This window comes from Schistocerca nitens, chromosome 1 (assembly GCF_023898315.1).
Source record: "Schistocerca nitens isolate TAMUIC-IGC-003100 chromosome 1, iqSchNite1.1, whole genome shotgun sequence".
Lineage (NCBI taxonomy): Eukaryota > Metazoa > Arthropoda > Insecta > Orthoptera > Acrididae > Schistocerca > Schistocerca nitens.
This window is the reverse complement of record NC_064614.1, coordinates 74,841,925-74,914,013: the sequence shown is the minus strand read 5'-3', so window position 1 is coordinate 74,914,013 and position 72,089 is coordinate 74,841,925.

Here is a 72,089-nt window from a genome sequence, read left to right as displayed (position 1 = left end):
GATCGTGCAAAAATGTAACAGGACATGGAGAATGCTCCACTGAACAATTTGAGATTGGGAACCTGGCGTCAGAGAAGTCAGGTTAAGGAGATACGGAAGTAGACTTGTCTACCCCTTTGTCTTGGATTACTGCTTGCCACCTTATTTACAACTAACATACATACTAATTTACACGTACTGTGCTATTTATTCACAAATGCATTCTTTGTTTACTGCAAGGATACAATTAGGACGAGCCTGATTGCCAGGAAATCATGATGAAGCTATTTTTTACTTTATTTGTCCATAAGGTGTTTCTGTTATATTGCATTTACGTTGTGCCGTGACAGAACATGCTGTGAATCAATGACAGGCCCATTCATTACTCATTTCTATTCAGACATTTACAATACAATAAATTGGAACTGTGCAGGTACAGCATTTCCAGGTTATTGCATTGGGAGAGGAGGTCCTATTCCAAGGCCGGCGACGCCACCTGACTTGAATTCCCTTGATTATTTCCCTTGGGGATATCTAAAGTAACCTGTGTACGTGACTCCAGTGGGTACGGAGATGGAATTAGTTGCCATAACTGTAGCTGCCTGTGATGAGATACGAAACACACCAGCGATATTTGTCACTGTGCGTCAGTATCTTGTTCGCCGATGTCATTCTTGCGTTGAGGCTGATGGCCATCAGTTTCAGCACTTTCTCTAAGGCGCAGTACAAATAGTACATCCACTGTGTCAGTGGTGGTATCAGTAATTAACTAATGTAAATAAAAATTACACAGTAATGTGATTTTTTTCCATTAGCTCCTTAAGCTGGCTTCTCCGACACCAAGTTCCCTAACTCAATTTGTTCATTGGAGCATCCTCTATGTTCTGTCAAATTTTTGCATGCTCTAACGGAAACACCCTGGTCCTGACACTTAAGGAAGGGAAGTAGGCTATGCTGCCGTGGGGCAACGGGTGACGTGCCTGCAGTCTGGCACGATATATGTGGCTGCTGCACCTCAGTCCATATAGCTTCAATAAAAATATTCGTTTTAATAAAATGAACAAAATCTTTCCCACAGAATTCAGCGCAACTTGATATCAAAACATAGATGACTGTCCCTATACATTATGCAATAAAATGTTGTTTTATGACACCATACACTCAGCTTTTTCGATCTACAGACTACATACGTACTAAAGTTTACATCTCAGCTACATGATTACTCTGCAATTCACAGTTAAGTGGCAGAGGGTTCATCGAACCACCTTCAAGCTACTTCTCTACCATTCCACTCACTAACAGCGCGCTGGAAACATCAGCACTCGAATCTTTCCGTCCGAGCTCTGATTTCTCTCATTTTACTATAATGATCGTTTCTCCCCGTATAGGTGGGCGGCAACGAAATATTGTCACACTCTGAGTAGAATGTTGGCGATTGAAATTTCACGAGAAGGTTCTGCCGCAGCGAAAATCGCTTTTGTTTTAGTGATTGCAATCCTCTGTTTTGTAATAATACAAAACTTTTCATTGTCCTGCGTCGCCTGATTTGGAGCCCACACTGCACAGCAGTATTCCAGAAGAGAGGGCAAGCGTAGTCTAAGCAGTCTCTTTAGTACATTTATTACGTTGTCTACGTATTCTGCCACTAAATCGCAGTATTTGGTTTTGTTTGACTCACATCGTTTTCTATGTCATCGTTCCAGTCTAACTTATTGGTAAATGTAATCGCTAGGTATTTCGTTGAATTTACAGCCTTTATATTTGTGTGAGTTATCGTCCAATTATAATTTAGCGGATTCTCTTTAATGCTCATGTGGATGAATTCACACTTTTCGTGATTTAGAGTCAACTGCCACTTTTTGCACCCTGCACATATCTATATCATTGTACAATTCGTTTTGATCATCTCATGACTTTACATGATTGTAAATGACAGCTCATCTGCAAACAATCTAAGAGAACTGTTCAGATTGTGTCGTAAATCGTTTTCGCGAGGAACGGTATCAAAAATCTTCTGGAAATCTAAAAGTATAATTGGGTTTCCTCTGTCGGCGATCTGACTAGGCAGCTCTTCTCGAAGGAAACTCCGGTTCACTTCAGACACGAAAAATTCTTCGTGTAGAAGCTGAAAGAAATGTCAAAGATACTGGTAAGGTATACGATTGGTAATCATGGTACATGGGCTGCTGGAGTGGAATGCTGACCCCATTTGAGGATACAAAAATTTATTTTCATTACGTTAATTATAACAGTTCACTGGTAACAATACAATGATTAAAAAGCATTTGCAAATTGCGGTGATCCGCACCGATTATTCAACTGAGTAAAAGCAATGTGAATAATTCAAAAATTTTTAAAAGGAAAACAGCCGTAAGGTCCGAAATTTAAATAAATAAAAAATTCAAACGAATGCAACTTTAACATAACTGCAGATCTAAGCACACTAGTTATGAAATTAAGTCCATTATCAGGCCTCGTGAACATGAAAAATAACAATTTGTAAAAGCTATTAGGTTTTTAGGAATGTAAGGCTGAGAGCGAGTTACTGTGAATGTTTCAGTGACAGGATTGATCTCATCAGAATCAACAGCAAACCAACACCGCCAACGGTAATTCGAGTTTACATGCTGACGTCGCAACGAAGTTGGATATGGTAGTCCCAACGAAAAAAGAGATATGCTTGAAGTTCTCTAAGGCTACAGATACTGCAGTAAGAAATACCTGTGTAGGCAGTTCAGTTGAAGAGGAATGGATCTCCAAAAAGCGAAATCACAGAATTTGGAAGGAAAAACATAGATAAAAGAAGGTAGCTGCGAAGAAACCCTGGGTAACAGAAGAAATACTTCAGCTCATCGATAAAAGAAGGAAATATAAAATTGTTCATGGAAATTCAGTAATACAGAAATACAAGTCGCTAAGAAATGAAATAAACAGAAAGTTCAGGGAAGCTAAGATGAAATGAATGCTTGAAACATGCGAAAAATCGAAAAATAAATGTCTGAAGGACTGACTCAGGGTACAGAAAAGTCTAAAGGACCTTGGGTGATGTTAGAAGAAAATCTGGTAACATTAGGAATGCAACGGGGATTCCACTGTTAAATGCAGAAGAGAGAGTGTAAAGTTGGAAAAAGAGTACACTCAAGGCCTCTATGAGGGGGAAGATTTATCTGATGCGATACAAGAAGAAATAGAAGTCGATTTAAAAGAGATAGGGATCCAGTATTAGAATCAGTATTTAAGAGAGCTTTGGGACAACTTATGATCGAATAAGACGGAGGGGATCGATAAAATTCCATCATAATTTTTAAATCGTTGGGGGAAGTGGCAACGAAACTGTTCAAGTTGGTGTGTAGAGTGTACGAGTCTAGCGATATACCATCTGCCTTTCAGAAAAATACCATCCACATGATTCCGAAGACTACAAGGGCTGACAATTGCGAGAATTATCACTACCGGTTTAACAGCTCATACATCCAAGTTGGCAAAAAGAATAATATACAGAAGAATGGAAAACAAAAGTGAGGATGTGTTATATGACGATCAGTTCAGCTTTAGGAAAGATGAAGGCAACAGAGAGGCAATTCTGACGAATTGGTTGATAATGGAAGCAAGGCTAAAGAAATACCAAAACACATTCATTGGATTTGTCGACCATGTAGAAAATGTTCGACAGTGTCAAAGCGTGCAGGGATGTCCATACGATGGTGTTCTGCACGAAAGACGGCATTCCAGTCAACCTTCAACCATCCCAACGATGACGTCAGAGCACCTATGAAATAAAGTAGTGTTAGTCGGGTAGCCCCACATCCACAATCGCTGCGCACACAGACTCAGATGGTGCAGTATGGCACACAGAAGATGCCTACCAGACTCTCTGCGGTAGAGGACCATGGAAAGATTGGAAGCGGGACAGTCGCAAACTAATGTGGCCCGATGGATAATCATTCTGTTGTTTCTCGGATATGGCGACAGTGTATAGAAACCCAAACTGTCTCCTGAAGACCAGGGCAGGGCCAACCACGTGCGACGTCAGAAGAGAGGATCATTATTTGGCTGCAAGGGCACGACAGTACCTCCTTAGTTCTGCAGGGCATCTGGTATGTGAACTGGTTGTCTTGTATCGGGGCAGACAGTTTGCAGAAGGCTTCGGCATGGTGTCCTTTATTGTTGGAGACCTGCTATATGTCTGCCCCTTACGCATCTTCATAGAAGGGAACGTCTAGAGTGGAGTTATCAACAAGCTACCTGGATGGTCGAAAAGTGGGTCAATGTTATTTTCACAGATGAGTCCCGATTTGGTCTGGAGTGTGATTTTCGATGGATTCACATGTGGAGGGAACGAGGAATACGATTCCATGACCCAGACGTTGTGGAAAGAGACCGATATCGAAGATGCTCCCTAGTGGTGAGGGCAGGGATTATGTTAACCACTCGAAACCCTCTTCATGAAATTCTACGGGTGAATTGGGAAGGTTTAACTGGTGTCAGGTATCGTGAAGAGATCTTGGGATCTCATTTGTGGTTCTTGCGAGGTGCCGTGGACTCAGACTTCGTATTGATGGACGATAATGCTCGAACTCATAAAGCGCGGGTGGTTGATGTTTTCTTGGAAACATAAGATACTGCACTCATGGCGTGGCCTGCTCAGTCTCCCGGTTTGATTCCCACAGAGCATGTCTGTGTTGCACTACGTAGACGTTTTTCATCACGTTAGAATCCACTAGCTACATTCCAAGACTGCGAGCAACTCTGCAGGAAGAATGGGCGTTATTGTCTCAACATGAGACTGTTGACATCATTCGCAGCATACCTCGTGGTTGTCAGGCCTGTATTGCTACCAGAGCTGGTCACACCACAGTTTGGAACATTAACCAGTTGTCGGAATACGTGTGCAAATCCGTTAAGTTGGAAAAAACGAAGAAAATTTTTGTCTACCATTATGCATGTTGCGGTTGTTTACATTCTGCATTCTTTCCATCGTTTCAACTTTACTATCACCTGTTTATACTGATTTGTGGCAAAATAAACGCACCCTTTCAAAATTTTCGTTTCTTGCTTTAATTTTGGACACCAGTGTAGGTCCGACCAACCCACGCATGTTTTGTGCAACGGTTGAGAATTAGTTGGCCATGAGGAATCCGCGATATTTTCGGTATAATAACACGACACAACATGTCACTTAAGTTATGAGGTAGAAAGTACAAACGCCCTGTACTGCCTGGTATGTCTCTAATGCTTTTCTTTTTGAGTATGTGTGTCTCCGTGTCAGATGTAGTGGTAATCACGTAGCTTTAACTACAGGTGCAAAACATAACAGTGTGTTAGGACGCCCTCTAAATCCAAGTTATTGGTATTATAATATTTTCCTGTCGAATAGCAATACATGTTATTAACTATCACCAAATGCTTCTAGTATATTACTTTACCATAATTCCATGTGACAACATAGTTTCTATTTATTAAATAATTCTCCCAATATACACATTTCTTCCTTTAGTATGGCAGAGCTATGACACTAAATGTTTTGTTTACTAATTTCAGTATTGAGTTCCATCCTCAGTTGACTCGGTCCCATTTTGTCTGTTGCTTTCAACTAGCAACTGGTTGCAGCAAAGGGGCTTAGATCTCTTCGTGTTCAATGATATCTGTACTCACGAAGAACATATATTTCCTGCTAACTATACTGGTGGTGTTACGTTTGCGGGAACAGATTTCTTCTCATGCTGGATTTATGTGACACAATAATGAGTACAGCGAGATACAACATTCGACCATTTTAGAAATGTGTTTCCGTGCATAACGAGTAGAACTACTAGATGAAATTCTGACATGACATCCAATGATTGCTCTCGGCTTTCCATGTCTGTCAATGTCGGCGGTACCATGTCAGCTTCAAACTAAGTTTTTAAAATGTTACGAGCATACAGAAAAGTTGTTCTGTGAATTTGTTTTCATGGTTGTCGCTGATGTTAATTAACGTTGCCTGTTTACAGAACACTGTTATTAGACAGCGGATAATTTTGTTGTATTGCGGTGGCTGTTTGCCATCACGTAAATGAGTGACTTCCTAATTAACATTGCATGTGCATTTCCTGATTGCTGCTATCAAAAATGTCATATTTAATTTGGAACAATGTTCCTGTATAGCTAATTTAATTTTTTGAAATCATTTGAAAAAAAAAAACCTAAATTTAGGTGAAATATATGAAATATTCTGAAATTTTTTGTTATTATTAAATGAAGCACAAAATGGACTTCTTTTGAATGAATTTGGTGACATTTGTTGTCAAAGTAACGGAGGCTCGAAAACAGCTCTAGCATGTTTATTTCAGCTGTTTGCTGTCGGAAACAACAGTACTGAATATAATACTTAAAGCCTGTCATCTCTTATTTCGATTATCGCACAGGTGTGCTACAAGCCGTGTAGCCCCGGATATCGAATTCGTGCGACCAAACGAAAGCTCATTTTCATTCGTCACAAAATACTCAAACCGTACGTTAGTGTTACGTGGAATATTTATTTCAGAATGCTATTAACCTGTCTTTGAACTGTCGTAGAACTTCTTCTGATACGATTCAAGGGCAATAAATCTATGAAGTATCATTTCATACGTCTGTGCATTAAAACCTGAGAATTCTGAGAAAATGTGGGTGCAGTTCAATAGCGTTGAAAGAAATCAGACGTAAATTGCCTTGGCCGAGAAATGCTTTGACCAATAAGGAAACACTTTGCGTACCAAACGGTGATATCGGTACAAGTAATACACACGTGCATTAAGAATACACAATGGAGGAGAACAATGCGTGGAAATGAAATGTGATCCAATCAGCATTTCGGAAAAGGACGAACTGAAAGGGTTTGAAATGTGTTTCTATCGAATAATATTAAAAGGTAAGTGAGAATTTGAGGTATGAAATTAATGTACTAAGAAGAGAATGCGAAGAAAAATGTCTGTGGGGAACTTTACCATATGAACAGGCAGTTTGATTGGGACATCTTCCATGGCATCCAGGAGTAGGTACCTCCTCGCAGGAAGGAACAGTAATGCGAAAATGGTACGTTACACAAAGACGGGAATATGTGAAGCAGGATATAAGGGCTTATTCGGTATGTAGTTCACTGGAAATGAAAAGATCAGCTTAGTACAGGTTAAAATAAATGACAACATGAAACCATACGAAATATTAGTGAAGAAAGAAAATGAATTCAGAGTGGATAAGATGTCGCAGGTGTCGACGGACATGTGGTTGACTGCAACAGAAATCTATTCTGTGTGATGTTGGTACATGATGCGTAACTAACATAAGCCCGTGAAATTACTTCATATTATAGTTGTCATGTAATGTGCGTTTTTTAAAGGAATCCTACGCTCTCTGGAAGCTTGACAGACAAAGGAAACTCGTCCTATACGTAGTATAGGTATCTGTAGGCGCCATAATTTTTCAGCAGTTAAAATTATTACTGTGAATAAGTGGTGGGATCATCCACTTGCATATCAAAACGAAATTGATGAGTAAGCAGAGAACGAAAACCTGTGGCACTGCATAAAACATGGCGAGATCGATATCACCCGTCAAAAATACACTGATTATCTACTATAAATAAATGGCACCAGCTGCTTAGGGGGTTTCTTGGATGCGTTGTTGCTTTGAGTTATTTGGTTTCGTTTCTCGTCTAAGAAACAACAAACACATCTATTGCAACACACGACTGATCTTCGTACTAACAAATAGTTTTAAGTAAAAATTAAGGCAGGATTTAACATGAGGTGATAAAATCTCAAATAACGTCTTCAACTCATTGGGTTTATTGATTCCCTTTTGTGGTTGATTTATCTCAATGACGGAATTAATGTTTTCGAACTTGTAGACCAGAGCAGCGCACTGCGTTATTACGGTTAATTAGTTTTGGTAAGCTACAAAAATTATTGCAGCCTCTCGTGAACTGAAATTCTCGCGAACTTTTCCCCAAAAACCTTCTAACTATTCGCCATCACCATGCGAGAATTCCGCAAGTCTCTGAACTCTTACATAAATTCTGGATAGTTCAGATCACTATCCACCTAAACGCCTGTCTCTTCTGTTCCAGGTCTCTCTCCAGATGGTCTGATCCAGTTCAGCGTGGCGGTCATCTATTTATGCCCTCGGCCTTCAATAAGAACATTCTCATACAATATTTTCGATGCATTTTGACAAAAATTTATATTTAATTAAAAGTATACACAACATTTCAGACTAGAAACCTCCTCAACTTTCTGATTTTGTCTTCAGTGCTTAGCTGAGTTTTTATGTTTCTCGATAATTACAGTTCTGTCTGTGAAATAGTTCGTCTACGATATTATACTGTTTAAAAATTATAAGTGCATTGCAATAAATATTTTACAAATATGTACTTCATCATAATTTACTACTATGCCGCTACTTTTATTAATGTATCATCTGTTTTGTATGAAACCGTTTTTTTTTTTTTTTACCTCGGAATACAGTTCAAAGTAAACACTAAGTACAAAAATTATATAAAAATGTTCTGATGCTGTTCCATAAGTTCTGTCTATTGACAAGGAGTTTATAACAATTTATTGTTTTTCTTAAAATTCATTTTATTTGCAAAGTTTTGATAGGTACTAAATCAAAAACTAGTGGTCTTGTTGATGGCACATTAACAAACATGCAGTCGTCTTATTTTTTCGTATTCTATGGATGTTATTTGTTTTTTTATAGCTGTCTTAATCGTTTTTTCACAGAATTTTAATCTATTTAGGAAGTATAGTAGTCTCTCGTTTCGGTCATCGTGGCTGTCCCTTCTGTGCTTCTCTCCAACGGCCAAGTATACAGGATTTGTGCAGCCACTGAGCCAATAAATAAACCAATAAAATATAAAATAAAAAATAAAAATCGGTTTACGTACTGCACTTCTGCAGCCGTGTTCATAGCACCACTTTTGCCAATGAGACATAATTACGACATGTGTTGAGCTAAGGGACTCAAACCTGCTTTCGGCTCCTGGCGGGCGCTGTGAGTCTCACATGGATCACATCTGAGTCCACCGTCATAAAAACACGCACACACAGCCGTGTCTGTTTTCCAAATCACTCGTTTTGAAGTGTATCTGTTTGTAATCTCACAATGTCCAATGTTTTTGGATAAAAAGATATTTTTCTTGCTGACTGTCTTCCACAGAGTAAAACAGTAACAAAATCTAGACTGCCCTTTTGCACTAATTGGATGATAGAATGAAAACGATCCTTCTGCATATCATACATCTCTCCTTAAAGGAGCTTTGGCGAATTGTTTGAAGAGAGAGATTTTAATACACATTTAGGAGACACGGACTTCCACCAACTTCCGCAGTAACAAATGTGTGGCTGGCTGGTGCAGCCATAGACAGGTATCTAGAACCTGTTCACGAGTTTTCCACTCAAAAAACATCAGAAAAAGTTGCATCTACATCTACATTCCGCAAAACGAATGTATTGTGTATCGTGGCACGGAAAGTCGATTTCAAGGCTTTTCTGTACCTCGTCTTGCTGACGCTCCTGGTGCTCATTAAGGAGAATAAGTGAAATAACCCACTTTGGGACATTTAATATAGGACTCATTTTACTAAAGTTTGAAGCTCCTCTTTTCTTTCTTCCGTGTTTGCAATTTAAAAACTGTGTGGTTTTGGAAATCAGCCTTATGCAAACACAATTAGTTTATTATAAAAGCCCATTATAAATTACCCAGACGTGTTTCGACACCAATGTGTCATCTTCTGTGGGTCAAATTTTTATTCCTGTGAAGTACAATATCACATTTGTAATAATTTAACTGCTGCAGGCCTAAGAAATACAATATTTGCGATTTGCTTCGTTTTGGTTGTACACTCACAATTACATCGCTAACTGAACTGTATTATTATACATAGATGTTAGTTCTCCTTTTCTGTGATTTTTTGACAGCATGTCATCTGCAAACTAGCCGCGAAGAAAATTATTGCTTATTTGTGGAGATCTGTTTCGAGGGTAGAGATTATGTACGTTTCTGTACTTATATTTTCCGTCCTGTTTCGTGTCTTTGGTTGATGTCTCAATCGGCTGCAGTTTAGTGCATTTCTTTCACTCCGTTTATTACAAACTTCCGCTCACTACTTCACCTCACATGCACTTACACAAATGTGGCAAAATGTGATCTGCACAGACACTTCTGAGAACACAGTGAATGAGATGTGTCATGTTATTGTCGATGCTCAGTTGTTCATCGACGGTCTACATAGGCCAAACATGCAGAAATTTCAAAACGAGGTACTCCGAGACCCCAGAGCCCTAAGAAGTGATAGTACACACTCCACTTTTGCAGACCATCTAATACAGATAAACCACCACATAAAAAACTTGGAGACTGATCTGAAGATCCTCAGAGAAAGCAAAAGTCTCTATCAAAACTCACAATAGAGGAGAACTATCACATACGACAAGCAATAATACAGGGAGAGAGAGTCTTGAATGAAAATACAGAACTTTACAACAAAACACTGTTTGGAACACTCAATGAACTATACAAAAATGACTCTCCACAAAAAACATAAGGAAAGATATTGTTTTGTTGGTTCTCAGCCCACCTGTCTTTCCATATCTCTCTCTCTCTCTCTCTCTCTCTCTCTCTCTCTCTCACACACACACACACACACACACACACACACGCACACACACACACACACACACACACACACACACACACACACACATTCAAAATCAGGGCCAAAACGAACCCAGGACCAACGATGAACAAGTGAGCAACGACAATAACATGACACCTCTCATTCAGTGTGTTGTCAGAAGTGTATGTGCAGATCACCTTTCGCCACATTTGTGTAAGAGCATGTGAGGAGAACTTGTGAGAGGAAATTTGTGATAAACTGAGTGAAAGAAATTCACTAAACAGTAGCTGATTGAGACACCAACCAGGGACACGAAACAGAGGAAGATGTAAGTACGGAAACGTACATAACCTCTACCCTCGAAACAGCTCTCCACAAACACGTAATAATTTTGTTCATGGCTAGTTTGCAGATGACATGCCGTCAAAAAATCGCCAAAAAGGAGCACTAAAATCGATGTATAATAATACAATTCAGTTTACGATGTAATTTTAAGGTGAGTGACCAAACAAAACGAAGCAAATTGCAAATATTGTATTTCTTAGGCCTACAGCAGTTACATGATTACAAATGTGATATTATACTTCACAGGAATAAACATTTGACCCACAGATAATGACACATTGGTGTCGAAATATGTCTGGGTAAACATCAAAATAAACTAATTGTGTTTGCATAAGGCTGATTTCCAAAACCATCCAGTATCTAATATAGGGTTTCTGAATGGAGTTAAGGAAATGAGTTTTGTAACAAGTTTCTTCCACATTTAATTCAAATATAAGTTAAAAACGTATGCTCTGCGTCTAGTTTGTTTATTGACTAGATCCCTGTGAAGTTATGTCACTGCCCGCTACGAGGTCAAACATCGATTGGTGGAATTGTGTGCACGTGACGCGCTAAGGAAAAACGTAGCATAGGTGAATATGGAGTCATTGTATGACGATACAGACCATAAGGAATGAATCCATTGACACTAGTGACATTGGCAAAGGACAAATTGTAATGTCTCGGGGCCTGGGCAAAACCATCTCGGATACGGCAAAGCTGGTCCGCTGTTTGCGTGCTACTGTCATAGGCATGTATGGAAAATTGTTGAACGATGGTGAAACCACAAGTATGACACTAGATGTTGGACACCTACACCTGAAAGCAGAACGTTCAGTTTTGCTCACTCTGTGGAACCTTATCAGTGCCAAATGTGACGACAGAGTTCAGTGCCGGTGCAGGCACAAGTGTCTCAAAGCACACTGTCAAGCATTCGTTGATGAACCTAGTGTTCTGTAGCAGAGGACTCCACCTGTTCTGAACGACATCGTCAGTCACGATTGCATTGAGGTAAACGTTTCACCAATAAGGACGAATCACGTTTCTTGCTAAACCAAATCGATGGTTTTCACGTATCGTCTGAACCGCTGCTCGAAACACGCACCGTGCCTCTGGGCAGGCTCTTGGAGGCAGTATTATCCCGTGAAGGACACTTTTTTTTGTCGTCAGTCTTCTGACTGGTTTGATGCAGCCCGCCACGAATTCCTCTCCTGTCCTCACATCTACATTTCAGAGTAGCGCTTGCAACCTACGTCCTCAATTATTTGCTGGATATATTCCAATCTCTGTCTTCCTCTACAATTTTTGCCCTCTACAGCTCCCTCTAGCACCTTGGAAGTCATTCGTTCATGTCTTAACCGATGTCCTATCATCCTGCCCCATCTCCTTATCAGTGTTTTCCACATGTTCCTTTCCTCTCCGATTCTGCGCAGAAACTCTTCATCCCTTACCTTATCAGTCCATCTAACTTCCAACATTAGTCTGTAGCACCATATCTCAAATGCTTCGATTTACTTCTGTTCTAGTTTTCCCACAGTCCATGTTTCAGTACCATATAATGCTCCACTCCAGACGCACATTCTCATAAATTTCTTCCTGAAATTAAGGTCCATGTTTGATACTAGTAGACTTCTCTTGGCCATGAATGCCCTTTTTGGCATTGCTACTCTGCTTTTGATGTCCTCCTTGCTCCGTCCGTCATTAGTTATTTTACTGCCTAAGTAGCAGAATTCCTTAACTTCATCTACTTCGTGACCATCAATCCTGATGTTAAGTCTTTCACTGTTCTCATATCTAACACTTCTCATTACCTTCATCTTTTTTCGATTTACTCTCAGTCTATACTCTGTACTCATTAGACTGTTCATTCCGTTCAGCATATTATGCAATTCTTCTTCCCTTTCACTCAAGATAGCAATGTCAGCAGCGAATCGTATCATTGATATGCTTTCACCATGAATTTTAATTCCACTCCAGAACCGCCGACCGGGGTGGCCGAGCGATTTTATGCTCTACAGTCTGGACCTGCGCGACCGCTACGGTCGCAGGTTCGAATCCTGCCTCGGAAATGGATGTGTGTGATGTCCTTAGGTTAGTTAAGTTTAAGTAGTTCTACGTTCCAGGGGACTGATGACCTTAGAAGTTAAGTTCTATAGTGCTCAGAGCCATTTGAACCATTTGAACCACTCCTGAACCTTTCTTTTATTCCCATCATTGCTTCCTCGATGTACAGATTGGACAGTAGGGGTGAAAGGCTACATCCTTGTCTTACACCCTTTTTAATACGAGCTCTTCGTTCTTGGTCGTCAACTCTTATTATTCCCTCTTGACTATGGTACATATTGTATATGATCCGTCTCTCCCAATATCTTACGCCTACTTTTTTCTGAATTTCAAACATCTTGCACCATTTTACATTGTCGAACGCTTTTTCTACGTTGACAAATCCTATGAACGTGTTTTGATTTTTCTTTAGCCTTGCTTACATTATTAACCGCAACGTCATAGTTGCCTCTCTCGTGCCTTTACCTTCCCTCAAGCGAAACTGATCGTCATCTAGCGCATCCTCAATTTTCTTTTCCATTCTTGTCTATATTATTCTTGTCAGCAACTTGGATGCAGGAGCTGTTAAGCAGATTGTGCGATAATTCTCTCTCTTGTCAGCTCTTTCCGTCTTCCGAACTGTGTGGATGATGCTTTTCCGCAAACCAGATGGTATGTCGCAACATGAATAGTCGTTTCGTAGCCACTTCGCCCAATAATTTTAGAAATTCTGATGGAATGTTATCTATCACTTCTCCCTTATTTGATCATATGTCCTCCAAAGTTCTTTTAAATTCTGGTTCCCCTATATCTTCTAGATCGACTCCTGTTTCTTCTTCCATCATATGAGACAAATCTATCCCCTCATAGAGGTTTTCAATGTATTCTTTCCACCTATCCACTCTCTCATCTGCATTTAACAGTGGAATTCCAGTTGTACTCCTAATGTAATTACCCATGCTTTTAATTTTACCAGAGGTTGTTTTGACTTTCCTGTGTGCTGAGTCTGCCCTTTCGACGATCATTTCTTTTTCGATATCTTCACATCCTCCGTGCAGCCATTTCGTCTTAGCAACCCTGCACTTCCCATTTATTTCATTCCTCACCGACTTGTATTTCCGTATTTCTGAGTTTCCCGGAACATTTTTGTACTTCCTCCTTTCATCGGTCAATTGAAGTACTTCTTCTGTCACCCATGATTTCTTCGCAGTTACCTTCTTTGTACCTTTGTTTTTCTTCCCAACTTCTGTGAAGTCAGTTTTTAGAGATGTCCATTCCTCTTCAACTGTACTGCCTACTGAACTATTCCTGATTGCTGTATCTATAGCCTTAGAGAACTTCAACCGTATCTCGTCATTCCTTAGTACTTCCGTATCCTACTTGTTTGCATATTGGTTGTTCGTGACTAATGTCTTACATTTCAGCCTACCCTACATCACTACTATGTTGTGATCTGAGTCTATGTCTGCTCCTGGGTAGTCCTTACGATCCAGTATCTGATTTCGGAATCTCTGTCTGACAATGACGTAATGTAACTGAAATCTTTCCGTATCACCCGGCCTTTTCTAAGTGTCCCTCCTTCTCCTGTGATTCTTGAACAGAGTATTCCCTGTTACAAGCTGAAACTTGTTACAGAACTCAATTAGTCTTTCTCCTATCTCATTCCTTGTCCCAAGCCCATATGCTCCTGTATCTTTTTTTTTTACTACTTCCTCTACAACTGCACTCACATCCGTACAACGTTCACCTTTCATGGCCTCCTTCAAGCGGGAAAAAAGGAAGAAGTCTGCAGGAGCCAGATCAGGGGAGTACGGATGGTGTTCAAGAGAAGTGTGCTCCCTGCCGCCGTTGGACAAGCAGCTGCAGCAGCAAGTCGTATACTCCTAGCTCACTCATTTCTTACATAGTTTAATTCTTAATTTCTTTGCGTGTTTTTGGTACTTGCATTGTTTGATACATAAATTTCGGGCGTATTATAGTATTTGAGAGTTGTAGCATCGCGTTTTAATACCTGAATAGTGGAAATTCGCGTAGTCGTTTGTCTTTTGTTTTTGTTTTGAACGGCCAGTGTCGGTTGGTCACAGTCAGTGTGCTCCCTGCCGCCGTTGGATAAGCAGCTGCAGCAGCAAGTCGTATACTCCTAGCTCACTGATTTCTTACATAGTTTAATTCTTAATTTCTTTGCGTGTTTTTGGTACTTGCATTGGTTCAAATGGCTCTGAGCACTATGCGACTTAACTTCTGCGGTCATGAGTCGCCTAGAACTTAGAACTAATTAAACCTAACTAACCTAAGGACATCACACACATCCATGCCCGAGGCAGGATTCGAACCTGCGACCGTAGCGGCCGCGCGGTTCCAGACTGTAGCGCCTTTAACCACTTGGCCACCACGGCCGGCGGTACTTGCATTGTTTGATACATAAATTTCGGGCGTATTATAGTATTTGAGAGTTGTAGCATCGCGTTTTAGTACCTGAATAGTGTAAAATCGCGTAGTCTCCTTCCGCTGCCGAGCAGTGTGTCAGCAGTGCGCAAGTAGCAGCATTACTGCATTTACTAGGCAATCTTGTATTTTAATAACCGTTTAAATTTTGTCGATTTGTTTGCGCTCTCTGTAGATTAGTTCAGACGTTCTTTGCAAAACAGTTTTTAGCATGGATAGGGACTGCAACTGCTGTGTTCGTATGCAGGCTGAGTTGGCATCCCTTCGCTCCCAGCTTCAGGCAGTGTTGGCTTCGGTCACACAGCTTGAGGCTGTTGCCAATGGGCATCACTGTGGGGGTCCGGATGAGGGTTTGTCGGGGACGGTCAGCTCGTCCCTCGCATCCCCCGATCGGACTAAGACTGTGGTTGCCCGGGATACTGCCCGCATTGAGGCTGATCCCTCACCTGTGGTAGAGTGGGAGGTCGTCTCAAGGTGTGGCAGGGGGCGAAAGACATTCCGGAGGGCTGAACGGAAGGCCTCCCCAGTTTGTCTGACGAACCGGTTTCAGGCTCTGTCTCAGGCTGATACTGATCTTCGGCCTGACATGGCTGCTTGTCCTGTTCCAGAGGTTGCCCCTCAGTCTGCAAGATCCGGGCGGTCGCAGAGGGTGGGCTTACTGGTAGTTGGGAGCTCCAACGTCAGGCGCGTAATGGGGCCCCTTAGGGAAATCGCAGCAAGAGAGGGGAAGAAAACCAATGTGCACTCCGTGTGCATACCGGGGGGAGTCATTCCAGATGTGGAAAGGGTCCTTCCGGATGCCATGAAGGGTACAGGGTGCACCCACCTGCAGGTGGTCGCTCATGTCGGCACCAATGATGTGTGTCGCTATGGATCGGAGGAAATCCTCTCTGGCTTCCGGCGGCTATCTGATTTGGTGAAGACTGCCAGTCTCGCTAGCGGGATGAAAGCAGAGCTCACCATCTGCAGGATCGTCGACAGGACTGACTGCGGACCTTTGGTACAGAGCCGAGTGGAGGGTCTGAATCAGAGGCTGAGACGGTTCTGCGACCATGTGGGCTGCAGATTCCTCGACTTGCGCCATAGGGTGGTGGGGTTTCGGGTTCCGCTGGATAGGTCAGGAGTCCACTACACGCAGCAAGCGGCTACACGGGTAGCAGGGGTTGTGTGGCGTGGACTGGGCGGTTTTTTAGGTTAGATGGCCTCGGGCAAGTACAGAAAGGGCAACAGCCTCAAAGGGTGCGGAGCAAAGTCAGGACATGCGGGGACCAAGCAGCAATCGGTATTGTAATTGTAAACTGTCGAAGCTGCGTTGGTAAAGTACCGGAACTTCAAGCGCTGATAGAAAGCACCGAAGCTGAAATCGTTATAGGTACATAGAGCTGGCTTAAGCCAGAGATAAATTCTGCCGAAATTTTTACAAAGGTACAGACGGTGTTTAGGAAGGATAGCTTGCATGCAACCGGTGGTGGAGTGTTCGTCGCTGTTAGTAGTAGTTTATCCTGTAGCGAAGTAAAAGTGGATAGTTCCTGTGAATTATTATGGGTGGAGGTTACACTCAACAACCGAGCTGGGTTAATAATTGGCTCCTTTTACCGACCTCCCGACTCAGCAGCGTTAGTGGCAGAACAACTGAGAGAAAACTTGGAATACATTTCACATAAATTTCCTCAGCATGTTATAGTCTTAGGTGGAGATTTCAATTTACCAGATATAGACTGGGACACTCAGATGTTTAGGACGGGTGGTAGGGACAGAGCATCGAGTGACATTATACTGAGTGCACTATCCGAAAATTACCTCGAGCAATTAAACAGAGAACCGACTCGTGGAGATAACATCTTGGACCTACTGATAACAAATAGACCCGAACTTTTCGACTCCGTAAGTGCAGAACAGGGAATCAGTGATCATAAGGCCGTTGTAGCATCCCTGAATATGGAAGTTAATAGGAATATAAAAAAGGGAGGAAGGTTTATCTGTTTAGCAAGAGTAATAGAAGGCAGATTTCAGACTAACTAACAGATCAAAACGAAAATTTCTGTTCCGACACTGACAATGTTGAGTGTTTATGGAAAAAGTTCAAGGCAATCGTAAAATGCGTTTTAGACAGGTACGTGCCGAGTAAAACTGTGAGGGACGGGAAAAACCCACCGTGGTACAACAACAAAGTTAGGAAACTACTGCGAAAGCAAAGAGAGCTTCACTCCAAGTTTAAAAGCAGCCAAAACCTCTCAGACAAACAGAAGCTAAGCGATGTCAAAGTTAGCGTAAGGAGGGCTATGCGAGAAGCGTTCAGTGAATTCGAAAGTAAAATTCTATGTACAGACTTGACAGAAAATCCTAGGAAGTTCTGGTCTTACGTTAAATCAGTAAGTGGCTCGAAACAGCATATCCAGACACTCCGGGATGATGATGGCATTGAAACAGAGGACGACACGAGTAAAGCTGAAATACTAAACACCTTTTTCCAAAGCTGTTTCACAGAGGAAGACCGCACTGCAGTTCCTTCTCTAAATCCTCGCACAAACGAAAAAATGGCTGACATCGAAATAAGTGTCCAAGGAATAGAAAAGCAACTGAAATCACTCAACAGAGGAAAGTCCACTGGACCTGACGGGATACCAATTCGATTCTACACAGAGTACGCGAAAGAACTTGCCCCCCATCTAACAGCCGTGTACCGCAAGTCTCTAGAGGAACAGAGGGTTCCAAATGATTGGAAAAGTGCACAGGTAGTCCCAGTCTTCAAGAAGGGTCGTCGAGCAGATTCGCAAAACTATAGACCTATATCTCTGACGTCGATCTGTTGTAGAATTTTAGAACATGTTTTTTGCTCGAGTATCATGTCGTTTTTGGAAACCCAGAATCTACTATGTAGGAATCAACATGGATTCCGGAAACAGCGATCGTGTGAGACCCAACTCGCGTTATTTGTTCATGAGACCCAGAAAATATTAGATACAGGCTCCCAGGTAGATGCTATTTTTCTTGACTTCCGGAAGGCGTTCGATACAGTTCCGCACTGTCGCCTGATAAACAAAGTAAGAGCCTACGGAATATCAGACCAGCTGTGTGGCTGGATTGTAGAGTTTTTAGCAAACAGAACACAGCATGTTGTTATCAATGGAGAGACATCTACAGACGTTAAAATAACCTCTGGCGTGCCACAGGGGAGTGTTATGGGACCATTGCTTTTCACAATATATATAAATGACCTAGTAGATAGTGTCGGAAGTTCCAAGCGGCTTTTCGCGGATGATGCTGTAGTATACAGAGAAGTTGCAGCATTAGAAAATTGTAGCGAAATGCAGGAAGATCTGCAGCGGATAGGCACTTGGTGCAGGGAGTGGCAACTGTCCCTTAACATAGACAAATGTAATGTATTGCGAATACATAGAAAGAAGGATCCTTTATTGTATGATTATATGATAGCGGAACAAACACTGGTAGCAGTTACTTCTGTAAAATATCTGGGAGTATGCGTGCGGAACGATTTGAAGTGGAATGATCATATAAAATGAATTGTTGGTAAGGCGGGTGCCAGGTTGAGATTCATTGGGAGAGTGCTTAGAAAATGTAGTCCATCAACAAAGGAGGTGGCTTACAAAACACTCGTTCTACCTATACTTGAGTATTGCTCATCAGTGTGGGATCCGTACCAGATCGGGTTGACGGAGGAGATAGAGAAGATCCAAAGAAGAGCGGCGCGTTTCGTCACAGGGTTATTTGGTAACCGTGATAGCGTTACGGAGATGTTTTGCAAACTCAAGTGGCAGACTCTGGAAGAGAGGCGCTCTGCATCGCGGTGTAGCTTGCTCGCCAGGATTCGAGAGGGTGCGTTTCTGGATGAGGTATCGAGTATATTGCTTCCCCCTACTTATACCTCCCGAGGAGATCACGAATGTAAAATTAGAGAGATTAGAGCGCGCACGGAGGCTTTCACACAGTCGTTCTTCCCGCGAACCATACGTGATTGGAACAGGAAAGGGAGGTAATGACAGTGGCACGTAAAGTGCCCTCCGCCACACACCGTTGGGTGGCTTGCGGAGTATGAATGTAGATGTAGATGTAGATGTAGATGTAGAAGTTACCATCTTCTGCGCCAGGAATTGGCGCACACGGATCGCGCCGTTTCCAGGGGAATTCTCACGGCGCAGTATCCATTTTCCAGTCCTGTGCAACTCTGGCCGAACCCACCGCATACGCTGTAGCAATCGGTTCAAAACGGACTGTTAAAATGCAACATTAATAGTTTAACCTGCAGGAATAAATTCCTTGTGGATGATGCCGCTGTTGTCGAAGAGGGCGATCTGCAGTCTTTTCGCCCTGGAATTTTGCAGACGGCTTTTGTTTTTTTGTAACTGGAAGACAGTGAACACCATGACATCGATTTCCAGTTTGATTCCGGATCGAACTGGTAGCACCAGGTTTCATCACCAGTGACGACGGTGTTCAGAAGCAATGGATCCTGGTCACACATGGAAATGAAACCGCCGGCCGTTGTGGCCGAACGGTTCTAGGTGCTTCAGTCCGGATCCGCGCTGCTGCTACGGTCGCAGGTTCGAATCCTGCCTCGGGCATGGATGTGTATGATGTCCTTAGGTAAGTTAGGTTTAAGTAGTTCTAAGTCTAGGGGTTTCTCTTCCTCGTGATGACTGGGTGTGTGTGTTGTCCTTAGGTTAGTTAGGTTTAAGTAGTTCTAAGTTCTAGGGGACTGATGACCATAGCAGTTAAGTTCCATAGTGCTCAGAGCCAATTCATTCTAGGGGACTGATGACCTCATATGTAAAGTCCCATAGACCTCAGAGCCATTTGAACCATTTTGAAATGAAATCACCAGAAGTTTCCATCCTTTTCGCTTTCTTCTCTTCTGTGAGCTTGTGCGACACAAATCGGGAATAGATCTTCGGCTTACCGAAATCATTGCGCGCGTTGGGTTCACCGTGTCATTGGTGCCCAATACCTCGGCAATCACTCTGATGAGAGTCGGTGGCCGATCTCGCGCCAGCATTTGTCGCACTTTGTCGATCTTTTCTGAGTTTCTGCTTTTCGATGGCCGAATTGAACATGGCACTTTCTCAGTTTTTTCCTTCCCTTCACGGAAGCGTTTAAATCATTCGTTAACACATTTTCTGCTCACAACTTTCCTCTCGTACACCTGCACCAACATTCCAAGTGTCTCCGTTGCAGTCTTACCCAATTTGTAGCAGAACTTGATCTTTACACGTTTCTCCATTGCGCTCACACTGACCACGTGCAACTGGTCGCAGTCTGTTTACAAAGCCAGTCACATGCTGTGCATCCCGTATATCGAATCTCCTCAAGTCTCTGAAGGTCCATCCGCATGCACACACATAAGAGCCAAGTTGCCCTCCAGATATGACCTCAATCACCGAACTTTTTAGACACACCACTTACACCCAATGTACACGGGCGCCAGATCCTTGACCACAAATCACCGCAATGCCATTTAGGGGAATTACGTGACCTGTGCACAGGCGTCTGGTGTCACGTACATCCACAGACATACGAAGAATTTGTCGAGTCCATGCCAGGAGTAACGTTGCTGGATTCCGTTCCAAATGTGAACCAGCGTGCTATTAAGCAGATTTTCATAATTTCTTAGCGTATCAGTGCGAATTGTACGTATGACGTAAGAGGCGATTTTTACGCACCATGTAGGTTATTAGATTTTGGCGATTAACAAATTAGGAAAAAATACTTTGGCTGGCAAATTTCGTGCTATATGCAGAAAAGAAATATAAATAAACTAAACAGGATAGTAGAAATAGAAAAGACTGTATTAGTACCAAACGTCGCCATTTCGATTGGTGTTGGCGTAAGGGTAACTGGCATCCGAGGCAACTTCGACTTTACACCCAACACCTCAACAGATATTTTCGTTTCAAAAATAAAATTCGTTGTACTCTCAAGAAGGGTTGTGAACCTTTTAGGTTACACATGGCACACTGGACGAAAACTAGCGTTTTGAGCCGCTCATAATATTGTTGTTGTTGTTGTGGTCTTCAGTCCTGAGACTGGTTTGATGCAGCTCTCCATGCTACTCTATCCTGTGCAAGCTTCTTCATCTCCCAGTACCTACTGCAACCTACATCATTCTGAATCTGCTTAGTGTATTGATCTCTTGGTCTCCCTCTACGATTTTTACCCTCCACGCTGCCCTCCAATGCTAAATTTGTGATCCCTTGATGCCTCAAAACATGTCTTACCAACCGATCCCTTCTTCTAGTGAAGTTGTGCCACAAACTTCTCTTCTCCCCAATCCTATTCAATACCTCCTCATTAGTTACGTGATCTACCCACCTTATCTTCAGCATTCTTCTGTAGCACCACATTTCGAAAGCTTCTATTCTCTTCTTGTCCAAACTAGTTATCCTCCATGTTTCACTTCCATACATGGCTACACTCCATACAAATACTTTCAGAAACGACTTCCTGACACTTAAATCTATACTCGATGTTAACAAATTTCTCTTCTTCAGAAACGATTTCCTTGCCATTGCCAGTCTACATTTTATATCCTCTCTACTTCGACCATCATCAGTTATTTTGCTCCCTAAATAGCAAAACTCCTTTACTACTTTAAGTGTCTCATTTCCTAATCTAATCCCCTCAGCATCACCCGATTTAATTTGACTACATTCCATTATCCTCGTTTTGCTTTTCTTGATGTTCATCTTATATCCTCCTTTCAAGACACTGTCCATTCCGTTCAACTGCTCTTCCAAGTCCTTTGCTGTCTCTGACAGAATTACAATGTCATCGGCGAACCTCAAAGTTTTTACTCCTTCTCCATGAATTTTAATACCTACTCCGAATTTTTCTTTTGTTTCCTTTACTGCTTGCTCAATATACAGATTGAATAACATCGGGGAGAGGCTACAACCCTGTCTCACTCCTTTCCCAACCACTGCTTCCCTTGCATGCCCCTCGACTCTTATAACTGCCTTCTGGTTTCTGTACAAATTGTAAATAATATATTTAACACCAAAAAAAAGAAAGGGATGATCCAATAAGAGAATAGCACCGTTCTGGAAACTTTCAGATTTAAAATATTCAGTTTATCATATCTTTTCATAAATGGAGCTTTTTTTTTACCGATCATGTGATAAATACTCATTTCTATGGCCACAGTCAAACTGGCTTTGGGCGTTATCCCGCCGGTGGCCGCTGGTTGGAAACCATTGCCCTAAAGTGAAAGGCTAAAACAGACATTAATGATTGAAATATGTAGTTCCGAAATTTGCACCGACCGACAGTATGTCGAGAAAATATAATTTTTGGTGTAATTTTCACCCAAGGCACTTCATACCACTAAACCCCCCCCTCTCCCCCAATGTCCTCTCTTCCCGAATATCGGGCCTTGTGAATTTGATCAATTTGAGTGCTGCAGTATAAGAAAATCGCAGTGATTTAAGTTTTATTATTATTGGTTCAAATGTATCTGAGCACTATGGGACTTAACTGCTGAGGTCATCAGTCCCCTAGAACGTAGAGCTACTTAAACCTAACTACCCTAAGGAAATCACACACATCCATGCCCGAAGCAGGATTCGAACCTGCGACCGTAGCGGTCACGCAGTTCCAGTCTGTAGCGTCTAGAACCGCCTGGCCACTCCGGCCGGCTATTATTATTCTTTGAGTGTTTTAACAAAGATTAATTGTTAGTATTAAGTTCTCGGTTTATCTGTTTCGGTATAGTCTCGAAAACGGTCGAGTTCCGGACTCTAAAAGAAAGACTCTAAACTTTTAAATGGTTAAGGAAATGCAGTGAAGCTACTCTTCAGTAATTATTAAAGCAGTCCTGAAGCCGAAATTCGAACACAAAAGTGGTTAATTAGGGATGGCCCTAATGGAGGTGGCCTAACATTACCTTCCACCAAATTTTAAACTTACTTACCCAGCCAGGTAGAGGGTGACCTACAGATTAATGTGGATTCGAACCACAGTGTGATTTAGTATTCTTCGCAGTAACGAATCACTGCCAGAGGTGAAACGTAAGATAAATACTTGTCTGTTAAGTAATTAGAAATAACTACGAAGTCTGACTTAATTTTTTTCTGTGTTGATGACAGAAAACAAAATTTTTTTCCCTTTCAGAAAAATGCAAAAAAAAACACTTTTAAAATCTGCTGTATAAAGTTTTAGTACAAATAAAGTACAGGATAAGTCATATTGCTGTATATAACCTTCCCTTCCGTTCTGTGGTAACTAAGTCTCTTTCAATATGAAATTCCACCACCATGAAGAAAAAAAGGAAATTCGTTTCATTATTATGGCGTATCGAATTGTTAAAAGCATTCTTCTTCCTCTCGTTTTCCTCGTCGTCACTCTACTTTTACTTAGCTCTTCGTCATTATAGCCTCGTCTCCCGTCACGAAAATCAGCCCAGCCCAAGGCTATATTGCTCCAACCGTGTCCTCCACACAGGCGATTTCAGAAAGAGAGCTGTACTGGTGTCAAACAGTGGTACACATAAATGTACATCTGCAGAACTTCGGGACTCAAACGAAATGGAGTTGTTAAATAAATGGCGTTGTTAAATTTCGTGCTATCGAAGAGAGTTAAAATTCTATGAGCAGACATATTACTAAATGAAGTGACAAGGGCGGACGAGCATAGAAATGAGGGATAGGTTAGTGGGATGTCTACTATTTGTATTTCCCAAAAAAGTGCTACACGACCCCCCCCCCCCCCCCCCCCCCCAGGGCGTTTCAGAGTATTGCCACAAACGTTAGCGGAACAACTTTTGTTGTTCCCAGCAACGCTAGACGTCTTTTTACTGAATTCGCCGGCTTTGGGACGACGAGATTTCACTCAACTAGCAGGGTCTACTAACCCTGTGTGCCCCAGTAAATTGATAGAGTGACTTTCAACAAAAAACCTAAGGAACGAGTATATCTGAACGGAGAAAGGTATTTTAGAAGCGAATCGGGAACTTTAATTTTGCTCGGCCAGTCCCGTTTCATGTGTAAGCCACACAGATTGTATACCTACTGGTGCCCAGGACTTACTGCCCCTCAGGGGCCTAACCATTAGTGGTAGGCGCCTGGCGTCGTCGAGGAGCATCAGGAAACATTTCGTCTCTAACAAAAGTTCTTCTCCATGACGTGCTCTACTATACCTAGAAGTTTGATGTAGGGACTTCGAAATACCCAGTGTAAACGATCTGGGAGACAATCCGAGCAGCCCTCTTAGATTGTCTGGAGATGATGCTTTCTTTTAGTGTCTAGTCACACAATCGAAAGATCAAGATGAGTTGCCAAAAGATTTTGACATGATGTTTCAATGGTGCGAAAAGTTGTAGTTTACATTAGAATACTGAATGTGCAAAGAGTACTACAATAACTGGACCTGTCTCTTCCGCGGGCCAGTGGTCTAGCATCTGAGCTACTTAACAACGACTCGGGACCAGTCCTCACAGCTTTAATTCCGCCAGTACCATGTCTCCTACCTTCCAAACTCCACACTAGCTCTCGTGCGAACCTTGCAGAACAAAGCTCTCCTGGAAGAAAGGATACTGCGGAGACATGGCTCAGACACAGCGTGGGAGATGTTTCCACAATGAAATTTTCACTCTGCATCGGAATTTGTGCTGATGTGGAACTTCCTGGCAGATTACAATTGTTGGAAATTAGGAGACGAGGTACTGCCGGAATTTAAGCTATGAGGAATGGGAGTGAATCGGGCTTGGGTAGTTCAGATGGGAGAGCACTTGCCCGCGAAAGGCGAAGGTCCCGAGCTCGAATCTCGGTCCGGCGCACAGTTTTAATCTGCCAGGAAGTTTCAGATCAGCGCACACTCCGTTGTAGAGTGAAAATTTCATTCTAACACAAATATAATTTTATGTCACATTTCGGTTACGTGGTATATAACACAAATATAAATTTCAGTTGTTGTTGTGACCTTCAAAGACTATTTTCATGCAGCTCTTCGTGTTAATCTTATCTTATGCAAGCCTCTTCATCTCCGAATAAGCACTGATAACTAAATCCCTCTGAATCTGCTTACTGCATTCACCTCTTCGTCTCCCTCTACGATTTTTACCAGCCACACTTCCCTCCAGTACCAAATATAATATACCTTGACGTCTGAGAATATGTCGTACAAACCAATCGTTTCATGTAGTCAGGTAGAGCCACATATTTCCTATCTCTCCAGTTCAGTACCTCCTCATTAGTTATGCAAACTACCCATCTAATCTTCAGCACTCTTCTGTAGCATCTCATTTCGAAAGCTTCTGTTGTCATCTTGTCTGAAGTGTTTATCGTCGATGTTTCACATCCATAAATGGCTAAACTCTATCAGACTATTGCAGAGATTGACTGTTCTGTAGGTTCTTGATAGAATATTATGAATGAAATACTACCTATGGTATCTCCCCCTCCCCCTTGCTACAGTCCAGTCCTTGCTGGAACCTTCAAGAACAATTTTGAAACACAGTTTTTGGAAAATAATTCACTCTCTATCAGGTCCCACTCTGGTGCAGGTATGTTGATGATGTGTTGTACTTATTGACAGGTACTACCAGGCAACTTCAAAAATTTCTCAAGCAACTAAATTCTAAAAACAGCAGAATAAAATTCAAGATGGATTTTGGGGATACCTACATAAATTAATCAGATATAACCATGGACATCAGTGAATGCACTAAAAACCTGTTCTTGAGCAACCACCACAAGAGTGCAGTAAATGATGCACACAAGTCGATACTTTGGGAAAGTCTCACTGGGTGTAGCCAGAAATCCTAAATCGAGGAACGTGAAAACATCACATGTAAATTAGAGGTGGATGGATCCCTGCTGCCACCTGCAGCGGGACATTTAGCGGAATCAGTGGCGACTAGCGAAAATGTGTACACCACCGTTACATACACTTACACCCAGGGCAGGTAACTGTGGCGTTAGCGGCCACCAGGCAAGAAAAATTACCACTGGTTAAACTTAACAAAATGTAACAAGTGGAACGTAGTAAATATGAATAAGAATTCCAGGATAGCTAATCAGATCCGCCTTCCCCAATACATAGAAAGAAGGATCCTTTATTGTATGATTATATGATAGCGGAACAAACACTGGTAGCAGTTACTTCTGTGAAATATCTGGGAGTATGCGTGCGGAACGATTTGAAGTGGAATGATCATATAAAACTAATTGTTGGTAAGGCGGGTACCAGGTTGAGATTCATTGGGAGAGTCCTTAGAAAATGTAGGAGGTGGCTTAGAAAACACTCGTTCGACCTATACTTGAGTATTGCTCATCAGTGTGGGATCAGTACCTGATTGGGTTGACGGAGGGGATAGAGAAGATCCAAAGAAGAGCGGCGCGTTTCGTCACAAGGCTATTTGGTAACCGTGATAGCGTTACGGAGATGTTTTGCAAACTCAAGTGGCAGACTCTGGAAGAGAGGCGCTCTGCATCGCGGTGTAGCTTGCTCGCCAGGTTTCGAGAGGGTGCGTTTCTGGATGAGGTATCGAATATATTGCTTCCCCCTACTTATACCTCCCGAGGAGATCACGAATGTAAAATTAGAGAGATTCGAGCGCGCACGGAGGCTTTCAGACAGTCGTTCTTCCCGCGAACCATACGCGACTGGAACAGGAAAGGGAGGTAATGACAGTGGCACGTAAAATGCCCTCCGCCACACACCGTTGGGGGGCTTGTGGAGTATAAAAGTAGATGTAGATGTAGATTCTAAACCGGGATCTCTAGCTCACAAGGCAGGTGCGGTAACTCTGCGCCAACCTGGACACAGCATTATCGACACTAGACGGACTAGCCCGGCATGTCTCACAGCCGACCCACACTCCCACCCAGAGCCAGCTATCCGCTATCCGCAGTGCCTGTCCAATACACTCCTGTTCACCACTCAGAGATTCCCAGAGGAGGTCGGACGTAATTCTGTGAAACCTGGTAGTCAAGGGCAGGCAGGATTCGGTTACGATTGTAGACGGGGTCGTAATCACTTACTTTTCCTTGCATTTTACAGTCACACACAGTAAATTTTAATCCAGTAATTGCAGACTCAACAATAAATGAAAGTACCACACGTTATTAATGAAGGAACAAACAACTGTGTAAATAATAGTGTATGTATGTGAAATTTTCGGGTTGCACTGTATATCACCTAGGACCCTGGACCTGTATTCGAATGTCAAACCATATTCGTTCATTGGTTGATTTTGGGGAGGGGACCAAATAGCGTGGTTATTGGTCCCATCGGATTGGGGGAGGACGGGTGGAACCTGGCAGTCAAGTTTTCAGTGAGTTACAATTTAGCTAATCACCATTAAATACACATACAGCAGATAATGTTTTAAAAGCAAGCCGCTGTGGTCTGGGCAGAAGGCCTTACACGCCAGGAATGGATACAAATTAAGAATTGTTGAAACTCGCTGCAACTTACAAATCAGGTATTGAAATATTAAAGGCAAGTCGCCACAAACACACCAGAAGGCATCAGACGCCAGGAATGGAAATAAATAAGGTTTTAAAAACTTCCTGCGTAAAAAATACAAAATTAGAATTTTAAGGCAAGTAACCACAATCACGGCTGAAAGCCTTACACGCCAAGAATGGCGATAAAGTAAGATTTGTTTAAGAACTCGGTGCAATTTACAACTTACAGGTATTGAAATATTACAGTTAAGTTGCCCCAAACACAGCAGAAGGCATCAGACGCCAGGAATAGCAGGAAATAAGGTTTCAAGGCTTACTGCTAAAAGAAAAATACCAAATTTGAATTTTAAGGCAAAAGACCACAATCACGGCTGAAAGCCTTACACACTAGGAAGGGCAATAATATAAAAAATTTAGAAACCTGCTGTAAAACAGCAAATAAAATAGCAAAGGTTAATTAAAAAAAACCAAATGATCACTAAACGGGTGAAATAAGATGATGGTAAACTTTGTAACACAACACTTAAATTCCACTGTACACTACACTGATAGATTTATTCCAGAAGGCGACAAGAACTATTCAATAGACATATATAACCTTTAATGTAGGTATTACAAGGTTGTTGTTGTTGTTGTGGTCTTCAGTCCTGAGACTGGTTTGATGCAGCTCTCCATGCTACTCTATACTGTGCAAGCCTCTTCATTTCCCAGTACCTACCGCAACCTACATCCTTCTGAATCTGCTTAGTGTATTCATCTCTTGGTCTCCCTCTACGATTTTTAGCCTCCAAGCTGCCCTCCAATACTAAACTGGTGATCCCTTGATGCCTCAGAACACGTCCTACTAACCGATCCCTTCTTATAGTCAAGTTGTGTCACAAACTTCTCTAGTCCAAACGATTTATCGTCCACGTTTCACTTCCATACATGCCTACACTCCAAACAAATACTTTCAAAAACGACTTACTGACACTTAAATCTATACTCGATGTTAAAAAATTTCTCTTCTGCAGTAACGCTTTCCTTGCCATTGCCAGTCAACATTTTATATCCTCTCTATTTCGAACATCATCAGTTATTTTGCTCCCCAAATAGCAAAACTCCTTTACTACTTTGTCTCATTTCCTAATCTAATTCCCTCAGCATCACACGACTTAAATCGACTACATTCCATTATCATCGTTTTGCTTTTGTTGATGTTCATCTTATATCCTCCTTTCAAGACACTATCCACTCCGTTCAACTGCTCTTCCAGGTCCTTTGCCGTCTCTGACAGGATTATAATGTCATCGGCGAACCTCAAAGTTTTTATTTCTTTTCCATGGATTTTAACACCTACTCCGGATTTTTCTTTTGTTTCTTTCAATGCTTGGTCAATATACAGGTTGAATAACATCGGGGATAGGCTAAAACCCTGTCTCACACCCTTCCCAGCCACTGCTTCCCTTTCATGCCCTTCGACTCTTATAACTGCCATCTGGTTTCTGTACAAATTGTAAATAGCCTTTCACTCCCTGTATTTTACCCCTGCCACCTTCAGAATTTGAAAGAGAGTATTCCAGTCAACATTGTCAAAAGCTTTCTCTAAGTCTACAAATGCTAGAAACGTAGGTTTGCCTTTCGTTAATCTTTCTTCTAAGATAAGTTGTAAGGTCAGTATTGCCTCACGTGTTCCAACATTTCTACGGAATCCAAACTGATCTTCCCCTAGGTCGGCTTCTACTAGTTTTTCCATTCGTCTGTAAAGAATTCGCGTTAGTATTTGGCAGCTGTGACTTATTAAACTGATAGTTCGGTAATTTTCACATCTGTCAACACCTGCTTTCTTTAGGATTAGAATTATTATATTCTTCTTGAAGTCTGAGGCTGTTTCGCCTGTTTCATACATCTTGCTGGCCAGATGGTAGAGCTTTGTCAGGTCTGGCTCTCCCAAGGCCGTCAGTAGTTCCAATGGAATGTTGTCTACTACGGGGGCCTTGTTTCGACTCAGGTCTTTCAGTGCTCTGTCAAACTCCTCACGCAGTATCGCAGCTCCAATTTCATCTTCATCTACATCCTCTTCCATTTCCATAATATTGTCCTCTAGTACATCGCCCTTGTATAGACCTTCTATATACTCCTTCCACCTTCCTGCTTTCCCTTCTTTGCTTAGAACTGGGTTTCCATCTGAGCTCTTGATGTTCATGCAAGTGGTTCTCTTATCTCCAAAGGTCTCTTTAATCTTCCTGTAGGCAGTATCTATCTTACCCCTAGTGAGATAAGCCTCTACATCCTTACATTTGTCCTCTAGCCATCCCTGCTTAGCCATTTTGCACTTCCCGTCGATCTCATTTTTGAGACGTTTATATTCCTTTTTGCCTACTTCATTTACAGCATTTTTATATTTTCTCCTTTCATCAATTAAATTCAATATCTCTTCTGTTACCCAACGATTTTTACTGGCCCTCGTCTTTTTACCTACTTGATCCTCTGCTGCCTTCACTACTTCATCCCTCAAAGCTACCCATTCTTCTTCTACGGTATTTCTTTCCCCATTCCTGTCAATTGTTCCCTTATGCTCTCCCTGAAACTCTGTGCAACCTCTGGTTCTTTCAGTTTATCCAGGTCCCATCTCCTTAAATTCTCACCTTTTTGCAGTTTCTTCAGTTTCAATCTGCAGTTCATAACCAACAGATTGTGGTCAGAATCCACATCTGCCCCTGGAAATGTCTTACAATTTAAAACCTGGTTCCTAAATCTCTGTCTTACCATTATATAATCTGTGTGATACCTTCTAGTATCTCAGTAATCTTCCATGTATACAATCTTCTGTTATGATTCTTGAACGAAGTGTTAGCTATGATTAAGTTGTGCTCTGTGCAAAATTCTACCAGGCGGCTCCCTCTTTCATTTCTTAGCCCCAATTCATATCCACCTACTACGTTTCCTTTTCTCCCTTTTCCGACTACCGAATTGGAGTCACCCATGACTATTAAATTTTCGTCACCCTTCACTATCTGAATAATTTCTTTTATTTCATCATACATTTCTTCAATTTCTTCGTCACCTGCAGAGCTAGTTGTCATATAAACTTGTACTACTGTAGTAGGCATGGGCTTTGTATCTATCTTGGCCACAATAATGCGTTCACTATGCTGTTTGTAGTAGCTAACCCGCACTCCTATTTTTTTTATTCATTATTAAACCTACTCCTGCATTACCCCTATTTGCTTTTGTGTTTATAACCCTGTAGTCACCTGACCACAAGTCTTGTTCCTCCTGCAACCGAACTTCACTAATTCCCAATATATCTAACTTTAACCTATCCATTTCCCTTTTTAAATTTTCTAACCTACCTGCCCGATTAAAGGATCTTACATTCCACGCTCCGATCCGTAGAACGCCAGTTTTCTTTCTCCTGATAACGACACCCTCTTGAGTAGTCCCCGCCCGGAGATCCGAATGGGGGACTATTTTACCTCCGGAATATTTTACCCAAGAGGACGCCATCATCATTTAACCATACAGTAAATCTGCATGCCCTCGGGAAAAATACCAGAAGAGCAAGGCCGATTGGTTAACGTTACAAGGCCAGATCAGTCAATCATCCAGACTGTTGCCCTTGCAACTACTGAAAAGAGTGCTGTCCCTCTTCAGGAACCACACGTTTGTCTGGCCTCTCAACAGATACCCCTCCGTTGTGGTTGCACCTACAGTACGGCTATCTGTATCGCTGAGGCACGCAAGCCTCCCCACCAACGGTAAGGTCCTAGGTTCATGGGGGGGGGGGGGGGGCATTACAAGGTATTGTAATAGATAACGCAATAATAAAACACAAGGACTAGTACATAATTTCCTTCAAGGGTACTGAGGTCGATTATACCCGCAGAAAGCGTGGACTGAAGGCGCATTACACTGAACTACTGGCTATCAGGCCTTCTTTTAGAACACACATGTCTTAAAAGAACCAAGGGGCCACAGACGGTGTTCCAGGAATCGATCTCTGAGTAGGTCTCTCAACAACTATTTTCGCGAGCGATGAGATAGGCAATCAGTAGTTGCATTCACTTCACAAGATGGCAACTCAGACTAGTGGGAGTCTAACGAATGACTGATTCGTTGCTGAAGCTACCTGACGTCCGATAAACCAAATGCAACGATGGAACAATACGCCAAAGCTGGAACCGTCGATCTGCACTACGTCCCCAGAATACTGTACTTAGAGCGCCTGGAACGAAAACGGAATCACTACCACCAGAGTAGAAGAATCACCAACCGGCCTACAATTAAGAAAGCTGTCAAAACTACACGCTTTATCGGACAGCAGTGGCAAGGAGAGGAAACGTACACTGCCGTTACATACACTAACACCCAGGGCAGGTAACTGTGGCGTTAGCGGCCACCAGGCAAGAAAAATTACCGCTGGTTAAACTTAACAAAATGTAACAAGTGGAACGTAGTAAATATGAATAAGAATTCCAGGATAGCTAATCAGATCCGCCTTCCCCAAGCACTCCACTCGCTGCTCTTCGCCTCGGCGACGCTACGAGCAGCAACACGAACCCAAGTCACTGGACAATCGCGAGATATCACAATGGTGGAGGTTTCTGTACTTGGATTAAAATGTACTTATCTTAAAGCTAGCTGGATCCGGTTTATGACGAGGTTGTGCACCCTCGTGACCGCAGCCCTTCCATCCGGCATTCCATGCGTGCCACCAAGCGGTCCCGGCGTGTTGTCGCAGTGCATGAACCTGGCTCCTCCTCTGTCCCTCAGCAAACTGGCACACTCACACGCCCCGGAAAAATAACGTTGTCACCCAAAAGATAGTGCAACAGTTACTACATACCGACAACCGCCGCTGCTGAACTAGCGGACGGGACACGCTTTCGGAACCGAGTGGCGCCAGTCAACGCGAGAAGAAGACAAACAACCGCAACCATGCCAACTAAACGATACCGTCTGACCTCCAAGAGAGGACGGAAACCTAAAAACAGCACAAACGGGAGTCCCAGCACGACTCATTCTGCATGTAGGTGGAGCTACGTGGGAGTGAGAAACGACCGGGAGGCGTGTCGAGATAGTCCGTACAGTTGCGATAACGCTGTGTCCCGGATGACGCAGTAGTTACCACATTTGCCTAGTACGTGCGAGATCCCTGGTTCAAATCCCAGACCGGTACACATTTTCGCTCATCGCCGCCGATTCTGCTAAATGTACCGCTGCAGCTGACAGCAATGATACCCCTTCAATTTGAGTATAATGTTCCACAGCTGCACATTCTGCGTGGTGTCTGTTCTTTCAGCTGTCTTTACAACTGGACACTTTTGCCTAATGGTAAAGACAGCAATCCAGCTTTGGGAAAGAGTGGAGTATGTAAAATTACATGTAATTGTGAGAAATTCTGTGTAGGTTAGTCTGGCAGGGCAATATGTACCAGCTGAAGAAACACCACATAAGTTGGAAGCTTAGAAAAGGAGACAGCAAAGGACTTGGAAAAGCTGTTCAACTGAATGGACAGTATATTGAAAGAATGGTATAGGATGAACATCAGAAAAGCAAAACAAACGTAATAGAATGCAGTGGAATTACTACAGGTGATTCTTTTGCTGACGACCTGCTTAAAGAAGGCCATAGTTACAAGGTGAAACATGAAGTATTAGATCACACCCGTAAAGGAAGGAAGACCAACTGTCTTGAAATAATGAAAATAATAGACACATTTTCGCTCATCGCCGCCGATTCTGCTAAATGTACCGCTGCAGCTGACAGCAATGATACCCCTTCAATTTGAGTATAATGTTCCACAGCTGCACATTCTGCGTGGTGTACTGAATGACCATACAGAGTACCCTTACTCTCCACTTCTAACTGCAGCTACCACTCACAATCCCCTCCAGGCCATGTAGTAAATTACCCCTTTTACCCACATGCCTCATTTTATTTAGTTCAAATACAATAATTTCTCTTGTGTTAAAAAAATTACTTTGTAGAATCAGAGCTGCTTCACTCAGCTTCTTAATATCATCATTATATTTTTTTGTAATTTAGGACCTATAGACAAGATTATTTTGTTCAGCGATGTCTTTGGAATATGTCACCAAATTTTACCGTTAAATCATTTCCTTCTATGCACAACTGTTGTAATTTTTCTATAGTTGGTTTGTTAATCTGCACTTATTTCATCTCAAATTATCACGCATCGTCTTTACACTGAAACAATCCCTCCTGTTTTATTCATAATTTTAACATTAACATTTTTCATCTCAGGGAATGGTGATACTCTGTAAATGCACTAGTTTAAAATCTTTGGTACATCAAAATTTCGCTGCACCATGTACTTATTGCACCTCATTATGGCGCTAAAGTCGAAAACCGGTTCGTATTACAAAAAAAATGGTTCAAATGGTTCTGAGCACTATGGGACTTAACATCTGAGGTCATCAGTCCCCTAGACTTAGAACTACTTAAACTTAAGGACATCACACACATCCATGCCCGAGGCAGGATTCGAACCTGCGACCGTAGCAGTCGCGCAGTTCCGGACTGAAGCGCCTAGAACCGCTCGGCCACCGCGGCCGGCTCGTGTTACAAGAAGGAAATACTGTTTAGTATTACACCAGTATTATGTGTGTGTGTTTTTCATTCATAAATTCAATCTATATCGGATGTTGATAAATTTCTTCAGAAACACTTTTCTTACAATTGCCATTCTACATTTTATATGCTCATTACTTCAGTCATTATTAGTTGTTTTACCGGCCAAATAGCAAAACTCATTTACCACTTTAAGTGTCTCATGGTAAACCTGACAGGCCCGCTAGGCGTAATCTTTTTCAAGGAAGATCGGATCGAGGATAAATGTGCTTGCTAATTCGCACCACACAGTCACATACGGCGAGTACATGGCTCTTCGTGCATAACACAAGGTTTAACAGTAGCCCAAATTCGTCCGTTCTCTGTATTCACTGTACCCTGTAGTGTAAAATGTGCCTTCTCACTCCACAGAATATTGCCCGGCCACATGTCATCAACTTCGATCCGTGCCAGAAACCGAAGAGCGGATCCAGAACGTTATTGTGCATCATGAGGGTTCGGTTGCTGCTCCGTCTGGATCTTGTACGGGTATCAGTGTAAAATAGACCACAGAACATTCCATACTGTTGACCATGGGACGGATAATTCTCGCGTCAGTTCATGTGTCACTGCCAGAGCACTAGTGCTACCCGGGACATGAGCTGCATGGTAACAGCCGCACTAAGGTCGTCAAAAAATTCCACCTGGATAGGACGCCTTCATCTTCGAGGTGGCACAACAAGCTCACCTGGTTTTTCGATTTTCATTATCACCTTTTTGAAAAGCGTTTGTTCATATCAAGCCTCTCCTCGCAGCTTTCACTGATACTGTCTCAACTGTCTCAAAGAAGCACTGTAATTGCTAAAGTTCTACTCGATATCTATACCGTTCACTCACTTTATGTTTTGTCAAATGACAGCGGGGATGTCACACCGTCGTGCAAATAGAATACAGCACTTGAGTTACACCTAGTGGCGGAAAACCAGAACTATTTTTTTTTTTTGGTGCAAATCAGTTCCTCATTAACAAATTAGAAAAATCTACCAAATTTCGTGGCCGTACGACTACTACGGCGCACAGAGGACCTCCACGATTAGCTGAACTGTAATTATACCCCCCCTCCCTGACCACCACCAATTAGTGTGCTGGAGAGAGCAGTTAACAATTCAATTACTAGGTTCCTACTTCAAGTAGTTCTCGTAAAACTGATTATATGCGATGCTGAGTGTAGAGAGTACATTGATCTGAAAAGATTGGGACAAGACAGGGGTGAACTGAGGGTAGCTCGAAACCAGCCGAAACAACATTACTTTAAAAAAGATGATGTCGCTGTTCAGAAATTGAGTACAGGAACAAAGGACGCCAGCGCTGGATTTCGTAGGTCTGTCACCAGTGACTCCCCAGAGACGGACGTGGGTAAGAAGCGGGTGACCCATCCTCCAGCTGTGAAATCAAAGCGGGGCGAGACGCGCTCCCGCAAACCCCGGCCGTCGCGTCGTGCGGTGGGTCGGCCGTTATAAACGACGAGCAGTTAATTTGCGCGGCCGCCAGAGGCGCTATTTCCTGCCCGTAATGCGGTCGCCGCCGTCTTCCTGGGGACGCGTCGGCGACACCCGAAGGTCTCCGCCCTGGCCTCCGCTGCTGACTGGCCCACAAGTCGTGCCGGCGGCCCGGCTAGCGTCTGCCACTCTGCTACGCCTGCCCTGCCACGGCTGTGCGCTTCTCGTTCCTACAAATGCGCTGACGCATGTGGGAAGTGTTAAACCGTGAACACCTTGACCGAACGATGCTAAAACTGATATCCTGTCACTTCCATATGAGCCGACTTGACTTACTAACAGAATTACACTACTGGCCATCAAGAAGAAATTCAGATGATAAACGGGTATTCATTGGACAAATATATTATGCTAGAACTGACAAGTGATTACAGTTTCACGCAATTTGAGTGCATAGATCCTGAGAAATCAGTACCCAGAACAACCACCTCTGACGTAAAAACGGCCTTCATACGCCTGGGAATTGAGTCAAACAGAGCTTGGATGGCGTGTACAGGTACAGCTACCCATGCAGCTTCAACACGATACCACAGTTCATCAAGAATAGTGACTGGCGTATTGTGACGAGCCAGTTGCTCGGTCACCATTGACCAGACGTTTTCAATAGGTGAGAGATCTGGAGAACGTGCTGGCCAGGGCAGCAGTCGAACATTTTCTGTATCCAGAAAGGCCCGTACACGACCTGCAACATGCGGTCGTGCATTATCCTACTGTAATGTAGGGATTCGCAGGCGTCTAATGAAGGGTAGAGCCACGGGTAGTAACACATCTGAAATGAAGCGCCCACTGTTCAAAGTGCCGTCAATGCGAACAAGAGGTGACTGAGACATGTAACCAATGGCACCCCATACCACCACGCCAGGTGATACGCCAGTATGGCGATGACGAATACACGCTTCCAATGTGCGTTCACCGCGATGTCGCCAAACACGGATGCGACCATCTTGATGCTCTAAACAGAACCTGGATTCATCCAAAAAAATGACGCTTTGCCATTCGCGCACCCAGGTTCGTCGTTGAGTACACCATCGCAGGCGCTCCTGTCTGTGATGCAGCGTCAAGGGTATCCGCAGCCATGATCTCCGAGCTGATAGTCCATGCTGCTGCAAACGTCGAAGTACTGTTTGTGCACATGGTTGTTGTCTTGCCAACGTCCGCATCTGTTGACTCAGGGACCGAGACGAGGGTGCACGATCCGTTACAGCCATGCGGATTAGAAGCCTGTCATCTTGACTGCTAGTGATACGAGGCCGTTGGGATCCACCGATTTCATATTCTGCTTACAGTGTCAAAGTCACGATCTGCTTAATTAGAAATAGAACACATTTTCTTCTTTTCATGAATATCTGAAGCGGTGAACATCAGGGTATAAAAACAGTATTTGTGTTTAACGTTAATATTAGTTTACAAAGAACGAAGATATCAGCTGGCCACAAGGCGGATACTGGGCTGTTTTTGTTCGAACTAAAAAATTTGAGCCCGCATCTCGTGGTCGTGCGGTAGCGTTCTCGCTTCCCACGCCCGGGTTCCCGGGTTCGATTCCCGGCGGGGTCAGGGATTTTCTCTGCCTCGTGATGGCTGGGTGTTGTGTGATGTCCTTAGGTTTAAGTAGTTCTAAGTTCTAGGGGACTGATGACCATAGATGTTAAGTCCCATAGTGCTCAAAGCCATTTGAACCATTTTTTTTTTAATTTGTTTGTGCCACATTCATAGGAATAACAACAGTCGGAGAAGAAAGGCAGCTGCAACGCTGAACGCGTATTAGCTTGGATAAAATAACATCGCAAGAAGGCTGGTTACTGTATTTATTAAAATAATTAAAATAATTAAGAGTGATCCCATAGGATTATGTTATGAGCCACAACCAAAAGATTAATATTGACTATTTGTTTATCCAAATCGCACACATATTCGAAACTGTGGCCTCACACAGGTTTTTACTAGACACAATGTACGAACAACAAACAAAATGAGTAATTTTGCAGTGCTTCCATGTCCACTGACAGATTTAAACTACAGTCACGGAGCCGTTTACCAAACCACTCAAACTGCAACACAGTCCTAAACTTCAATCGATGTTAATACATCATTATACAGTAAGAAAATTCACTTCGCTTAAAATAGTCACTGTTAGCTCTACTACGAGTTTATACCCACTAGCACCTCCGGCTGGTGCACTTAGAAATATTACTAAGTCCTAAATAATACTGAAAATCAAGCGGCCCTCCGGCCGTGCAAACAACAAATATCACTGACCAAGACACTACGGCCAAAGCCTACGTACCCTACTCTGACTGCCTGTTTAAAAACTATGTCACGTGGCCCACTGCTTGGCTGAATGTAGAACTGAACTACCATTACAACTTTTATATGTTTCAAACACATATCATACATATACTCAGCTGATGAGCAATCTGTTTTATAGTACCGAGTTTTATGCATGGTTTGATAACTGCCTTTGTTTAAATTTTGTACATCGAAAACGTAACTTCAAGAACGTGATCAAGTACATGGCTGTATTCAACGTGGCGCTGCAGTCCTATGCTGCTCGGATCATAATATTACGTTATGATATTAAAATTCTCATTAATTACCTGTAACGTCGGCATAATAGTATTATGTAGAAGAACCTCTCATACTGACGATTAGCAGTAGTGTACACATGAGAACTATGTTTTTGAAGCCATTACAAGAATTTTTCGATAACTTTTGCATTCGTTTAATAATAAAAAAACATTCTCATTCTCTTGCTAACATAATGACTTTTGGTGTGCTCATCTCACTGCCGCGAGTTCAAAACCGTCTTTAATTTTTTTGAGGAATGTCTGGAAGTACTTTACTTGTTTTCTGAGAATATTCTTATTTTTAACATAATAAATTAATGGTCATTTTTCTTCACTTCCTCAAGCACACGGCGGCATATCCTCCCAGCCACAGCGGCATTTTCCATGACGCCTAGACCACTGTGATTCGCCAAGTGGCTCCCCGTCTCCGTTCACAGATAGCTGATATAACTTCGCTGCTCTGTCCAGCGTCCACTGACTTAAGCAGCTACTATACGGAAACTTTGCAGCCACACATCGCTCAAACACTCTGTATCTGAGTATAACTTTTAGCGTATTCGCTGCTAGTAATATCACAGCCTGGGCCAGGATTAACAGCCGCAGGCGTAAGTTACACCTCAAGACAATACCATGATGACATCCACAGTATTCAAGATTTGACCTCTCCTAGCCCCAGTACTCGGTAAAACAAAAAGGAGCGATTGATTATTTTTCAAGATTTTTCCAAATTATAGGACTTGAAATTTTCTAGTTTGCTATTGTGGAATGTTGTCAAAAGACTGTGTTTTCTTCTTGCTTTTGTTGTTGGAAGCCTGATTTTACGCTTTTCTTGGAATTTCCAGTTTCAGTTTTACATCTCTTCCCCTTATTGTACTCCACAGCACGATGACTCTATAGACTCCAACGCCCTAATCTTACAATTGTGACGTCACAGGTGCCAGTCAGTGCCGTAACCATGACACGTCACGACCCCTCATCTACGACGTCGATATTATGACAAGTCACGCCCCCTACATATGACCTCACATAGCAAAGAAACTCAAAAAATACCGATAAAAACGGGTAATTAGTAGGTAGCCACAGTGTTCAAAAATATCTGAACAATTTGAAATTTTTGTATACCATTTTCAATAGTATCAAAACGATTTGTGTTATAGATCAAGAAAGGTGAAACTTTTATCACGTTAAATGCTATCTGAACAATGTCAATTTTTTTGTACCATGTTAAATGTATCTGAACGACCTCTATCATTCATCAAAACAAAGTACATAGGCGTGAGCGCGCGCACACACACACACACACACACACACACACACACACACACACACACAGATACACATACACACAATATTTATCTCAACTCACATAATATTTTTTTCATACATAAGACATTTGTCAGGGTAAATAAAGGACGTAATTTAAAGTATTTTCATATCTATATCTACATCTACACCTACATCTACATCGATACTCCGCAATCCGCCTGACGGTGTGTGGCGGAGGGTACCCTGAGTACCTCTATCTCTTCTCCCTTCTATTCCAGTCTCGTATTGTTCGTGGAAAGAAGGATTGCCGGTATGCCTCTGTGTGGGCTCTAATCTGTCTGAAGTTATCCTCATTGTCTCTTCGCGAGATATACGTAGGAGGGAGCAATATACTGCTTGACTCCTCGCTGAAGGTATGTTCTCGAAATTTGAACAAAAGCCCGTACCGAGCTACTGAGCGTCTCTCCTGCACAGTCTTGCACTGGAGTTTATCATCTGCGTAGCGCTTTCGCGATTACTAAATGATCCTGTAACGAAGCGCGCTGCTCTCCGTCGGATCTTCTCTATCTCTTCTATCAACCCCATCTTGTACGGATCCCACAATGCTGAGCAGTATTCAAGCAGTGGCCGAACAAGCGTACTGTAACCTACTTCTTTTGTTTTCGGATTGCATATCTTTACGATTGTTCCAATGAATTTCAGTCTGGCATCTGCTTTATCGACGATCAACTTTATATGATCATTCCATTTTAGATCACTCCTAATGCGTACTCCCAGGTAATGTATGGAATTAACTGCTTCCAGTTGCTGACCTGCTATATTGTAGCTAAATGATAAGGGGTCTTTCTTTCTATGTATTCGCAGCACATTTGTCTACATTGAGATTAAATTGCCATTCCCTGCACCATGCGTCAATTCGTTGCAGATCCTCCTGCATTTCAGTACAATTTTCCATTGTTACAACCTCTCGATATACCACAGCACCGTCTGCAAAAAGCCTCAGTGAACTTCCGATGTCATCCACAAGGTCATTTACGTATATTGTGAATAGCAACGGTCCTACGACACTTCCCTGCGGCACACCTGCAATCACTCTTACTTCGGAAGACTTCTGTCCATTGAGAATGGCATGCTGCGTTCTGTTATCTATCTCTTCAATCCAATCACACAATTGGTCTGATAGTCCATATGCTCTTACTTTGTTCATTAAACGACTGTGGGGAACTGTATCGAACGCCTTGCGGAAGTCAAGAAACACGGCATCTACCTGGAAACCCGTGTCTATGGCCCTCTGAGTGTCGTGGACGAGTAGCGCGAGCTGGGTTTCACACGATCGTCTTTTTCGAAACCCATGCTGATTCCTACAGATTTCTAGTCTCCAGAAAAGTCTTTATACTCGAACATAACACGTGTTCCAAAATTCTGCAACTGATCGACGTTAGAGATATAGGTCTATAGTTCTGCGCATCCGTTTAGTGTCCCTTCTTGAAAACGGGGATGACCTGTGCTCTTTTACAATCCCTTCGAACGCTACGCTCTTCTAGAGACCTACGGTACCCCACTGCAAGAAGGGGGGCAAGTTCCTTCGCGTACTCTGTGTAAAATCGAACTGGCATCCCATCAGGTCCAGCGGCATGCATCGCGAGCAATCCATCCAAATTACATCTGCTCGAGTGCTCTACCAACGAATTCCTTAATCATGGACCTCTTACAATTTCTATTTATGGCTGAAATCATCGATTCAGTAACCGCCTTATGATCGCTGATTCCCTGTTCTGCGTTAACTGTTTCAAATAGTTCGTGTCTGTTTGTCACCATATGGTCTAATATGTTATCGCCACGAGTTGGTTCTCTGTTTAACTGCTCAAGGTAGTTTTCAGATAAAGCATTTAAAAAATTTCACTGGATTATTTGTCCCTGCCACCCGTTATGAACGTTTGTGTCTCCCAGTGTATATCCGGCAAATTAAAATCTCCACCCAGAACTATAACATGGTGGGGAAATCTACTCGAAATATTTTCCAAATTATCCTTCAGGTGCTCAGCCACAACAGCTGCTGAGACAGGGGGCATACAGAGACATCCAGTTACCATGTCTGAGCCTGCTTTAACCGTGACCTTCACCCAAATTATTTCACATTTCCGATCTCCGTCAATTTCCTTCGATACTATTGCACTTCTTATCGCTATAAACATGCCTCCCCCTTCACTGTCCAGCCTGTCTCTGCGGTATACATTCCAGTCTGAATTTAGAATTTCATTACTGTTAACATCTGGTTTCAGCCAACTTTCAGTCCCTAGTACTATGTGGGCATTGTGACCGTTTATTAATGAGAGCAGTTCTGGGACCTTTCTGTAGACGCTCCTGCAGTTTAGTATTAGCACATTAATATTGTTATTCCCTGTTGTATTTTGCCTACTCCTACCTTGCCGCGTCTCAGGAGTCGTCTTGTCGGGCCTAGGGAGGGCATTCTCCAACCTAAAAAACCCACATGTGCACTCCACACGTACTCCGCTACCCTTGTAGCCGCTTCCTGCGTGTAGTGCACGCCTGACCTATTCAGGGGGACCCTACATTTCTCCACCCAATAGCGGAGGTCGAGAAATTTGCACCCCAGATCTCCGCAGAATCGTCTGAGCCTCTGGTTTAAGCCTTCCACTCGGTTCCAAACCAGAGGACCGCTATCGGTTCTGGGATTGTTCTATAACTGTTTGGAAAAGATACGCTCTGTTAAAATACAGGGTGATTCAAAAAGAATACCACAACTTTAAAAATGTGTATTTAATGAAAGAAACATAATATAACCTCCTGTTATACATCATTACAAAGAGTATTTAGAAAGGTTTTTTTTTCACTCAAAAACAAGTTCAGAGATGTTCAATATGGCCCCCTCCAGACACAAGAGCAATATCAACCCGATACTCCAACTCGTTCCACACTCTCTGTAGCATATCATGCGTAACAGTTTGGATAGCTGCTGTTATTTCTCGTTTCAAATCATCAATGGTGGCTGGGAGAGGTGGCCGAAACAGCATATCCTTAACATACCCCCATAAGAAAAAATCGCAGGGGGTAAGATCAGGGCTTCTTGGAGGCCAGTGATGAAGTGCTCTGTCACGGGCTGCCTGGCGGCCGATCCAACTGTTTATACCAACGTTTAATACACCACCTATCAGGAGGCTTAACACCATACTTCGTTCGAAATGCACGCTGAACAACTGTCGTCGATTCACTTCTGCCGTACTCAATAACACAAAAAGCTTTCTGTTGAGCAGTCGCCATCTTAGCATCAACTGACGCTGACGCCTAGTCAACAGCGCCTCAAGCGAACAAATGTACAACTAAATGAAACTTTATAGCTCCCTTAATTCGCCGACAGATAGTGCTTAGCTCTGCCTTTTGTCGTTGCAGAGTTTTAAATTCCTAAAGTTGTGGTATTCTTTTTGAATCACCCTGTAATATGCTGAGCAGGTAGATGATATTTCATCCAAGGACTAAATAACACAATAATTGAACGTGAAGAAGCACCATTTTAGCAGAGATGAAAATACCGAAACGAACACAATGTCTGTGTCAACCATATCGTTATTATTTTCACTTTAAAGCTGTCCATAAAAGAATTTAACTTATCGTAACTTGTCGTATTTCCACTCCTAGAATGTAAGTCAAAAGTACTTTAAAACATATCCAATGTTTATGTCAAATATCACAATGCACTTTTCATGTCTAACACATTTGTCAAAATACCTAAAAGTTGTTGGTATTTTTTTTATTGTCGCTACATGAGGCAATGGTATTGGTGGTACAAGGGACGAACTATCATCACCGGAGGTTCTTATAAGATTATGGTTAATGCTTTACCTTACCGAGCAGCCGACCGCGATGGTCTAGCGGTTCTAGGCGCTCAGTCCGGAACCGCGGGACTGCTACGGTCGCAGGTTCGAATCCTGCCTCGGGCATGGATGTGTGTGATGTCCTTAGGTTAGTAAGGTTTAAGTAGTTCTAAGTTCTAGGGGACTGATGACCACAGATGTTAAGTCCCATAGTGCTCAGAGCCATTTGAACCATTTGAACCTTACCGAGCACCAGTTTGGTGGGGTAGGAGACAATGCATTGTGTACAAAAAAGGAATCTACGTTGTTAGTTACAAATATGAATATCTGAGGGTGCGACTTCTACCGACGGGAACTATGGTGCCAAATCTCTCCAGAACCTTCTTACAAGTCTAAAATATCCTTCAAAAATATATCAGCAACACACACACTCACACACACACACACACACACACACACACACACACAGTGTTTATGTCACGTGTCACAATGTTATTGCCACGTCAGACATGATGGCTACAATATGACTGTGAAATCTCAAAATAAGTTTTGCAGTGCTGTTTGCATGTTTAAAAGGTCCGTGATATTTATCAAAATACGTAAAGATATTTTCATTTCGATCTTATGCGTTCTTAAGACAATGTTAGTGGTTATACGAAGATCAAATTATTCTCACCTGACGCTTCTTGACATTTATCAGTAATATTGCGCTTCACTAAGTAATATTTGAAGAAGGGAGACGATAACGATTCAAGTTCTGGACAGAAAAGACATAATGGATGTTACTCACTGGGTAATACTTGTTTTGTTACATTTGTTCTAGCACGTACTTATGGTAGCATGTTTACCCACCAACGCTACAGTTTTCCGACTCTCCAAAACAAGAAACAATGCCAAAAAATGGTGCCTTCTGATACATCATTGAAACGTCATACAGCTTAAACAACATATATTTGTAATACGGTATGCCGGCTGTAGTGACCGAGTGGTTCTAGGCGCTACAATCTGGAACCGCGCCGCCGCTAAGGTCGCGGGTTCGAATACTGCCTCGGGCACGCATGTGTGTGTTTTCATTAGGTTAGTTAGGTTTAAGTAGTACTAAGTTCTAGGGGACTGATGACCTCAGCAGTTAAGTCTCATAGTGCTGAGAGCCATTTGAACCATTTGTAATACGATATACCAGGATAACTTCACGAGGCATGATGCAAAAAATCTAAAGGCAACGCAGCATGGCTAGGGACAGGGATGGAATACGCTTCCAGGAAGGTTCTGTATCTTGAAACTACTACACGTTCATCAAAATAAAATTATTTATCAAAATACATACAACAAACACACGCTGCGTATTGTAATATGCAGATATAATTATAGATTTTTGAGTGGGAACGAAAATCTGATCCTTGCACCAAAATAAAAGTGTTTGTCAAAATACGTGAGATTTCTATTAATAAACACACATGAAATTCCTGTTTTAACCGTTTTCTGAATACGAAAAAAGTACACATGGCTCGCTTGGTAATAATACTAACGGCTCTTGGGCGTTAAACATTACTTGCCAGTATGTTTAGTTTAGTTTTGGTATCACATATCCAAGATACCCTAAATTATCTGTATTATTTATCAAATTATTTACGAAAAGGTTCTGCAATATTACTAATGCATAGGACAATATTGTTAATCTAACATATACCTTAAAGTGAACATGTCGACTAGAATAGTTTGATCTTTATACTAAAGTAAATAATGCTATTTCCACATCTAAATTGCGTGTGTTACTGTAGCTAAAACGGATAACAATGTCAGCCAAATATTATAGTAATCTGCTTGCTCGGGAACTATCTTGCAGTACAAAACTTGTATGGGGATAATCGTAATTTTTGTTTGCACTTTGGAGACTAAATATCACTCGATTTCTCGACGGTTACCACATACATGTTTATATTGTCTCTCTTAGTTTTCTCGCCTTAAAAACATATACACAGTACGTAAGGAAGAAAACATACATTAAATAAATAAAATTAGAGAAACCAGAGTTGAGCAAGTTGTAAATTGTCACACACGTTAAAATAAAATCAGTCTATAGTTCTCGAATAGAACCTCTACAAATTGAAACAGCACCGTTAAAATTTACCTGTGGCACTCCTGTTCCGAGAGAACTTTCATTGAAAAAGAGCTTTTGGCAATCTCTGACCGTCATTGCCCGCCTCTGTATCTCGGTGGTCAGTGTATATGGCTAATACGTGGAAGACGGGGTGCACTCAGCCGAGATATGCCACCTGGGGAGCTGCTTTAGTGAGAAAAAGCTACTTCATTGTCAGTGAAGCCAACAAAGCCGCGAGATTTGCGTGCTGCCCACACGCCCCTCTGTACTGCATCCATTTTACGGTGACACGGTGATCGGTAGGTCGTGACTGGCCAACGAAGATCAGATTGTTGAGCTTCGTTTGCTTTTCTCTGATTTCCATGAAGCCATCACTGCAGTACAAAGTGGAAACATGGGCAACTACTAAAAATTATGTACACTGACTCATCCATAGTTCCTTGGTGGGACAACTTCATATTTGTAAGTGAAAAGCACAGAATTTGGGATATCCTACAGTACTAATTTATTTAGTTAACCAGTTTTCGGCTTAGAAAGTCATCATATGGTAGTATATATATCCTTCTTTTGTTCCATATGACACATTAAGACTTCCTTCGAGCCCAGTTCTTCGTAGTCACATACAAAACCATGTCCAGAATGAGATTTTCACTCTGCAGCGTAGTCAAAAATCCCGAGTTCGAGTCTCGGTCGGGCACACAGTTTTAATCTGCCAGGAAGTTTCAAAACCATGTCATTTATCAAGTACCTAGAACAGACAGATCTCGATTCATGTGTAGGGCGATTCCTTTTTGCTGCATTGTTCTTTACCACAAACCATCTCATCCTGGCATACACGCACACACACAAGCATACATTGAGTTTTCAGCGTTTTGGCGTTCTAGTATGCACCTTTCGAATTTTTTATTGTTTAACTCAAACATTTCAAGTTATTTCACAACTGCGTCGGCGAAGGTGACAAATATAACGTTTCTACATCTCGCTGTCCTTGTGGTATAAGTTTTTCAAGAGTGTTCTCCAGTTGCATCTTGCATCACTTTTCATACTTTCACCCATAACAAACACAGTAAAATAAGTTTAATGTATTTCGCTGTTCAATTTTTCAAAAATAATATTGACTTTTTGCATCCCGTAATCTCTGAAATTACTAAAATTGCTCTGGAAAAGTCTTGTTTTTCCAAATGTGTGAAAAATTCCCCATTCAACATGATTATGTACACAGGAATAAATTTTCTACTGAAATTTAAAACTGTTACCTACCACCAAATCTTTTCAATAGTGTGTTTAACAGTTTGCCTAGTACGTGGTCTTCAGTCCCGAGACTGGTTTGATGCAGCTCTCCATGCTACTCTATCCTGTACAAGCTTCTTCATCTCCCAGTACCTGCAACCTACGTCCTTCTGAATCTGTCTGGTGTATTCATCTCTTGGTCTCCCTCTACGATTTTTACCCTCCACCCTAACAAACGATCCCTTCTTATGGTCAAGTTGTGCCACAAATTTCTCTTCTCTCCAATTCTATTCGATACCTCCTGATTAGTTATGTGATCTAATCTTTAGCATTCTTCTGTAATACCATATTTTGAAAGCTCCTATTCTCTTCTTGTCTAAATTATTTATCGCCCACGTTTCACTTACATACATGGCTACGCTCCATACGAATACTTTCAGAAACGACTTCGTGAGACTTAAATCTGTACTCGATGTTAAAAATTTTCTCTTTTTCAGAAACGCTTTCCTTGCCATTGCCAGTCTACATTTTATATCCTCACTACTTCGAACATCATCAGTTATTTTCTCCCCAAATAGCAAAACTCCTTTACTACTTTAAGCATGTCATTTCCTAGTCTGATTCCCGCAGCATCCCCCGATTTAACTCGACTACATTCCATTATCCTCATTTTGCTTTTGTTTATGTTCATCTTATATCCTCCTTTCAAGACACTGTCGATTCCGTTCAGCTGCTCTTCCAGGTCCTTTGCTGCCTCTGACAAAATTACAATGTCATCGGCGAACCTCAAAGTTTTTATTTCTTCTCCATGGATTTTAATTCCTAGTCCAAATTTTTCTTTTGTTTCCTTTACTGCTTGCTCAATATATACACTCCTGGAAATTGAAATAAGAACACCGCGAATTCATTGTCCCAGGAAGGGGAAACTTTATTGACACATTCCTGGGGTCAGATACATCACATGATCACACTGACAGAACCACAGGCACAAAGACACAGGCAACAGAGCATGCACAATGTCGGCACTAGTACAGTGTATATCCACCTTTCGCAGCAATGCTGGCTGCTATTCTCCCGTGGAGACGATCGTAGAGATGCTGGATGTAGTCCTGTGGAACGGCTTGCCATGCCATTTCCACCTGGCGCCTCAGTTGGACCAGCGTTCGTGCTGGACGTGCAGACCGCGTGAGACGACGCTTCATCCAGTCCCAAACATGCTCAATAGGGGACAGATCCGGAGATCTTGCTGGCCAGGGTAGTTGACTTACACCTTCTAGAGCACGTTGGGTGGCACGGGATACATGCGGACGTGCATTGTCCTGTTGGAACAGCAAGTTCCCTTGCCGGTCTAGGAATGGTAGAACGATGGGTTCGATGACGGTTTGGATGTACCGTGCACTATTCAGTGTCCCCTCGACGATCACCAGTGGTGTACGGCCAGTGTAGGAGATCGCTCCCCACACCATGATGCCGGGTGTTGGGCCTGTGTGCCTCGGTCGTATGCAGTCCTGATTGTGGCGCTCACGTGCACGGCGCCAAACACGCATACGACCATCATTGGCACCAAGGCAGAAGCGACTCTCATCGCTGAAGACGACACGTCTCCATTCGTCCCTCCATTCACGCCTGTCGCGACACCACTGGAGGCGGGCTGCACGATGTTGGGGCGTGAGCGGAAGACGGCCTAACGCTGTGCGGGACCGTAGCCCAGCTTCATGGAGACGGTTGCGAATGGTCCTCGCCGATACCCCAGGAGCAACAGTGTCCCTAATTTGCTGGGAAGTGGCGGTGCGGTCCCCTACGGCACTGCGTAGGATCCTACGGTCTTGGCGTGCATCCGTGCGTCGCTGCGGTCCGGTCCCAGGTCGACGGGCACGTGCACCTTCCGCCGACCACTGGTGACAACATCGATGTACTGTGGAGACCTCACGCCCCACGTGTTGAGCAATTCGGCGGTACGTCCACCCGGCCTCCCGCATGCCCAGCTGCCCTCGCTCAAAGTCCGTCAACTGCACATACGGTTCACGTCCACGCTGTCGCGGCATGCTACCAGTGTTAAAGACTGCGATGGAGCTCCGTATGCCACGGCAAACTGGCTGACACTGACGGCGGCGGTGCACAAATGCTGCGCAGCTAGCGCCATTCGACGGCCAACACCGCGGTTCCTGGTGTGTCCGCTGTGCCGTGCGTGTGATCATTGCTTGTACAGCCCTCTCGCAGTGTCCGGAGCAAGTATGGTGGGTCTGACACACCGGTGTCAATGTGTTCTTTTTTCCATTTCCAGGAGTGTAGTTTGAATAACGTCGGGGATAGGCTACAACCCTGTCTCACTCCCTTCCCAACCACTGCTTCCCTTTCATGCCTCTCGACTCTTATAACTGCCATCTGGCTTCTGTACAAATTGTAAATAGCCTTTCGTTCGCTGTATTTTACCCCTGCCACCTTCAGAATTTGAAAGACAGTATTCCTGTCAACATTGTGAAAAGCTTTCTCTAAGTCTACAAATGCTAGAAATGTAGGTTTGCCTTTCCTTAATCTACTTTCTAACATAAGTCGTTGGGTCAGTATTGCCTCACGTGGTACAACATTTCTACGGAATCCAAACTGATCTTCCCCGAGGTCGGCTTCTACAAGTTTTTCCATTCGTCCGTAAAGAATTCGTGTTAGTATTTTGCAGCCGTGGCTTATTAAACTAATAGTTCGGTAATTTTCACATCTGTCAACACTTGATTTCTTTGGGATTGGAATTATATATATATTCAGCGAGCTAAATTAAATTAAGTAGATGTAATATCAAAACTCAGTTACAAGCTAAATACATTTTGAATCTGAAGCTATTACAAAGTTACACGAAGTTCCATCTTTAAATCTGGTAAAACTGTCAAGACATTAAAGAACCTCAGGTAATTTATCATAATTACATGTTCCATTGGAGAACTTTCTTCCATTTTAAAATGCGAGATGGTGCATGACCAACGATGTATGACTTTGCTATATACATGTTATGTAACTACTTTTAAAAATATACAACATTTTGCTCATCAGAAACGGATTAAAATATCTTCCATAGCGTATCACTATGTTACACGGAACTTCTATGTGTAGGACTCTAATTCACAAATGCTACAAGAAACACTTGCCCGTGTCTCTGAACATAATAAAGGGCAGAAAATGCTGAAAACTTCTTATGGCGGTATTAAGGCACATGCCTTCAAGTGATCCTAAGATCGATCATTAGATAGAAACATCTACCGGGTTTTTGGCCGAAAACAAGTTAACTAAACAAATTCATGCTGCAGAACAACAGGTTTTTTGTGCTACTAACATATAAACAGAAAAATTCAATAGTATGCCCTAGATATAGGGTGGAAGAAAACGGTGATATGTAAGGAGAATTATCAAAATGGACAGGATACCGGATGAGAAAATAAGAAGTATGTTACTGAGCAGGCAAATTCAGGAAGATATAGTCCCATGTTAAGAACATGACTAGAGAAGTGACCAGTCACATTTCAAGACGGATAGCGGAGATGGTGGGTAAAGTGTACAGAGAAAGAGGAAGGATAAAGATAAGCTGGATCCACTGTGTTCGAGATGATCTGAGGAAGACATCTGTCGACAGATAACACACGTTATTCCAATGACTTTTATATTATATATTTTTGGCGTTGTGAATTTTGCAATTCGACGTCCTCACTGTGATTTGCAATATCATAATGAATTTACTTGCTGTTGAAAGCTTTTTTAATTCTTGTAGTGAGTTATCAAGTGGAAAGATAAGCGTTGAGACATATTCCAGTCATACATTAGACCTTTGAAACAAACTCCTATTTACGTTCTGAAAGAACTGATATCGGTAATACCAGGCACCGTTAGAGGACAGCGCATTTGCGTGGTATCTCCTAGATTACAATACTGATGTCGTTAATCGCATTGCCAATGTTAGAAGTCTAAACTTCACCGGATCAGAAGACGATACGCTGCAGTGATCTAAAGATGCAGTCCAGCGGACTGCAGACGAGTTACGCAATCAATGGCGTGGCTAACGAAAAGAAGAACTACGGTCCATTAAGACTAATGGTCTGGAGAAAAAGATTGTACATCGTATACTGAACTTTTATCCTTCTAACACAGTGAACGTATATTGAATTATGATCTGCAGAGTACTCAGATTTTGTGAGTGTATAGTTTTATGATTTTATTTCGCACGACTAAGATTCAGTTGACTGTGTACAAGGGAAGAAAATTCTACGAATGTTTGAAAGAACATGCTATTATACAGAGAGAAATCGAGGTTATCATTAGTCTACGTAGGTTACAAAAGGAAGCCTCTGGCGTAGTTACAGATTTTAACTTGTAGGAATCCTGGTGAGAAAAAGGTTTCGTCGTGTTTGTGACTCTGCCAGGCTGAGGAATAATGAGGTACATTAAGTGATCATGAGATTTTGGAGATAAGTCTCCTTTCGATTCCGCGTGTTCTCTGTTTTCAGAGAGAGAATAGGTGTCACATTGTAGATAGGTATTGACATATATAGTGTGCTGGCACCGCTTTTCACCTTTTGTCTTTTTCACTTCCATAATCCTCTAAGTGACAAAACGACGTCATAGCACTGGACAAGCACACGTCTCACAAACAAGACAAAGCTAGACACTTGAAAATTTTTGGAAATTTGGGGTAAGTTCCTATGGGACCAAACCGCTAAGATCATCGGTCGCTAGGCTTACAGAGAACTCAATCTAACTTAAACTAAATTACGCTAACGACAACACACATATCCACGCCCGAAGGAAGACTCGAACCTCCGACGGGTGGGAGCCGCCCGAACCGTGCCAAAGCGCCTCAGACCGCACGGCTACCCCTAGCGGCATAGACACTTGAATATAGAGGAATGCCACATCATTATAAACATCTTCGAAAATAGTTTTGGGCTTCACGCTAAAGACAAAGTTGAACCAAAGTAATTTCTTATTGTCTGTTTCACAACTTTTAGACAGTTACTTAGGTTGCATACAGTGTGTTACAGTTTCCATCCAAACTATAGAAATGCTACGGAAGTGTTACAAGCCTATCTGGTCCAAGGAGCGAACTGACATCTATGCAATTATTGCTCTCCATTTCACCGTTTGGTTATAGTAGCTTGGCTGAAAACCGTCATTGAAACCTTTTTCTAGTGGGGCATATGTGGTACTGTAAACTCAGGTATACGAAGGAAATTATTGAATCCATGCGGTAACCTAAAATGTTTAATTCTATGTAGCCAGTGAACTTTCCCGATAATAGTAACATAACCGTATTGTTAAGTTCCTAAAGTCACCACGAACGTCTGGCTGATAGGGTTCCTGCTGTGCAGCTAGGTGTCTTATTGATCTTGATCGGAGTACGATGACACACAGCAGAGCCAACGCAAATACTGCGAACACCCAATCAAGGGGCACTTGGTTTAACTACCATTGGTTCCATTCTGAATCACTGTAAAATGCAGCTGACTCCAGTCTGGGCGGTTTTCATTTTAAAAGCTCCTGTTACTTATTACACAATTTCAAATTCATAGATGATGCCACCAAGACGCCCTAGTACCACGGCAATTTAACTGAAGATAGCCAGTTTTAAACCTGGTGATGGAAGATATTCATTCATCTTCGATTCGCTAGCAAGGCTCACACTCGTGTCCGCATTAGGTTTATTGTAACCGTATTACGTTACTCTGCCTTGAGTAAAATTCGAAACCTCGCCACTATACAGGGTGTCTAAAAACGGCGTCAAGCATTCCTACTGTTCCTGTAATGGTAGCTGAGGAAACCAGTACCTGTTGAGACATGGGCCGATCTGTCCTCAGAGCCTCTCCTATCTGTTCCGTAGAAGCAGACGTAATGGCCAGTGCCGCACATGATTACCACGCATCCTGACACAACTTTAGCCCCTCTTCGCAGTGAAATGCGCACCTGTCTCCATTCACATTGTGTTACAGGCTGTAACATCGGCACACTGTCTATGGGTTGGGCATACACTAATGCATTATAAATGCCTCTTAGCCAGAAATACAACGAATTCAGGTCCAGTGAACGGAGAGTCCAAGTTACCGCACCTCCTTTACCAATCCACCGTCCGTTACACGTTGCAATGCGGTAGTGTCACAGCATCTGTAGAAAATGAGGTTGTGCTCATTCGTGAATAAACCACAGTCGTTGTCCTCCTGCAAGGATAACTTACTCCAATACCGATGCTAATTCATTGCGAAGAAATCGATCATACATAGCACCTGTTAATCTGTTCGATGAAGAGGAATGGCCCTTTGCGGCTGTCACCGTCAGCTCCTGCCAATGTAAACTGACTTCATTCTCATGCCTCACATCCACGATTGCATCTGCTCACACGTGTTTAATACAGTATGCCATCTCTTGCGAATCCCGCCTCACTTGTAAAACCTGGCTGTGAATTGTGGACCTTCAATGGACTATATCTCGACAGGAATCAATTTCCGGGTATATTAATACCGGAAACTTTGTTCTAGTTTTGACCAGTACTATCTCCTGTAGGAACATGCCACCATTTTCAGAGTTCGGTACCTTAGCTGGTAAAAACAGAGGGTTTGCATCTGCTCACACGTGTTTAATACAGTAATTTACTATGCCATCCCTTGCGAATCCCGCGTCACTAGTAAAACATGGCTGTGAACTACGGAACTTCAATGGACTATATCTCGACAGGAATCAATTTCCGGGTACATTAGTACCGGAGACTTTGTTCTAGTTTTGACCAATACTATCTCCATTAGGAACATATGACCATTTTCAGAGTTCGGTACCTTAGCTGGTAAAAACAGAACGCTTATAGAGTCACTTTGTTGTTCGTCTGTTTGTCTGTCAGTCTATTAAGACCTTTTTTCTCAGGAATGGCCAAAGATATCAAGTTGCAATTTATTTCACTTATTGAGGCCTATGGCTTCTTTGCACTGCATAAAATTAAGTTCCTTGGGCAATGCAGTCACCACGCGGCTGTTTATGTCATATATTTTTCACTCGCAAACTCACTAATCGATAAATATAGATAAAAGTAAAACACGCACCACGAAGGAATTATCCGAACAGGACTGAAAGATGTCATGTCCATTTACAGACAAATAAATAACTACCATTCGAGAAAAGTTGGATGAGTTATTCAACAGAAACATCTTCACAAATTGAGCAACTCAGCCGGCCGCGGTGGTCTCGCGGTTCTAGGTGCGCAGTCCGGAACCGTGCGACTGCTACGGTCGCAGGTTCGAATCCCGCCTCGGGCATGGATGTGTGTGATGTCCTTAGGTTAGTTAGGTTTAAGTAGTTCTAAGTTCTAGGGGACTAATGACCACAGCAGTTGAGTCCCATAGTGCTCAGAGCCATTTGAACCATTTTTTTGAGCAACTCAGTATCGTGTTGGTCCACCTCTGTCCCATATGCAAGCAGTTATTCAACTTGATATTGGTTGATAGAGTTTTTGGACGTTCTACATCTACATCTACGTTTATACTCCGTAAGCCACCCAACGGTGTGTGTGGCGGAGGGCACTTTACGTGCCACTGCCGTTACCTCCCTGAATCTGAATCTGAATGAGGTGTGACGTGTCAAATTGGCTCCAATTGGCGCTTTAGGTCGTCAGAATCAAGAGTCCTCCAATTTGGAGGGCCTTGCCCATAATGCTCCGTAGGTTCTCAATTGCGGAGAGATCCGCCGACCTTGCTGGCCAACATAGGGTTTGGCAACTACAATGACAGGCAGCAGAAACTACAGACACATCTTCGGCATGGAATCTGAATGACTGGATTGATTCAGTGATGAGTCCTGCTTCGAACTCACCCCGCGACCCAACGAAAACGTACCTGGAGACGCCCGTACAGCGATGGGATACCAAGCTGTCTGTCGCCCATCATACGGCGCAACAACCATGACTGATGGTCTGTGGTGACATTTCTTTACATAACACTTTTATAAAACGATATTCTACGCCCCGTTATGTTGCCTCATATAGGAAGCCACTCTGAACTTATATTTCAGGAAGATAATGCTCGCCCGCACACGACGAGAGTTTCTACTGCTTTTCTTCGCACTTGTCAAATCGTACTTCGGCCAGCGAGGTCGCCAGATCTCTAACCACCTTAGAACGTTTGGAGCATTATGGTCTGGGCCCTACAATCATCTCGAGATTTTTACGATCTAACACGCCAGTTGGACAGAATTAGGCACACTATCTCTCAAGAGCTCATCCGTCAACTCCGTCAATCATTGCTTGCATAAGGGCCACAGGTGGACCAGCGGGCTATTGACTTGTTCAATTTGTGAAACTATTGCTCTTGAATAAATCACCCATTTTTTTCTGAAATTGTTATCAGTTATTTGTCTGTACATGTACATCACATCTTGTCTCCAACGTGTGACGGTCTTCGTGGTGCACCCTTTTTTGTAGTAGATTTCGTAACAAAGTTTTTAATGAACGCTCAGAGCACGGGTCCTAATATATATATATATATATATATATATATATATATATATATATATATATATATATATATATATATATATATATATATATATATATATATAATGTCCAAAATTAAATCAACAAACCTTTATTTCCCCGTATTGTCTCTAAGTCCCAATAAAATCACACAAACTTCAACCAGATGTCCGCCCTATCTTGTTCTGCACGAAAGATGGAATCCCAGTAAACGGTCAACCTTGCCAACGATGACTTCAGAGCACCAATATAACAAGGTAGTATTTGGCAGGTAGTCTCACGACCAAAAATTGCGTCAACACACTCAAAGACGGTGCAGTGTGGCACAGAGAAGATGCCTGTCAGGCTCTCTGCGGTGTAAGGCCATAGAAAGAATGGAAACAGGACAGTCGCAAACTGATTTGGCCCTATGGCTTAATGTTATTCGTTCTGCTGTTTCTCGGATGTGGCGACAGTTTATAGAGACCGAAACTGTATCCCGAAGACCAGGGCAGGTCCGACCACATGTTGCTTCACAAGAGAGGACAGACATTTGGCTCTAAGGACACGACAGTACCGCCTTAGTACTGCACCGCGTCTGGCACGTGAGCTTGCAGCATACACTGGAAGTGTCGTATCGAGGCAAACAGTGTACAGAAAGCTTCGGAAGAGCTGCATTTACTGTCAGAGACCTGCTGTATGTCTACCTCTGATGCATCCTCACAGAAGGGAACGTCTAGATTGGAGTCTTCAATATGCCACCTGGGCGGTAGAACAGTAGGGCAATGTTTTTTTTTGTTTTGGTTTTTTTCGTAGGTGAGACCCGATTTAGTCTGGAGAGAGAGCCGGCCGCTGGTGGCCGATCGGTTCTGGCGCTACAGTCTGGAACCGCGCGACCGCTACGGTCGCAGGTTCGAATCCTGCCTCGGGCATGGATGTGTGTGTTGTCCTTAGGTTAGTTAGGTTTAAGTAGTTCTAAGTTCTAGGGGACTTATGACCTCAGCAGTTGAGTTCCATAGTGCTCAGAGCCATTTGAGCCATTTTCTGGAGAGAGATTCTCGATGGATTCCCAACAGTAGGGAACGTGGAACACGATTTTGGGACCCATAAACTGTGGGAAGAGAGCGATATTGAGGAGGATCTGTAATGGTTCGGGGAAGGATTATATTTACCACTCGAATTCCTATTCATGAAATTGTACGGGTGAATCGGCATGGTTTATCTACTGTCAGGCAATGAGAGGCGATCTTGGTATCCCATTTGCGGTTGTTGCTAGATGATGTGGGCCAAGACTTTGTACTGATGGACGATAATGCTCGACCCTATAGAACACGTGTGGTTGATGTTTTCCTGGGAAACGGTAGATAATGCACGCATCGCGTGACCTACTCGGCCTCCCAATTTCAATCCCATAGAGCATATCTGGGATACACTAGGGAGATGGGTTGCATCACGTTAGCATCCATCAACCACTCTCCGTAATTGCGAGCAGCTCTGCAGGAAGAATTGCGTTATTGCCTCAGCATGAGACTGATGATATCATACACAGCATGCCCAACTGTTGTCAGGCCTGTATTGCTGTCACAGGGGTTCACACCCCATACTGAGCACATTAACCAGTTGTATGAATGTATGTGCAAACCCATTAAATTGGAGAAAGTGAAGAACATTTTTGTCAAGCATTATGCATGTTGCAGTTGTTTACATTCTGAATTCTCTGCATTATTTCTACTTTACTATCACCTGTTCATATATATATATATATATATATATATATATATATATATATATATATATATATATATATATATATATAGGGTGTCCCAGCTATCTTGTCCACCCAAAATATCTCTGGAACAATAACAGCTATTGGAAAACGACTTTCACCGGTATCAATGTAGCGCTGGGGCCCATGAATGTACATATTTGGAAACATTCGAAAACGAAAGCATATGTGTTTTTAACACAAACTTATGTTTTCTTAAATGGACCTCCTATATTTTTTCTTCAGCAATCCATAGCATGACAAAGCACATACACAATGGCGTTGATTGCATCGCAATATTCCCATTACATCCCGAGATATTGAGACGCGAAGTTGACGCTTGAAACACCCGACATGCGCTGCTAGCGCACGTCCTGAGGCTCAGGCGTGAACCCCATGCTGCCCGTAATCGCGATGTGATTGACATCTGTAATCACACCTCCATACTTATCAAGAGGTCCGAAACGAATAATACGGTCATCGCGATTACGGGCAGCATGGGGTTCACGCCTGAGCCTCAGGACGTGCGCTAGCAGCGCATGTCGGGTGTTTCAAGCGTCAACTTCGCTTCTTAATAACTCGGGATGTAATGGGAATATTGCGATGCAATCAACGCCATTGTGTATGTGCTTTGTCATGCTATGGATTGCTGAAGGAAAAATATAGGAAGTCCATTTAAAAAAAACATAAGTTTGTGTTAAAAGCACATATGCCTTCGTTTTAGAATGTTTCCAAAAATGTACATTCATGGGCCCCAGCCCTACATTGATACCGGTGAAAGTCGTTTTCCAATAGCTGTTATTGTTCCAGAGATATTTTGGGTGGAAAAGATAGCTGGGACACCATATATATATATATATATATATATATAACTTCATGTAGTGATGCAAGTGTTGTTACAGTTCGTTTTTTTTTTAAAAAAAAGACGTATCAGCGACATTAAACTCCTAATATTCCTGCATCCATACTTTCATGTGCTCTACATATATTAGTCACCTAAATTAAACATTAACATTTCACTTACAGAGACAAAAAATTCCCAAACAGAAGCTAACATAGGGGTAAATACAGCAGTTGTGGGAAATGACAGTGCTACATTGCTACATTAAAGAGCTCACTAACGTTCCCTCATTGATCTAAAATCATTCCTGAATTTACGGACGCGAGCTGCAGTAGTGGCATTAACTTAAAATGAAATGCACAAGCAAGTACAAATATCTGTGTGTTTCATTTGAGTTTCAACGCAGTCTAGGTCAGACAGAACCTAAAATACGCCAAGCGCATTGCATTTACGGCGTTCCATATCAGCTAACGACAATGTTAACAGGAACGTTAACACGTGCGTTAGACGGCACGCTTGGTAACACGTGAACGCGGCCGATGTGACTCATAATGGCAGAGTAGTCGTTTTGAGCGGTTTCACACGAAACACGTCGGAATCCACTCCAGTTTAACAGCCGTGAAACGTGTAAATTGCTAGTATTGGGAGGCGACAGGCTAGTATTATTAAATAATTATTTATTTTGAACAGCTATTATTTCATGTTTCAGATTTCGCATAATTAATTGTGGGATAATAACGGTGCCGTGTGGTGGCTTCCGCTATAATCTGGAAAACCGAATTTTAGCAGCTGCGCCCGTATGAATTCTCTGCAAACCACGCACGTACACATTCTGGCCCATGAGATGCGACTTAATCTGCAATTCCTAAAGTTTTAAAGAAGATTTCTTTCGTGTTGCAAAGAAGATGTATTGCACACTAGTATCTAACAGGATGATAGATTTATTTGTTGTAAGGTTTGTTTATGAACTCACCTATAATCTGCTAACTCATGCCGGCCGAAGTGGCCGTGCGGTTAAAGGCGCTGCAGTCTGGATCCGCAAGACCGCTACGGTCGCAGGTTCGAATCCTGCCTCGGGCATGGATGTTTGTGATGTCCTTAGGTTAGTTAGGTTTAACTAGTTCTAAGTTCTAGGGGACTAATGACCTCAGCAGTTGAGTCCCATAGTGCTCAGAGCCATTTGAACCATTTTTTTTTTTTTTTGCTAACTCATGAAAGCGACTCTACATACGTAAAGCAAACTCTTTCCAAAACGTATAGGTACAGCTAAAGAAGATGCATAATTAACGGGAACCCTGTCACATGTGTTTTACGGTTACCGACTGTGCGGCTGATCCCGGAAGAGGTTCGAGTCCTCCTTCAGGCATGGGTGTTTGTGTTTGTCCTTAGGATAATTTAGGTTAAGCAGTGTGTAAGCTTAGGGATTGATGACTTTAGCAGTTAAGTACCATAAGATTTCACTCACATTTGAACGTTTTTTCGGTTACCAGGTTACTGAATTTTTAATGCGCCCTGGCACAAATTCTGTTATTGTGTCAGCACATACACTTAACGTCCTCATTTATTTTATTTCATTTAATTAATTCATACAGAGATCATCCCACAGTCTGTTAGGTATGCAATACTCCGTCTTCACATACACCGTTTACCCTATGGAACTACCCTAAGTACAGTGCAAGTTACGTCTTGATGTCTTAACACAAGTCCTACCAACCTGTCACCTCTTCCTGTCAATCATTTTCACGTTTACCTCTCGTGATTAGTTTTGTGGAGAGCTTCTCCTTTCGTTATCAGTCTGCTTAACTTTCGATATTGTTCCATGGCAATACGTCTCAAACGCTTCCGTTATCTTCTTTTCCAGTTTTCCCACAAGACACGATTCACTACCAAATATTGCTATGTTTCAAACGTACATTCTGAGCACATTTATTGCACAAATTAAGCCCTCTGTTTGATCACAGTCGACTTCTCTTGGCTAGGAATGCCTTCTTTGTCTTTGATAGTCTGTCTTTCATGTCCTCCTTGCTTCGTCCGTCATCGGTTATTTTCTTTCGAATGTAGCAGAATAATTTGGTGACTCCCAATCTGGACGTTAAGCACCTTGCTATTCTCGTTTCTGCTACTTCTCATTATTTCGCCTTTCTTCGGTTTACTCTAAATTCGAAATCTAAATACTTGTGTGAAGTGCACGAATCGACAAACACGAAACGGTATCTCAACGACCCAGTTTTGCTATGATCTTGTGCAAATGTAGGCAACACGGGCACGTTGAAGCAAGTCAAATCCCTACGCCAAAAGCTAACCGAAGTCCAGTCAGTCAAATAATAACAGCAAACGACGTTGCTTCTGTGGAAGAACATCAAGTGAACTTAGACACAAGCTAAAGAGAGACACTGGATTACATTGATCTTCCGGCCGCCTAAGATAGTCGAAGGGATTTTGTGCCCTGTAGAGGATATTCATAGGCTCCAGAGTCCGAAACGTTTACAATATTCCATGTAAACGATGTCGTAGCTGCGTGGAACAGCTTAATAGAAAAGTTTTCCAGCGCTGTGCCACGCATTAGTAGATCGTCAGGTCCAGATATTTACAAAAATGTAACTTTACGAGTAATCAAAAGACCCTCTTTTGGCAATCAGGTATTGTAGCTCGCGCTTCAAACCACTGAGACTAATTCACAAAATTAAAATGTGTGTCAACAACTTTGGTAGATACACGGACTGTAGCCTCAGCATTTCGAGAAAACGAGCATTTGATACGGAGAGACGTCATAGGCGTATGTCGTGTACTAAACATTATATCCTAATGGTAACAAATCTGACGTTTAATTAATGGCGCCACTGTAATATCTGACCACATTAAACAATAATACATTATTTATACCTTTGTGAAATCGTTTCTTCTTGGGCTGTCATTCCCGTTTCTCAGGAAGATAATGGTTGATGATGTCGAAATCTCAAATTTTTATAGAAATAACGAGGAAAATTTATCGAGAGCATTTAGTACTTGGAAGACGTTTCTTCTTAACGTCGAAAATAAAATCCTTTTTAACCTAAGAAACAAGATGACTGATAACAACCGCACCCAGTTGCAATAAAGTTTATTTTCGAATAAAAAGAAGGCAGCACTTCGCATATTTTAGGTCAGTTTCATGCTAAGGTGCATGTGAAAAATCACAACTAAGTATGACAACCATACATATGTCAAAATCTAAGAAAACCGTCATATAACACCCTCCTTCCTCTCCGGGAGGTAGACTAATTAAAGAATTACCGTGTTAGCAGAATCTTCCGTCGGTTCTTGGTAGAACAACATAATAAATGGACCATCAGTCTGATTTTGTTCTACAATATTACTTTTAGTATGTCAACCATTTTCGGCTTACAAGGCTATCTTCAGACATTTACTGAGTATAGTCACAAAAAAAGTTACAACGTTTGCAAACAACATTGGAAGAGAAGTAACACGTCTAGACTGAAGCAGAAACATACAGTAAGTAACATCTTTCACAGTGTGGTGGTAATGGAGTAGACAGAAAAAACTTTAACACAAAATAGGAACACCATGCGTACATAACAGTTTCTATTAATAATGAAAACTAATAAAATAAAATAAAATTAGTACTTGCCAAGGATACATCAGGAGGTATAAAACAAGGAGAGTAATACACTAACTAATTAAAAGAAGGAACAATTAGCAATGTAACTACAGCATACATAAGAAACTTAAGCAATAGCAATAAGATAAATAGAAATAAATAAATGCAGGAAAATGGAGGCGTTTGAGGGAACTTACAGTAACTGCAATCTTTGAAAGTGAGGTGGTACTGCACTTCAACATTAGCGCTATATTCAAAACTGTGGCTATGTAACAGTTTGCATTAATTAAACAAACCAAGTAAAATATAAACAATATTTGATGAGACAACTACAGGAGATGTTAAACGTGGACAGTAATACAAGTACCAGTTAAAAGAAAGCCTTAACAATTGAAACTACAGTCTATATGGAATACATCGACAACTTCAATAAAACAAAAGAACTTAATGAATACAGGAAAATGGGAATATGTTGTCCATTACTTCCCACACTGTCTGTTCCTACATATTCCCATTTTCCTGTGAAAGGCACTGGCTCTCGCTCATTATCAAAACACAATGATCACACAGAAAAATATCGATCATGGACAAAAGCAAACTTGGAACTACTTCGTGAAATTAATTACTTGTTTATTGCACTCCCAGTTAGGTAACAACTGAACTGCGTTTCTCTCTGTAATGCTATTAAATTGTTTTGCAGAAGGTAAACTTTTCGAAAATAATATTAAATTGACTGTTCTACAATAATAACTGGTTTTTAAAATGATTATTGAGTTCGCTAATTTTTCATATTGTTACGTAACTTCCTCCTCATAAAAATCGTCTGAACATGAAGTATTCTTAAATGTATTGTGTTATCAAATTATTAGTCAATAATCAGCACTTAATTAGGAAGTCCAAAAAAACTAACATTTTCGTTCACTTCCGTTTAAACTATCAATCAGTTCGATAAACTTTTCTTATCATTTAGTTTTCAGTTCACTAATGACACCCTTGGTTAGTTATGGATACGGAGAGGATCCTGTCAGATAGTTGTAACTGAGGATTACACACCTTAACACACATACGTTACTAAAGTATTGTTAGTGGACGATTCGCAGCTAACAAATGGTTCAAATGGCTCTGAGCACTATGGGACTTAACAGCTATGGTCATCAGTCCCCTAGAACTTAGAACTACTTAAACCTAACTAACCTAAGGACATCACACAACACCCAGTCATCACGAGGGAGAGAAAATCCCTGACCCCGCCGGGAATCGAACCGCAGCTAACACTGGCAAGCCTTTCACAATTCTAAATGATAAAATGGTCGCGTCGTACTTCATAGCGGTGAAGACGGTGCGGCGAGGTCCACATATCGCGACAATGTACGGCCACAGGCTAATTACCAAAACAAATTTTGGGCTCCCGGAGGTTTCTTAAACACTTGGATGCTTTACGCTGTGCCCAATTGTTCTCCGCATTCCTCCTGGTCTTACGTACGTGGTATCTTGCAGGGAAACGAGTCTTGCGTCCTCCCGCAGCAGAATTCCTCCATTGCGTCATATCCGCTCGCTCGCTAGTAACCGACTTTCGTTACCACCTGACAGACACTGACAAACTGGGGCGCGGTCCTGCGCCCAGCGATAGTATGACAATAAAAATAATCTCTCTGGTTTACATAACGATATTCCCTGACATTGCTATTGCCTTCATTACAGTTCCTTACATTATCTTTCATTAGTTATTTTGCACACAGGAAATCACTAAAACATGTATACATCACAATAGTATACAGAACATGTTTACACACTTCTTTTAATGTACATAATAAAGTAGAAAAAATTTATATGTGGGCACTGTGTTGTTGTGTTACAAACAGATCGTATGCTAACATTCTCAAGAGAGTACCACAATATGTACAAAATATCCACACGAGTCACATAGAAGTGGATAATATGGTGATTTTCTAGTACATAGCACATAAGCAGAAAAATCATCTTAGTAATTCCAAGCTCCCAATGCATACCTCACAAAAAACTGAGCCTACACAAAATGTAATAGGTCCTCATATACAAAAGAGCTTAACCACACGAATAAATCAGAATATGAAGAAGTAACGACAGGATAACCCATTAAACCAAAACAGACTTACAAAGGTCCAGGTTTAATAATGTCACTAACATTCTGACCCTGAATATAGAAAATTGTCAAGTTATTCACATGAGTACTAAAAGAAATACGCTAAATTTAGATTACTCGATAATTGACGGAAATATGAAGGCTGTAAACTCTACCAAATACTTAGGTATTACAATTACAAATAACGTAAGTTGGAACGGTCACATAGATAATGTTGTGGGTACAGCAAACCAAACACTGCGATTCATTGGGAGAACACTTAGAAGGTGCACCAGGTCTACTAAAGAGACTGCTTACACCACGCTTGTCCACCCTATTCTGGAGTATTGCTGTGCGGTGCGGGATCTGCATCAGGTGGCACTAACGGATGATATCGAAAAAGTTCAGAGGAGGGCGGCTCGTTTTGTATTATAGCAAAATAGGGGAGATTGTGCCACAGACGTAATACGTGAATTGGAGTGGCGATGGGATATTCTCATGAAATTTCAATCACTAGTTTTCTCCGCCGATTGCGAAAACATTCTGTTGGCACCCACCTACATAGGGAGAAATTATCATCACGATAAAATAAATCATGGCTCACACCAAGAAACTTATGTGCTCGTTTTTCCCGCGCGCCATTCCAGAGTGGAACGGTAGAGCGACAGCTTGAAGGTGGTTCATTGAATTATCTGCCAGGCTCTTCATTGTGAATAGCAAGTAATCACGTAGATGTAGATGTAGATACTCCAGCATACAACAACGTAACCAGTCTTTGTCAGTGAAACAAGAAAAAGAAGCGATACACAGCCTCTGCACTGCCAGCGTAGGTACATACATGATACGTAAGCCTTATATAAAGATTGAGACTTACCAGCTTACCAGTGCCACATATACGCCTATTGAGTACCGTACCAACCGCACACCGGCGTTAAAATGCGGGGCGACAGGGCGTGCTGCAGTTACGTAAGCGGGGGGCAGCGCGGGCGATATCGTCATATCCGAAACATAGTGAATTAGCACCATTAACATCAGGCTATTTTCGCTCATATACGAAAGACGCACCACTATTACGAGTAACGACGTCTGCAGTAAACCGATTGCACCGCCAACTGGTGTAACCAAAATTAAATAAGTGGACATACCTCCTATAACGCCACTCATAAAGTCAGATACCACCAAGTGCGACATCATGCCCAAAAACTATAACTATGTATAGGCATTCTGAGCTTTCGATAAAATATGTCTGTTGGACCAAAACTATCATTCTGTACAATCCCTGAAACAGTAGTAATACCAATAAAAAAAAAACAAAATTAAAACCCACATATTATGAATCAATTAAAAGTAAAATCACACTAACGGAAGGTACGTCGTGAACAGGAAAGCTGTAACCACCACAAGCACAGTAAGTAAGTAAGCACAGTAAGTAAGTATGATTGCGCGGCCCCTCTCGCCGGAGGTTCGAGGTCATCCAGGCCACCACAGTCCAGTATAATCTGTTATTTTTTCACTCTACAGAAAGCACTCTACAATATACCATATACACAGTATAAAACGATAGTGACTTCCTCTCGACAAAACAAAAATTTACACAACGTAGTAGAGGGATTCGGGGAGAAGAGATGTGACTGAACTAAGTGGAAAAAGTACCACCGTGAAAATCTAACCGCTCATGAGCGTATATGCGGCACTGGTAATATATAGTACTTCCATAAAAGCGACGCATCATATATGCACCGACGCTACCAGGTGTGGAGTATCTGTGTCGCCTATTTTCCTGGTTTCACTGCGAAAGTCTGGTTACGTCACCTTATGTGTATGTTAGTGACAAACTTAAGCCTGGACGTTTCTAAGTTTGTAGTCGTCTTATCGCTTGTTCTGTAGTTAAAAGTTCATATTTTGATTTCATTCGGTGTGGCTACACATTTTGTATATGGTGGTCAGTTGTGTTTAATGTTGACACAGTTCTTCTGAAGAAAGCGGCTCTAAGATACAAAGCGTTGTAAGTGAAACTCAGTATTAATAACTACAAAGTGTCTGTGATTAGGAATTTCCATCAGGAACAACAAGCAAACTTTATAACAGGTGTAAGGAAAGGATGTGATCTCACCTGCTCTGATAGTCAATCCTAACATCATGGAAGATATAGGCAAAGTTTGTGAAACAACTAAGGAAGTGGATTAACATTAAGGGGTAGAAGATGGACATGCTGCGTTACGCAGATAATATTGCTGTAGTCACGGAGAGGAAAAAGACCTAGAGAAGGAAATGATTTTCTCTGATCAGTACGGCATGAGAAGAAAACAAGAGAAAGACTAAAGAGATGGATACATTACTGAAGAAGAATATAAAAACCTGTAAAAAGACGAATGGAGAGAGAGCAATTGGAAGAGACGGAGGCCACGCGGAGTGCCCGCGTGGTTTAAGGCGCCATGTCACGGATTGCGCGGCCCCTCTCGCCGGAGGTTCGAGTCCTCCCTAGGGCATGGGTGTGTGTGTTGTTATTAGCGTAAGTTAGTTTAAGTAGTGTTTAAGTCTAAGGATCGATGACCTTATCGGTTTGGTCCCTTTGGGATTCACACACATTTGAACATTTCGAGAGACAGAGTAATTCATTCACCTATCTGGCAAGAAGTATCACAAGAAATGGTAGCAGCCGGAAAGAAACTGTGAGCAGAATACAGAAGGCAAAAATCGCAATTAATATGAGAAAGAACCTACAACCAAGAACATGTGACTGGAAATAAACGGATAATGAATGATTTTGTTTGAAATGTGACTTGTTATGGATGTGACATGGACAACAGGAACATAGGAGAGACGACACCAAGAAGCAGAGAGTATTTGATGCTACAGTTTGATGGTAAGATCAGCTGGAGAGGTGCTGAGAAGAGTACAGGAAACCAGAGTTCTGTGGGGGCCACATACAAATAAGATGCGACAAGCTCGTAGGGCACACTTTAAGAAACAGTGCCATTATTAGAAAAAACTGAATAAGGAGTTATTGAGAGAAGGAGTTTCCGGGACGACCAAGGATATTAAACATTCCGCAAATTATGTGAGCTGTAGGGTGTGGTACGGATGTGAAAGTGAAGAAGAAGGCAAAACAGAATAGTGGAATGGTATACCGTAGTCAACCAGCCTCATGGTTGTGTACTAAGGAAGAAGAAGAAGAAGAAGAAGAAGAAGAAGAAGAAGGAAAAGAAGAAATTCTTCAGGCTGCAAACACACGTGTGCTCACTCTGGGGTAGTGCTGAGCTTGTGCTAAATGCCATTTCAATTAAAATTAACTAATATTTATATTTAACTCATGCGGGTATCTTAGGGTCCACGTACAGACGATAAGTGAATTGCTAGAAATCAGTAATACATCATCTCATCAATTAACATGCTTCACGTAGTCTCGTACTATCTACTGTTTTCCTCTTTATAACCTCATCTACCACACTAATGCATCCATGATTATTATGATTACGAGCAAATACTTGGTATGGTTCAAATGGCTCTGAGCACTATGGGACTCAACTGCTGAGGTCATAAGTCCCCTAGAACATAGAACTACTTAAACCTAACTAACCTAAGGACAACACACACATCCATGCCCGAGGCAGGATTCGAACCTGCGACCGTAGCGGTCGCGCGGTTCCAGACTGTAGCGCCAGAACCGCTCGGCCAAATACTTGGAATAGAATACCATATCTCAGTACCCAACAGTAGCATTCGAGGCAATGTTTAAAATTATTCCATAAGATTTCTTCGGAATTTAGTATCTTAGTCATTTCGGTTCTCTTCTGCTGGCTAGAGCCTACAGATGCACGACGCAAACTTTATACCAAAAATTGGTGAAGTAAAGAATGTGCATAGACTACGGCGCATGATTGCCCTCCTTTGAGTTCAGCGCAATCTGTCGAAAATTACTGAGGTGTGCAGGCGCATGAGGAGTGGTGAAATTGCAAGCACGAACTCTATCAGTTTTTAGGCTCTCGAAATTAACAATCCGTAAGTCGAGACAGTAAAATTAATTTTTCTTGTGGCGTAGGGTGTAGGTGAAGTAAGATTCAGTCTCGGGGTTGTGCAGTCGTGGTACTCATTTTTAAAGTTAATTTATTAATCAGAAGAATACTTCTGGATAACAGAATGGTAACACAGTTTCAGTAAAACAATACACTCTTTCATATCCCGTAACGATCCTTCAGCAGAGCTCGAAAAATAAACACACAAAAGTACCGTCCATGTAGTAAATAGAATTTAATCTAACTTATGCCGTAGGATATACAACAGGGCAATGGCATAGCAACTTACAACACATAGCCCTCGGTTATAGTCGGTAATGACAATGGCGACCACTTTAGCAATTAAACATCAGGTGCAAAACAACTCTTAGATTTAGCAAGGATTGTGAACGTGGGACAGAAACTGATAATATAAGTAATGGAAGTGGAACACCACAGTCATATTTTCAAAGTATTTATTATTCAGACGACTTGTTTCGACGCTACACATGCGTCATCTTCAGATCCCACTATACAGGGTGGTTCATTGATCGTGACCGGGACAAATATATCACAAAATAAGCGTCAAACGAAAAACAACAAAGAACGAAACTTATCTAGCTGGAAGGGGGACACAAGATAGCGCTATGGTTGGCCCGCTAAATGGCGCTGCCATACGTCAAACGGATATCAACTGTGTTTTTTTAAATAGGAACCGCCATTTTTATTACATATTCGTGTAGTACGTAAAGAAATATGAATGTTTTAGTTGGACCACTTTTTTCGCTTTGTGACAGATGGCGCTGTAATCGTCACAAACATATGGCTTACAATTTTAGACAAACAGTTGGTAACAGGTAGGTTTTATAAATTAAAATATAGAACATAAGCACCTTTGAACATTTTATTCCGGTTGTTCCAATGTGACACATGTACCTTTGTGAACTTATCATTTCTGAGAACGCATGCTGTTACAGCGTGATTACCTGTAAATACCACATTAATGCAATAAATGCTCAAAATAATGCCCGTCAAACTCAATGCATTTGGCAACACGTGTAACGACATTCCTCTCAACAGCGAGTAGGTCGCCTTCCGTAATGATCGCATTGACAATGCGCTGACGCAAGTTGTCAGGCGTTATCAGCGGTTCACGATGGTAAATATCCTTCAACTTGCCCCACAGAAAGAAATCCAGGGACGTCAGGTACGGTGAACGTGCGGGCCATGGTATGGTGCTTCGACGACCATTCCACCTGTCATGAAATTTGCTACTCAATACCGCTTCAACCGCACGCGAGCTATGTGCCGGACAGTCATCACGTTGGAAGTACTTAGCCATTCTGTCTTCCGGTGAAACATCTTGTAGTAACATCAGTAGAACATTACGTACGAAATCAGTATACATTGCACCATTTAGATTGCCATCGATAAAATGGGGGCCAATTATCATTCCTCCCATAATGCCGCACCATACATTAACCCGCCAAAGTCGCTGATGTTCCACTTGTCGCAGCCATCGTCGATGTTCCGTTGCCCAATACTGCATATTATGCCGGTTTACGTTACCGCTGTTGGTGAATGGCCATGCGTCGCTACATAGAATGCGTGCAAAAAATCTGTCATCGTCCCGTCATTTCTCTTGTGCCCAGTGGCAGAACTGTACACGACGTTCAAAGTCGTCGCCATGCAATTCCTGGTGCATAGAAATATGGTACGGGTGCAATCGATGTTGATGTAGCATTCTCAACACCGACGTTTTTGAGATTCCCGGTTCTCGCGCAATTTGTCTGCTACTGATGTGCGGATTAGCTGCGGCAGCAGCTAAAACACCTTCTTGGGCATCATCAATTGTTACAGGTCGTGGTTCATGTTTCACATGTGGCTGAACACTTCCTGATTCCTTAAATAACGTAACTATCTGGCGAGCGGTCCGGACACTTGGATGATGTCGTTCAGGATACCGAGTAGCATGCATAGCACAAGCCCGTTGAGCATTTTGATCACAACAGCCATACATCAACACGATATCGACGTTTTGCGCAACTGGTAAACGGTCCATTTTAACACAGGTAATGTATCACGAAGCAAATACCGTCCGCACTGGCGTCATGTTACGTGATGCCACGTACTTATACGTTTGTGACTATTACGGCGCCACCTCTCACAAAGTGAAAAAAGTGGTCTAACTAAAACATTCATATTTATTTAGGTAGTACACGAATATGTATTAAAAATTGGGGGTTCCTATTTAAAAAAAGAAACGCAGTTGATATCCGTTTGACCTGTCAGCGCCATCTAGCGGACCAACCATGGCGTCACCTTGTTTCCCCCTTCAAGCGAGAGAAGTTTCGTTCTTTGTAGTTTTCTCGTTTGACGGTTATTTCGTGAGATATTTGGCCCGGTCACTATTAATGGACCACCCTGTATACCACGTAACTACTTCCAGTCATTGCCTCATTTGTCATAGGATCCATACGATAACTAAGTGCCGTAGATAGTTGTTCATCAGGAATTTACTTTTCGAACGTGTAGTCAGTCACCCACTGCCTTCAACGACTCCTCTCGATGCGTTAGCGCGTGGGAAGCGCTAAGCGCGGCTCGCTGGTGGGAGATAGGCAAGTTGCGAATTAAACTTTCACGACAGACACAAGACGTATCGTTAAGTTTAAAGATTCGTATTTCTGAAAATGTTATACAAATCGTCAGGTTCCAATCTGATCAAGGCGAAAACCGCAGTCACGATTAATAAGGATAATGTCGCGATAGCCAGGAGCTGGTGATGGAGTGAGGAGGAGCTGGGTTAGCTAATAAGCACATAATACCTTAAAGCAGATTTATTAAAGATAAAATTTCTCAAACAATAAATAGGATCTTAATTACACCTTCAATTGAACACGTCCACAATATACTTAACACACAAACATTACACAAGAAACTAACCCGAGCCTCTAGTTTCAAAGTTGAAATGCTCAGTTAACTTGAAACTCCACAAAATTACTGTAGCTGCAGTCCGAATAGTTCTTAAAGTGACAAAATTTTGCTAGTAACAAAAGTAAAATTGCAACACACTTGTAAGGTGCCAGAATAAATGAACGTCAATTTCTCATCTTACGTAAGAGTTTTATACATCGTAACGGGAAGGTGAGTATGACACCTAACTTACTTCGCCAGTAATGATCAGATTTGCATGTAAATATGTAATGCAAAAGGGATGACACTCAATCGACGGTAGTAACACACCGCTCCTATATAATGCATGTCAGCGGAAGGTGAAACAAGAAGCGAGAGGAAACGTCTTGTGTGGAAGCAGGCACAGGCAGAAGCAGAGGTCACACAACAGGGGGCAACACGAAAACCACTTAGGGATTGTCCCACAGCGGGAATCAGTGACCGGACAGGTGAAGCATACTGGAGAGCAAGTAATGAGCCATCAGAAGTAGGACAGAAAGAAGCTTAATAAAACTGCATTTCGGAATTCCAAATGGATACGAACAAAATCAGTGACATAGCTGATCACATGAACAACGAGTGGTACACATGTGATTTATGCATGTAACTTTTAGGCGCCTGGAGCGGGCACAAAACGTCCGATTGGAGAAACGAACTAGCAAGGATTAAAGTGCCAAGATTTCGACGCAGTTAAATGGTAGGACCCTTGCGATTGGCAGAGAGAGTTTCCACAAAATAACAGGAATGCTCCTATAGGTCGAAAAAAACAGTGAAATGGAGAACAAAAGGACCCAGGTGGGGAGACAGTTTGGCTACGACAAAGACAAGAGCAAGATTTTCGGGACCCTTCTCTGAACAGGACACATAAAACTCTTTACGATGCAGAACAGAAATTTGTGTGAACAGTGTGTTCACTGCGTCTGACATTCAGTTCGATATTAGCTGAAGCATCGTTGAGCACCAACTGTGGGGAAATGAACTAGCCAGTTAGTTAATTGTTCTTGTGAGGACTGAGAGGGTATTTTAATACGCACGCTGTACCAGCCATGCACGTGTACACCGCCATATTCCAAGACTAGGGATGAGTACACGTTTTCTCCTATAACGAGTAACATAGGGAGAATTTTTGCTGTAAAAATCAGCAAAGGCATAATTAGTTTTCATAGGAATTTCAGAGGATGAGAGGAGCCATGCAGACGACAGCTCATCGCTGCAAAGGTAAATACCGTGAGAAGAGGAGTAAACTTGTTGGTTCACCAGCTTGCACCCACTGTAAGCTCGAGCAACCTTGGGTAATCTTTTGCTCAACTTGTCACTAGACTAAACATCCTCCGTAGACTTGTTTGTCATCCTAAATAGTACCGAACTTTGAACCGCAATCTGATGATTTATCATAGTACTAGTCAA